The sequence below is a fragment of the Oryx dammah genome, unplaced genomic scaffold, assembly GCF_014754425.2.
Source record: "Oryx dammah isolate SB20612 unplaced genomic scaffold, SCBI_Odam_1.1 HiC_scaffold_28, whole genome shotgun sequence".
Taxonomy (NCBI): domain Eukaryota; kingdom Metazoa; phylum Chordata; class Mammalia; order Artiodactyla; family Bovidae; genus Oryx; species Oryx dammah.
In genome coordinates this window covers 24,295,692-24,367,276 of record NW_024070212.1, presented here as the reverse complement: position 1 = coordinate 24,367,276, position 71,585 = coordinate 24,295,692, and the positions used below count along the sequence as shown (strand labels likewise).

General features: G+C 47.7%; 1 protein-coding gene across 1 annotated transcript; it reads left to right on the top strand.

Annotated features, from left to right (window-relative positions):
• Positions 1-25,527: 25,527 nt before the first annotated feature.
• On the top strand, positions 25,528-50,226 carry TENT5C (terminal nucleotidyltransferase 5C). Its single transcript, XM_040230939.1, has 2 exons — positions 25,528-25,634; positions 44,668-50,226. The coding sequence occupies exon 2, from the start codon at positions 44,694-44,696 to the stop codon at positions 45,867-45,869; it is 1,176 nt and encodes a 391-aa protein (XP_040086873.1). The 5' UTR covers positions 25,528-25,634; positions 44,668-44,693; the 3' UTR covers positions 45,870-50,226.
• The last annotated feature ends 21,359 nt before the right edge of the window (positions 50,227-71,585 follow it).

Below are 71,585 nucleotides of genomic sequence, written 5' to 3'. Positions count from 1 at the left end.
ATAAGACTTAGCGACTAAACCACCACCACCTTAGCGTGGAGGAGCTGACAAGTGAAAGTGAGGCCAGTCACTAGAGGTGGGCATCACACTCTGAACTCTGTGGCTCTCGTGTCGTAGACAAGGATGGTGAAACTCAAAGAGGTTGAGGAGCCTGCCAAGGCCCTCAGCAGTCAAATCAGTACGTGGCCTCTGGGTTGACCGGTGCGAAAAAGCCAACCAACTGGGCAGGCACCATCACCAGGCCCTCCCTCTGCAGGGCTCTAGGTCAGGAAGGGAGTTGGCCTCCCCAGATTGCTGGACAACAATGTGCCCATCCTGGTGTAGAGGAGAGGTTGCTGAGGAAGAGACGACACCAGGTCATTTCTATTTTAGTTCTGTTTACAGTGCATATCTTTGGTCAGGTCAAGTCATCTTTCTGAGCCTCAGTTTTCACATCTGTCATATGGGGCTGCTACCCCAGCACAGCCTCATAGGAAGAAGCCGTATAGTGTTGGGGTTGAAAGTCCAGTCTTTGGTGCCCTCAGAGTGAATCCCAGACATGATCCTCAGCAGCTGTGTGACTTTGGGTCAGTCACTTAACCTCTCAGCCTCAGTTTTCTTCCATGTGAAACGGGGATAACACTGGTCTTGACCTCATGGGACTGGTGAGTTTTAACTCAAAGAATGCTATAAAGCATTTAGAATGACACAAAGAAAGTGTGCTTTTGCCATTGCTATTATTTTATAAGCTTGTTAGGGGAACAGAACAGGCTTGCTCAAAGGAGACTGCTGAGCTGTGGAAAGATCTGCTGGAAGCGAGGAAGACTGTATTAACATTCAGTATGTAACAACATAGTAGTTGGCACTTATTAACACCCTCCTTCCTTGTGAGAGAAATGTACATTCTTACCCCACTGACTTTGGGCTTGACTATGTAACACAATTCGGCCCATGGATTGTGAATACATGTGATGAGGTGTTCCACATCTCAGCAGAAGTTTAAAGAGAGTTTCATCATTGCACTTGCTTCAGAAGTGTGTCAGAAAAATGAGCTGACCCTGGGGCAGCTCCTACAGCCAGGGCCCCAGGATGAGGAGGCATGGGGCCAAGCCACAAGGGCCATAGCCAACAGGCTGCTGCAGGTGATGTGCAGGAAAAAGAAATGCGTGCGATTGTGAGGCCCTGAGATGCTGTGGTTGCTTAGTACTGCCGCCAAACTGACACATTTGTTAGGGAGAAGAAGGGGTGGAATATTACTCAGCCTTTAAAAGGAGTGAAGTCCTGCCATTTGCGACAACATGGATGGACCTAGAGGTTATTATGCCAAGTGAAATAAGGCAAACAGAGAAAGACAAATATTGTCATGCTTTCACTTGTATGTGAAATCTAAACAAAATGAACAAATCAGTTCAGTTCAGTTGCTCAGTCGTGTCCGACTCTGTGACCCCATGATCCGCAGCACGCCAGGCCTCCCTGTCCATCACCAACTCCTGGAGTCCATCCAAACCCATGTCCATTGAGTCGGTGAGGCCATCCAACCATCTCATCTTCTGTCGTCCCCTTCTCCTCCTGCCCTCAATCTTTCCCAGCATCAGGGTCTTTTCAAATGAGTCAGCTCTTCGCATCAGGTGGCCAAAGTATTGGAGTTTCAGCTTCAACATCAGTCCTTCCAATGAATACCCAGGACTGATCTCCTTTAGGATGGACTGGTTGGATCTCCTTGCAGTCCAAGGGACTCTCAAGAGTCTTCTCCAACACCACAGTTCAAAAGCATCAATTCTTCCGCTCTCAGCTTTCTTAAATAAACAAAACCATACAGAAACAGACTCATAGATACAGAGAAAAACAGGTGGTTGTGAGAGGGGAGAGAGGTGTGGGAAAAGGAGAGAAATAAGTGAGGAGATTAAGAGGTAAAGACTTTCAGTTACAAAATAAGTGAGTCACAGGGGTGAAACACACTGCGTGGGGAATATACTCAATTATTCTGTAATGTCTTTGTATGGTGACGTATTGTAACTAGACTTATGCTGGTGATCATTTTGAAATGTATAGTAATATCAAATCATTATGTTGTACACCAGGAATTAACATAGTGTTGTAGATCAATATACTCCCGAAACAAACTCACAGAAAAAAAGATGAGATTTGTGGCTACCAAAAGCAGAGGTAGGGGGGACAGGGGAAACGGAATAAAATGAAGGTGGTCAAAGGTACAAACTTCCAGTTATAAGGTAAGTAAATACTAGGGGTGTGAAGCATAACACAATAAGGATAATTAACACTGCTGTATGTTTTAAATGAAAGTTGTTAGAGAATACATTCTAAGAGTCATCACAAGGAACAACTACATTTTTTTTTCTATTTCTTCAAGTGCTGTCTTGTATGAGACGATGGCTGTTTACTACACCTGTTGTAGTAATGGTCTCATGATCCATGTAAGTCGAATCATTGTTACACCCCTTAAACTTATACAGTGCTGTGTTAGTCGCTCAGTCGTGTCTGACTCTGAGACCCCATGGACTGTAGACCACAATCTCCTCTGTCCATGGGATTCTCCAAGGCAAGAATATTGAAGTGGGTTGCCATTTCCTTCTCCAAGGGATCTTCCCGACCCAGGGATCGAACCCAGGTCTCCCACATTGCAGGCAGATTCTTTACTGTTTGAGACTTCAGGAAAGCCTATACAGTGCTGGAAGTCAATTATATCTCAATAAAGCTGGGGGAAAAGAAAGAAGGCAGAGAAGAACAAGGAGGAGGAAGCGGAGGAGGGGAAGGAGGGAAGGGTCTCTAAGGAGATGTCCCACCACCTACTGAGAAGAGAGGTGCCAGCTCTTGGAGGCTGAAGTCAAGGAGGGGATTGAAGTAGACAAAACACACACACACACAGGTGTGTGCCCATGCATGCATGTATACACACATACACACACACACACACACACACACACAGGGAAAGGAAACCCTCTGCAGAGTCTGCCCTTTGTTTCCATAAGACCCTGCACTACTCAGCAGGTCCCTGGAGTTGGCCAGCTTTCCCACAGGGTCGCCTCGCCCCCACCCCGCCTTGGGGGCTCCGCCCTTGCTCCTGGCCTTGGTTTCTGGGTCATTCTCATTAGAAAGCCCAAGAAGCTGTCTGCATTGGCTCCCGTTTTGTTTGCCCTCACTTATGCCATCCTGCTGTGGACGAGCAGGCGGCGCGCCAACACCAGCCCCCGCCGCAGACCGACGGAAACATTTCCCGGCCTCCGGTTGGATGCCGTTCCCTTCCCGTGGGTCTTCCTTCCAGAGCCAGGTCTGTAAACTTGGGGAGCAAATGGTGTGTTGCCACATCCCCTCCGGTCCAGAAGTGGTTTTTCTCAGAGGGGGACCAAAGAGAGAGAGGGCTGACGTCTGGACCGAGCTGCCTGCCCTCCGGCCCCTGCGTCCTTCCTGAGGGATCCCAAGGGTCTGGCCCCACCGCCATCTTGCTTTTTGGAAGAGGGACTGCCCAGAGATTCTGACCTCACTGGTCCGGGAAAACTTTCCATCTCGAGTGCTTGCCATCCGGGAGGCAAAGCAAACATCTGGTCACATAGTTCCCTTCCTCCCTGCCAGCCTTTCCACTCGGGGATTCCAGGCATTTGTTCCATCAGGCCTTTATTTTCCTCCATACCATCTAGCTGGGCTCAGGCTGCTTCTGTCCCCTCCCAGCCAGGGAGCCATTCATGGCCTCTCTCCCCTTGCGTCTGCTCCTGGCCCTGACGGGAATTTTCCTGTGGCTTTCTGTGCTCTCCAATCCTGCAATTTACCACACAATGCTCCTTGCACTGAAGACTTTCCGGGCAGAATCTTGGTCTACTGTGGTCAGTCCGGGTAATTGTCACAGAAGGCCTTGAAGAAACTGCCTCCGTAGCCAGCTCCTGGCAGCTTTGGCCTGTGTTTGGTGCTCTTGGGGTGCAAGGACCAGACGCATGCTTGGGCAACCTCCTGCATTGCTGGCAGAGTCTGTGAGCAGGAATGAAGCTCTGGCTGGCTCGGCAGGGCTTGTGGAGTACTGCCTCTGGGCTCCTCCCCACTCAGCCCTGCGGCTTCTGGTTCCTCAGACGCTGCAGCATCTCTTCCCTGCTCCTGTGTCTTCAGCATCCTTGCAACGCGGCCTTTCTCGGCTGCTGCTGCTTCCACGGCTCCTGCCCTGCAGCTTTCTCTCCTCTGTCTCCTGTGCGTCTGATGGCTCGTGCTGTCTAGTGCTTTGTGGCTCCCACTCACTGCCATCCCTTGTGGCGTCTCTCAGCTCTGCTGCACTCTGCTGACTGGAGTCCCCTCAGTGTGGCTGCCGTCAAACTTGCCAAGAGGCCCCCCAGCCCACCTTGCACCACAACCCTGGCTTCTCAGCTCCTCAAAGACACCAAACTCTGTCTCCTTGGCAAATCTATTAGCTCCATGCAACAGGAGCTGGGATTTTGGTCCCCACAGTGCCCGAATGATGCTAGCATGTGTAGATGCTCAATGAGTATTCTTGAGTGGCTAAGTGAGTGATCTCGTGCCTTGATGTGACTGGAGGGAGAAATCGTAGGTACCCAGTGAGGAGCAGGGGAAGGCAGGCATGGTCGGACTGAAGGCAGCAGGAGCGGGGAGAGAGACAGGCTGAAGGGAGTTCAGGTCAAACCGTGAGGCCTCAGATGCCGGGCCTGAAGTCTGGGCCTGACTCTGTCACCTGCGCCTGAGGCTGAAGCATCATGCTGAGGAAATTGTTGTTGTTCACCCAGTCGTGTCCAACTCTTTGCAACCTCACGGACTGCAGCACACCAGGCTTCCCTGTCTTTCACCATCTCCCAGAGCTTGCTCAGACTCATGTTGTCCATTGAGTCGGTGATGCCATCCAACCAACTCGTCCTCTGTCGTCCCCTTCTCCTCCTGCCTTCAGTCTTTCCTAGCATCAGGGTCTTTTCTAATGAGTAGGCTGTTCGCATCAGGTAGCCAAAGTATTCGATTTTCAGCTTCAGCATCAGTCCTTCCAATGAATATTCAGGACTGATTTTCTTTAGGATTGTCTGGTTTGATCTCTTTGCTGTCCAAGGGACTCTCAAGAGTCTTCTCCAACACCACAGTTCAAAAGTATCAATTCTTCTGTGCTCAGCCTTCTTTATGGTCCAGCTCTCACACCTACACATGACTACTGGAAAAGCCATAGCTTTGAATATATGGACCTTTGTCTGCAAAGTAGTGTTTCTGCTTTTTAATATGCCATCTAGGTTCATCACACAGAGCAAGGGGTATGTGTAATTCAGGAGGAGGCCTTTGGAAGCCACTGGAGAATGGATTGAAGCATAAGAATCCTGGAAGCCTGAAGACAGGATGGGAGGCTCTGGAAAGATGCTGGGCTTGGCTAAGAGCTAGAGCCTGGGCAAATGGATGGTGTGGAGGCCTGGGAGACTGGAGAAGGAGCCAAGTCTGAGAAGATGGGACCTGCGAGTCCTGGGGTCTCTGCATGGGTCCCATACTCCAATCTCTAGGAGGGCAGAGGAGTGACAGAGTCTGGATACAGGCAGATGATCAGACCAGGAGCAAGGATGGTGGCCGTGCCAGTGTGGCCTGGGTGCCCATCAGCCTGGCTTGCTCCCTGTCTCTGTCATTTACTAGTTTGCTGAACTTGACTAATCACTTCTGACCTCTGCACCTCAGTTTCCCAATCCATCCCATGGGAATAAGAGTGTCCTAGTTGGGACGATTCCCTAAGAAAATGCAAGCGAAGGGAACAGCACAGTGCCCATGTGGACTTAGTCCTCTGGAAAACAGCAACAATTCCTTTGTAACCAACATTATTATAAAATAATAACATGTTCGTTGCACACACTGGGACCTAGAAGGACTGGTGCTTGCAGATTCAGGCACAAGAGCTCAGCTACAGACCGGGCTTCCCAAGAGAGTACAGACACCTATGTCTGGGTTCTCGGGAAGATTGCTAAGCTCCTCAGTGGGGGTGGAGGCAATGAAGGCTGCCCCTCAGGCCAGTAAGGCTGGAAGATTGGGGTGCAGAAGCCTGCTGGGGGTGAATTGGACTCAGCAATGAGGAGCTGGGTGGCAGAGGTGACAGAGGGGATGCCCTTCTGACTCAATGTCCCCCTGCTCTTTGGCAATGCTTCCGACAATAGGGGTGATGGAGGCAGTGGGTGAAGCACTGCCCAGAGCGTAGACTTGGGGTTGGCCGAAGGCGCTAGTCGCCAGCTGTCTCTGTCTGCAGGCAGAGCAGTGACGCAGCCACACCCAGTGGCTGAAGTGGCAGATTCTATCAGCAGGAGACGTTTTTCAGGCTTGCTTTTGATTGGAATGGCTCTCACACTTCTACACAGCGTCTCCACTACACTCTGTTTTCTGGAACACCCTGCTCACTTCCCAGTGGGTCCCGAATCACTATTACGTTGCGTCTGTGGGACACTGGAGCTTGGAGAGGGAGGCGACAGCTCTGACTCAGAGCCAAGAGCAAGCCTGGGCCTACGGCTTCTAAGCATCAGGTTCCCGGCCATCCCTGAATGTCTCTGTGTTTCCTTCTGTGTGTCTAAACAAAATGAACACGGCATTCATGGTCGAGTCCTTAGTTTGAAAGTTCAGTCAAGGTGAGCTGGTTATCAAAGTTCATGAAGAAGCTGTCACATCCCATTTCACCCTTAAAATAAAGCTGTAGTAGGCATGCTGCAGTCATCACTATCCACATTTTCAGAGGCAACCAAGGTTCAGAGGGTTTTGGAGCCGGCTGGATAGCGCATAAGCCCAGGTCTTTCCACCTTGAAGCTGGTTGCTGTTCCCCAGTGAGGCGCTCTGCCTGCTTAAGGTTCAGAGCTGTGAGGTGGCTGTGAGGTGTTCATCTTTCTAACAGTTCCCCGAGATGGTGGCCTGGAGCATCTATAAAGCTGGGACTGGGACGGCGGAGGTTGTGCCCCCTGCCGGCAGCTTCTGACAGGGGAATGAAGGAGCAAATGGTGAGAACTTCCCAAGGAGAGGTGTGCTTTCCTCTTGTCCATGGCATCAAGCTCCAAGAAAATGGACTGAAGGAATGTGCCCAGAGTTGCCCAGGAGGTGTCTGGAGGCCGTCCCGCCCTCAAAAATTTGAGAAAGGTGCTGCTCTTCAGTAGAGGCCAGAGCTGGAGCTGGATGCCTGAATTCAAATCTTTTTTTCCCAGCTGACTAGCCCTGTGGGTTTGACATGTCATTTAATCTCCCACATCAGTTTTTCCATGTGAAACAAAAGATCCTACCTCTAGGAAACAGCCCTTGGTACGGCTCCCAGTGCGCTAAATAACTGTGAGCTACTGTTCAGCATATCGCTACCACCGACCCCAGCAGCCTCTCCTCCTGCTCAGCTGCTACTGCTTTATAGCTCACGGCCAGGCCCAGCCAGGAATAAACCGGCGCAAGGATGAGTGTGGAGAAGAGGCAAATTCAGCAGAAGGGGTGGGCCAGCTTTGCTCCAACGCTCTGTAATCTGCCCTGCCTTCTCCCTGCAGTCTACAGAGCCTCCCCGGTCATCCACGTGACCAAGGGCCCATGGAACGCTGGCCAGATGAAGGGACAGGCCACACTGAGCCCTCACCCGCTGACTGACTTTGCCAAGCGCCATCTTGGAAATGATGGTCATTAAGAAGCTGGCGTTGCTCTCCTGGACATGCACCGCAGGACAGGAGTGTGGTGGGTGGCACGGACCCGTGGTTGCTCAGCCGCCCCCTCAGAGCTGCGTCCCCTCTACACAATGCCGGAGACACAGGGCTGTCGGCACTATGGCCAAGGGCACAGGTCAGGCCCAAGGAGCGGGTGCCTGGAGGAGGGGTCCACTCTTCCTCTTGCCATCCTCGCGTCAGGAAGGCTTGGCTCATGGCCTTAGTGCTGGAAACCACGTCCTCATCTTGGGCTCTCTCCATTACCACCAACTCCGCTCCGCCTGGATGGCTGCCCTGGGGAATTGGTTCAGTGCAAAACAAATAGAAATGTATTTGGTATTGGATCATTGGCAGCAAGGATGGAGTCTAACTGCCCTCTGGCCTGTTAAACTAGAACTGAGACCGAGCGTCATTCTACAGTAACACAAAGGTCAGCTCACTCAGACACACAGACTCTAGGTTAGAAGGCATGAGACTGAGGGATACCCCCTCAGTGTGTGGATGGGAGCCCCCAAAGCTCAGAGATACTTGCCCAAGGTCACACAGCAAGGTGAGAGCCAAGAATGGGGTCTCAGGTCTCTGAAACCTCCCCACCCAGGTCCTTAGCTGCTTTGTCTGGGGTTGATATAATTCTTGGATGTCTGCCAGGGCTTTAGGCCTAATGAGGTAGAAGCTGGCTTTCCCTGAATTCTAATGATTAGAAATGCCATTTCAGGATTCTCCAATACAATGATAATCATTATTCCTAATAAGAACAACAGAACTTTGGAAGATTTTAATGTAACTTTCTAATCTAACTTTCTAACTTGACCATTCAATTTGTTTAGAGGAGTTTGGGAGTTGCCAGATACTCTATATATAGTTGTTTTTGTTGTTTAGTCGCTAAGTCATGTCTGATTCTTTGTGACCCCATGGACTGCAGCACACCAGGCTTCTCTGTCCTCCACTGTCTCCCAGAGTTTGCTCAAATTCATGTCCATTGAGTCGGTGATGCTATCTAAACATCTCACCCTCTGTCACCCCTTGCTCCTCCTGCCTTCAATCTTTCCCAGCATTAGGGTCTTTTCCAATGAGTTGGCTCTTTGCATCAAGTGGCCAAAGTATTGGAGCTTAAGCTTCAGCAACTATCCTTCTAGTGAATATTCAAGGTTGATTTCCTTTAAGTTTAACTGGTTTGATCTCCTTGCAGTCCAAGAGACTCTCAAGAGTCTTCTCCAGCACCACAGTTCGAAAGCATCAATTCTTCCATGCTCAGCCTTCTTTATGGTCCAGCTCTCACATCTGTACATGACTACTGGAAGCACTATAGCTTTGACCATATGGACCTTTGTCAGCAAAGTCTGTATAAAGTATCTATTCTCACATGTTAATGTATATAAAATCAGCACAAAAAAACTGACTTGTACCATCTCTCAAGGTGCCCAGGTATTTGACCACACAGAATATCCTATTTATCCAAAAGCTGGATACCCGTTCTTGGAATACTATCTAAAAAACCAGAAGTCCAAGACTTGAGTACTCAAGGTGGCTGTACAGTTGGGAGGTCAGCACAGAGGACAGGCTCCCTGCTGAGAGGTGGTCTGTTTGGGGGTCGCAGGGTAGACCATGGACTAGGCAGTGGAGCACTGGGCTTCTAGACAGAGGGCTTGGCCAACTGAGAGAGAAAAGAGGAGGCTGTGACTGTGCCTGGGGTGAGAGTGTGTTAGGATTGCCTGTTTATCAGTGAAGACTGGCATTTCCTGGCTGGCATTTCTTCAGGACATTAGAATTACCATTCATTCCTGCAACGTGTCCCTTGACAAGTACAGCTCTGCAAGTGAGCTTGCAGTCAGGCTCTATCATCCTTGCCCACCTTCCCCAGAATCTGAGAGCAGCACCTCACTTTATTTATTCTCCCTACCGCCTCAGTGGGGTTGACATGATTGTTCCCATTTTTCAGAAGAGGAAAGTGAGGCACAGAGATTAAAGAGCTCACCAAAGGCCACACAGTAAGCAAGCAGCAGAGCCAAACTATGAATCCAAGCCCACCTGACACCCAAACCTTTCTCTTAGACTAGCTTTCTTTCTTTCTTTTTAAATATTTATTTTTGACTGTGCATGGGGCTCTTCATCGCAGCTCACAAAGTGAGTGGGCTCAGTAGTGGTGTGGAGACTTAGCTGCCCTGCAGCATGTGGGATCTTAGTTCCCTGACCAGGGGCTGAACACATGTCCCCTGCATTGGAAGGCAGATTGTTTTTAACCACTGGATCATCAGAAAAGTGCCTAGACCAGGTTTCTTTAGTTGTGGCCCATGGTCATCTGGATCAGACCTCCTAGGGGTGTTTGTCAAGACTGAAGACCTCTGGGTCCCATCTCAGAGCTATAGTATAGGAGCCTCGGGATTGGAACACGGGAATGTGCCTTTTAAACAATACCCTGAGGGGTTCTAACAGTAGGTCTCCAAGTTTGATGAATAGTTTCCTAATTGAAGGAGCAAAGTTGATGCTTACAGATGGGATGCCCTCTCTAGGCACGGAGGTCCAGATGCCAGGGATGACCTATCTCCCTGAAGCTCAGCTGTTTCCAGCCTGAGAGACACGGCTCTTCCCTATCCCACCCTGCTATGTGGCCACCCCCTCCTCCCAGGCGCAGGCTCTTCCCCAGTCGTAGGTTCTTCATGCCGGCTCAGTAGAATGACCACAGCATTTTCTGCCACATGGTTATGGGGTGTCATCCCTTAGTACTGTGCTGCTCAGTTATCTAGGCTGCCCCAGCCCCACCTGCAAGAACAAGAGAGAGGGGTCACCTCACCCTGCGGGCATGATTGTGAACAGCTCAGAAACAAACTCCTAAATACTGGGGCAGGGAACCTGCACCCCACAGGCCAGGCCACAGCAGCATCTCATCTTCCCGTTTACCACTGTGTGCAGATCAGGGCCAACAGATTGGTATAGTTTGCAAATGGATTTCCCTGGTGACTCAGTCGATAAAGAATCCGCCTGCAATGCAGGAGACCCAGGTTCGCTCCCTGAGTTGGCAAGACCCCCTGGAGAAGGGAATGGCAACCCACTCCAGTATTCTTGCCTGAAGAATTCCATGGACAGAGGAGCCTGGTGGGCTACAGCCCAAAGGGTTGCGAAGAGTTGGACACAACTTAGCGACTAAATCGTCACCATCATAGTCTGCAAGCACCAGGGCTGTGACTACTCATACAGAAACAAGCCCTTTGGGAGACAGGCTGTGACGGCTTCCAGGCTCTCGCAGCATGACCCCTTTAGCTCTGGGGATGGCACCACCTTGACAGGAAAGGCTCTTTGGTCGGGAGTGAAGTTGTCCCAAAACGAGACAAGGAGGAAGGAGGGAGGAAGCAGCCCTGGGAAGGCACCCACGCTGGTGACGGCTGTGTCACTCTGCCATCCCTGCAGCCCCATTCAGCGGTGTAGCCTCAGGCTCTTGGCCCCCCTCTGCTGTCCCTTGATCACCTGTGCCTGTGATCCCATCCCTGTGACCTCGACTGAGAGAGCCTGGTCCAGGAAGGCCCCCAGAGAGAAGGTGCTCACGTGGTGATGGCTGATGCCAACCTCCCCCTCAGGTTCTCCCTCTCGGAGTTTGAATTTTATTTTTTTTTAAACTTTTTATCTTGTATTGAGGTATAGCTGATCAACAATGCTGTGATAGTTTCAGGTGAACAGCAAAGGGACTCAGTCATGCATATCAGTTCAGTTCAGTCGCTCAGTCGTGTCTGACTCTTTGCAACCCCATGAATCGCAGCACGCCAGGCCTCCCTGTCCATCACCAATCCCGGAGTTCACCCAAACTCATGTGCATCAAGTTGGTGATACCATCCAGCCATCTCATCCTCTGTCGTCCCCTTCTCCTCCTGCCCTCAATCCCTCCCAGCATCAAGGTCTTTTCCAATGAGTCAACTCTTTGCATGAAGTGGCCAAAGTATTGGAGTTTCAGCTTCAACATCAGTCCTTCCAATGAACACCCAGGACTGATCTCCTTCAGAATGGACTGGTTGGATCTCCTTGCAGTCCAAGGGACTCTCAAGAGTCTTCTCCAACACCACAGTTCAAAAGCATCAATTCTTCAGCACTCAGCTTTCTTCACAGTCCAACTCTCACATCCATACATGACCACAGGAAAAACCATAACCTTGACTAGATGGACCTTTGTTGGCAAAGTAATGTCTCTGCTTTTCAATATGCTATCTAGGTTGGTCATAACTTTCCTTTCAAGGAGTAGGCATCTTTTAATTTCATGGCTGCAATCACCATCTGCAGTCATACATTTACATGTACCTAATTCTCCCCCAAACTCCCCTCCCATCTAGGTTGCCACATAACATTGGGCAGAGTTCCCTGTGCTATAGAGCAGGTCCTTGTTGGTTATCTGTTTTAGATATAGCAGTGTGTACATGTCCATCTAGGAGAGTTTGAATTTTAAATAGCATAGGAGTTGGGGATTTATGGAGGGAGAGTGAAAGTCGCTCAGTTGTGTCCAACTCTTTGCGACCCTATGGACCATATACAGTCCATGGAATTCTCTAGGCCAGAATACTGGAGAGGGTAGCCTTTCCCTTCTCCAGGGGATCATCCAAATGCAAGGATTGAACTCAGGTCTCCTGTGTTGCAGGCGGATTCTTACCAGCTTAGCCAAAAGAAGGTCGCCCGTCTCACAAGCTGGCAGAATCATTAATCTACTGCTGAGAGGTGATGAGGAGTGTGAGTCCCCGATGTCCCCTTCATGTGTGACTCCACACTGGATCCTGGGTGCCGTGAGGACCCACACTCAGCTCTGCCCTGGTGGGGGTCTCAGGGAGATGCCTGCCTCCACAGGATCCCAGCAACTCTCCACCTGAAGCTTAGAGGGCTTATTCAGCAGAACCCCCAGTGGGAGCACTTTCCAGCTCTCTTCCCCTCTGAAGTGGCAGCTGGTGGCCTTGGGCTCCAGAAAGAGGGAGGGAGAGCGTTGACACCAAAGCACCAAAGTGTGACAGGCTTTTTCCCATATCGCGTGGCTTATCTTCTGTAATGCACACAGTGCCTCTGAGCGATGGAAAGGGTGTCCTTAGACATGGGTGAACGATGTGAGAGTATTTTAGAATGAACAACACGGTATTTTAGACCTTTGAACCCATGCTGTCTGCAGGCTTGCTCCTGCTGTTGATGTGCTGTGGACATGAGGGTCAGCATGGACGACCCTGTTTTTTCTGCTGCAGCCTCTACACTTAAAACCAAAGCCAAACAAACATCAGTGTCTTTCCAGAGGCCCAGGAGGTCACCTGACGGAAGGCCCATGTGTCATTTCTGAGGGCAAAAGGGGTACTTCCCTGCAGGAGAGCCATCTGCTTCAGGCCCCTTGCTGCCCAACCAGAAAACCTTTGGCTCCTGTCTCTGCTAAGGGCAGCACGTTGAGCTGGAGGGGACCCTGGACATCCCTCCTCCTTCGGTAGGAGAGGAGCCTGAGTCCCAGAGAGGGGAAGTCTCTTGGATTGTGTCTGACATTTTGGGAAAAATTCCTGGTTGCCACACAAAGGCACAGTACATCCATTATCTCATTTAATCCATGATACATCTAGAGGTGAGAGGTCCTCTTATTATTACCAACTTTGTTATCTTGAGATAAGGAAGCTGAGACTACTTAGCAAGGTCAAATATTCTCCCAGAAGGACAGAAGGTAGAGCTTGAAGCCAGCAAGTCTGATCCAGGAACCGCCTTCCCCCACCCCCCACCCACCCCCTGCCTTTCAGCTGTCCGATGAGTCTGCCCCTTGCCCTGCCACATTCGTCCTGTTGCAGAGAATTCAGCTCAAATGATGCTCATGACTCATGTGGTGCTGTCCTTCTAGGCCCCCGTGCTCCGTTGCACTTGATAAGCTTTGAATGTTGAGACTTAAGTATCTGATACTTGGTCACTACACAGTAAAAGAGGGGAGGAGTGTTTTATTTGGAAAGAAAGACTGAAACAGGAAATGCTTATGTGGAAGATGGGGCCAGGCCACTTTGGGACAGTGGAAGGTTTAGAAGGTGGTCTTGAGTGAAGGTGATAGAAAAATCAGGATTGATTGTCCTTAAATTGTCAGATCTGACACTGGTCAACATGATAGTCCTACTTTTTCTATCTGACAGTATTTAAGATGGAAAAAAAGGCATTTAATTATATCAGAGGCTTTGTTTGCTGAGTATCAGAAAATAATTGGATTGGGTAAAACACAGGGAATCATGGGCTTCTGGAAGAGAAGAGCTCAGTGGCAGTGTGGTCTTCTGGCTGCTAGTCCTTGGGTCTTTCTTTGGCTCTGCTCTTTCTGGCATATAAACTTCCTCACACATTGGCTTCTCTCATGGCAACTAAATGGCAAAAAATTCTAGGACTCATCTGCACATCATCCTGTCCAAAAAGAGATGAGAATTTGTGGCTTGGTGAACATGAGCTTGAGATAACTTCTCATCCCTGACTCATCAAGGGCAAGGGGTAGGATTATGCTGATGGCCATAGGTCCATCATTAGGACACTGGGATGTCTACATCAATTCAACCCAAACAACACAGTAGCTTCCCAGCTGAGAAAGGAGAAATGGATGCTTGGCACCAGTGTAGAATTCCTACTATACACATTTTTGTATTACCTCTTCACTTTTAAGTAAGGAACATCAATTACTTTATGCCATCCCGAGTGTTAGATTCTAGTCTTTCCCCATGATTGGTTAAACTTCATTTGCTATAATTTTTATTATCTACTAATTAAAAGGGCTTCCTTGATGGCTCATTGGTAAAGAACCCACCTGCAAATGCAGGAAACGCAGGTTCAGTCCCTGGGTGGGGAAGATCCACTGAAGAGGGAAATGACAACCCTCTCCAATATTCTTGCCTGGGAAATCCCATTGACAGAGGAACCTGGTTACAGAAGAGTCGGACACAACTTAGTGACTAAACAAAAAAAAACAACTAATTAAAAAGCAATTATTATTATTATGTACTCCCCATTTCATAGACTGAAAAAAATAGGGTACCTTGCAGTCATGTTTTATACATTTTGACAGATAATTAGAATTATACTCTTCTACTGAAGACTCATTGGAAAAGGCCCTGATGCTGGGTAAGATTGAAGGCATGAGAAGAAGGGGATGACTGAGAATGAGATGGTTGGATGGCATCACTGACTCAAAGGACATGAGTTTGAGCAAGCTCTGGGAGTAGGTGATGGACAGGGAAGCCTGGTGTGCTGCAGTCCATGGGGTTACAAAGAGTTGGACATGACTGAGCAACTGAACTGAACTGAACTGAACTGAAAAATCACAAAGCCTTAAGCTTCCACTCTTGTTCACAAATGAGATGACAAATACTACTTGTGTGGTCTTAAAACCAGATGCTCTCAATTCTCCTGGAGAATTTCAAACCCTGACATGATCTGGACTTGGCCCAGGGCTCCTGGTTAATACCAGCAAGGCACTCTATGTTATCAGCAAGCCCCCAAGGCAACCAGGGGCAGAGAAACTCATAGCCCAGCTAGAGCCATCTTCCCAAACCAAGAAAATGGACTGTTGACCTCTCTGGGACCTTTCAGTTTCTATCATTTTCTAGCGTAGAATCTATCTGATACTGTCCTGTGAGCTAGGCAAGGAAACTAGTGATAATAAATTTGATCTCATAATGCAATGGGATGTCCTCCTCTGAACCCCACAGGTAAATAGTACTGCAGTAGTTCTCAAGCTTTTTGGCCTCAAGACTCCTTGAAAGACCCTGCAGGACCCACCTGAAGACATGGAGGAGCTTGGTTACGTGAGTTCTGTCTATGGGTATCAACTGTGTCAGAAATTCAAATGGAGAAAGTTTTAAAACAAAGAACATCCCAATAGCATCCCAATGATCCCAATGTCATCACATCATGCAGCTTCTGGAAGCTTCTCTTAGGCATTCATGAGAGGATGGGAGTTCAAAAGGCAAATGATGACTTAGTATCATCGTCAACATCATTTTGGTGCCAGACTCACTGAAATAGAATATCGATTTTGAGAGGGCAGGTTTTTTGAATCAGACTACATCCGTTCACCCTCTGGCTTCACCTTTAAGCTGTGCATGCCTCAATTTCTCTGTAAGTTCATTAACCTTTCCATACTTGTTTCTTCAGCTCAATAATTGGGCTAATAATATGACCTGCCTTTTTGGGCTGCTGGGAAAATGAAATAATAGAAATACCTATAAAGCACTTTAGAACAGACTAGTATATAGTAAACATTATCTATTATTAATAAATATTAGTTGCTATTGGTTGAAAACATTAGCTTTTATCACCATCTCGCTATTGTTAGTATAGATGGTTGTGCTGTCCCCATAGGACTTGTCCCTCTGCCTCGCTTATGATACTGCTGTTGGGACCCTAAGCTCCTGTGAGCATGTGGGTTCGTGGGGGCCAGTCTGCTCAAAGTCCACCTTAGTCTCCAGTACTGGGTCTTACATCATGGAAGAGGCCACACTGGCTGCAGGAGCTAATAACCGCCTCTGCTTCAGATGAGAAATAGAGGAGTCAGAGCCAGCTGCCAGGATCCTAACTCACTGTATTGAGAGCGATACCACAAAGCAACAGTTAACTTTTTTTTTTTAATTTGTCACTTTTCCCATATAATTTTAAGTTGATATATTGTATTTTTATTCTGTTTAAGACATTTTCTTTTTCTTTTCTTTTTTTTTTTTGGCTGTATGGCATATGGGATCTTAGTTCCCTGACCAGGGATCAAACGTGTGCCCACTGCAGTGAAAGCATGGGGTCCTAGCCCCTGGACCATCAGGAAAGGCCCAACAGTTCACTCTTCGGCTGTGGTCAAAGAGAGAATTAACTCAGAACACTGCATTTCCTAGATCTGGAATTGCAGAAATTCAAGACCAATCGTCACACTCATAAGTGCACTTACGAGTGTGTTGGACAGTCTCCTTTTGCCCATCCAGATCCTCCGGCCACTCTTCTATCAATAACTCTCCACTCTGCATCACAGGGTAGAGGGGGTGCTGCCTTCTGGTTGAGTCGGGACACAGGGAGGCTCAGGCAGGAGGGTGGAGGGCATGAGGAAAGAGCAGTCAGGCGGTTTTCCTCTGGCTCCCTCTCTCCTGGGAGCAGACTGCTGTTCAAACAGTGGGTACAGCTCCTGTTAGGTGTCTCTCTACTCGCTGTCCCAGGTTCTGGTTACCTCCCTCTACTCATCCCTTCAGGAGTAGTGTGGAAATGGCTCATTGCTAGTCCTTCAGGCCCCCCCGCCCCTTGTTAAGATTTCCCTGGACCTCGCCCAAGACCAGGTAAAAGGTCCCTTGATCGAGAACCATGATGGAGTGTGCCATCTGTTTTCTCTGGGAACCTGACTAAAGCAGAGACCGCATACATGTGTGAGAGTGTGTACATACACACTCTAGTGTGAAAAGATAAATACAGGAGTATTCACAGAATTGTTGCTGTGGGACTAGCCATGATTTCTTTCTTTCTTTTGCTTCTCTGCACTTGCCGATTTTTATACAAGGCAACGTGCATTATTTATATTTAAAAAGATTTGCATGAAAAATGAAGATTCACAGATTTATGAGATCCAGTGGTTTCTATCTAGGAGGACTGGGCTCAGTCAGGGGAGACCAGAAGCCATCAGGTCCAGATCCTTTGGGGACAGAGCTGAGCCCTGATCCACTCTGATGGAAAGAAACTAAAGACACTGGCCATTGACCCGTAGATCAGATGTCGTGAGGATTAATGAGATAAACATGTCTGCAGCTTGGAATTCTTAATGTGATTAAAAAGAAAATAAGAGTCCCATTATCATTCTTTGGCTTTGGAAGGGCCCTTCGATCTTGGCTGCCCTGAATCTTGCTGCCCTCCTGATGGTGTTATAACCAAGCCAGGTGCAGAGTAGAAGCAAGAGGGCAGACCTGTCATGGGGCAGGGGGGATAGCTCAGCCTGGTAGCCTACAAGATTCAGCACACAGAGAACTATCTGTGTGTGTGTGTGTGTGTGTGTGTGTGTGTGTGTGTGTGCGCGCGCGCGCGCGCGCACGTGCTCAGTCACGTCTGGTTCTTTGCAACCTCATGGACTGTAGCTCTTCAGGCTCCTCTGTACATGGAATTCTCCAGGCAAGTACACTAGAGTGGGTAGCCATTCCCTTCTCCAGGGGATCTTCCTGATCCAGGGATTGAACTGGAGTCTCCTGCACTGCAGGCAGATTTTTTACCATCTGAGCCACCGGGGAAGCCCATAGAACCATCTGAGGATGTGCTAAATGCAGATTCTAAGGCACTTACCCAGTAGAGCCAAGATGGGACTGAGGCATCTGCATTCTATAGTTGGCTGTCCTCCACTCCCACACACATACACATCACAAGGAATAAAGGTGCCCCAGCCACTGAGTTTGGGGCACAGTTTCTGCCTCCTTCGGACTCTCATCCCTAAGACTCAGTGAGCAGAGGAAGGGAGAAGGGGAAGAAGAGGAGGAGAGCTTTGTGGTAGTGAGAGGCAGTCATGCCCAAACCAACCTGGTCATCACCAGAAGGAAACCCACAAGTGGGACATTGAACCGCCTGGGCGATTAGTGCTCCGGAAACCACGGGGACCCACTGGAGACTTTGACTGATGCCGTGTTCTTTTCCATTTCTTCTCTGATTACATTGATCCTGTACTTTTGCTGATGTTGTGACAGTCTAATTATAGACTTCTCAGCTGCTGAGCAAACAGTCGTACCCTCTTGGTAAATCTGCCTGTTACACAAGCACCAACTCTGGGACACTGTCATTATACGCAGCCAACCCCATGGTGTGCTGGGCAGCCATGCCACACACTCTTCACCTCCTTCATGACGAGGCTAGAGCTGGAGGTGCGGGGCGTGAGCCAAACGGGTTCCTTTTTGTTGTTGTTGTTGTTGTTAACATATGGGGAAACTGAGGCCCAGAGCAGTGGTTAAAGTAATGCAGAGCTAGGGAAGAAATCAGACTTGGGGAAGGGTGGGTGATATGTTCAAGGCTCCTTCCTTCCTTCCTTTCCTCCCTCCCTATTTTCTTTCTTTCTTTCTCTTTCCTCCCTTCCCTCCTTTCTTCTGTCTTTCTTTTAATGAACATCATCCACTCAGGATCTATTTTAAGGAGTTTGAAGAGGAAAAGTATCACTGGATCAAGAGCAGAGAGTATCAGCAAGGTGGGGCCAGCTGGATGACCTCCATCCCCAAAACTTCCCAATAATCCATTTCCTGGTCCTCCAAACTTGTGAACTTCACGAATTTGTCTGGATCTGTGTCCCAGAGCTAGATGGACCAGAGGATGCTTACTCATTCAAGACATGCTCACAAGAGATGGATGTAAAGGCTGGGAGGAAGAGGCACATATTCTGGCCATCCAGCATCTGGACCTCCTTCCTCTGTCTGGAGAATTCCCTACCTGAAGAGGGAGAGCCCACTTCTCAGAGCTAAAGCTGAAAACATCAAGTAATCAGAAGGTTTTGGGCCTTCTTTGTGACTAGGGCTTGGGCACATGATCTTGGCTTTGCTGATGAGCTGCCCTCACCCAGATTTGGAATCAGAACCTAGCTATGGGACACAAAGATTCCATCCATCAGCGGGTGGCAGCAGTGTTCAGAGTGACAATTACATCATTTCCAGAGGCAGCAGCAGCAACATGCATTGACTACGTCTATGGTGACATCATGGCATCTTCCCTGGACCTACAATATGATTTTCACTTCCCTACAGCATGATTTTTAAGCCTTGTTCCTGGTAGCACAGCCCATCAGCCAAGTTCTCTAGCCATCCTGTTGATTCTGTGGGCTCCCCCAAATCTTAAAAATAAAATTGATTTTTCTTAAATCATTCAGAGTCACTTGTGATTGCTTGCAACTAAAAATCGAGACTAATTTGTAGGCTGGAGGACAATGTTTGCGATCCCCTGGAAGGTGAGGTAGACATTACTAGCAGGTGGGCATCATCTTCCTCTGGCAAGCTGCACCAGAATGGCAAGAGCCTCTTCCTCAAGAGACACAGACTCCTGCCTTGGGAGGTTCAGGCATTATGGCAGCTGGCGAGACAGATATCTGGGGCCTAAACTTAAGGCGGGTTCAGAACAGATATGAAATGGTCAGTTAACAATTTACACTTTGATGGAATCCCTTTTCCTTGAAGGGAGATTTGAAAACATTAATCCTTAGATAAGAGATCTGGAGCCCTAGAAGTAAAGGCAGTCACAGGAAAGCATTGAGAATTTACCCTCCTCTGCTCTCATCCAACTTGCTTGCCAAGCTCTTCTAAATAAAGGGAGAAAAGAGTCCAAGGTTGTTCGATTTTGTGAACACGGCAACTGCTGTCCCATGCATTCACTACCTCACTTGATCAGCACACACAGAGACCTCCATGAAGCTGGCAAGTTTGTTACCTTTCCCATTTTTGCATTAGGGAGCTGAGACTCAGAGGGGTTAGGCCATTTGAAAGAGATACTAGCTCTCTGGATACATCTTACATCCTTTCCCCAGTGATCCCTTTAGGGTGTTGAGCAGGAAGGGTGTCTAGAGACACTAGCTCAGAGAGATGAGGTCAGCTCTGCTCATATTGGGCACGCTCATTTCTCTGGCAGTGCCACCATCACTCCATTCCCCTTTCTGGTCCCCTCTCTTGCTTCATGCTGCCTCCGTGCCTTGGCCTTTCCCCTGCCATGCGTACTTTAGGCTGCTGTCATAGCCATGCCCAAAGATGCAGCCATCCTCTCCTCCCTGCCCCATGATATCTGACATTCTAGAAAGTGCTGCACTCAATATGCCAGCAAATTTGGAAAACTCAGCAGTGGCCACAGGACTGGAAAAGGTCTGTTTTCATTCCAATCCCAAAGAAAGGCAGTGCCAAAGAATGCTCAAACTACCACACAATTGCACTCATCTCACACGCTAGTAAAGTAATGCTCAAAATTCTCCAAGCCAGGCTTCAGCAATACGTGAACTGTGAACTCCCTGATGTTCAAGCTGGTTTTAGAAAAGGCAGAGGAAACAGAGATCAAATTGCCAATATCCGCTGGATCATCGAAAAAGCAAGAGTTCCAGAAAAACATCTATTTCTGCTTTATTGACTATGCCAAAGCCTTTGACTGTGTGGATCACAATACACTGTGGAAAACTCTGAGAGAGATGGGAATACCAGACCACCTGACCTTCCTCTTGAGAAATCTGTATGCAGATCAGGAAGCAACAGTTAGAACTGGACATGGAACAACAGACTGGTTCCAAATAGGAAAAGGAGTCCGTCAAGGCTGTATATTGTCACCCTGCTTATTTAACTTATATGCAGAGTACATCATGAGAAACGCTGGACTGGAAGAAACATAAGCTGGAATCAAGATTGCCGGGAGAAATATCAATAACCTCAGATATGCAGATGATATCACCCTTATGGCAGAAAGTGAAGAGAAACTCAAAAGCCTCTTGATGAAAGTGAAAGAGGAGAGTGAAACAGTTGGCTTAAAGCTCAACATTCAGAAAACGAAGATCATGGCATCTGGTCCCATCACTTCATGGGAAATAAACGGGGAAACAGTGGAAACAGTGTCAGACTTTATTTTGGGGGGGCTCCAAAATCACTGCAGATGGTGATTGCAGACATGAAATTAAAAGACGCTTACTCCTTGGAAGAAAAGTTATGACCAACCTAGATAGCATATTCAAAAGCAGAGACATTACTTTGCCGACTAAGGTCTGTCTAGTCAAGCCTATGGTTCTTCCTGTGGTCATGTATGGATGTGAGAGTTGGACTGTGAAGAAGGCTGAGTGCCAAAGAATTGATGCTTTTGAACTGTGGTGTTGGAGAAGACTCTTGAGAGTCCCTTGGACTGCAAGGAGATCCAACCAGTCCATTCTGAAGGAGATCAACCCTGGGATTTCTTTGGAAGGAATGATGCTGAAGCTGAAACTCCAATATTTTGGCCACCTCATGCGAAGAGTTGACTCATTGGAAAAGACTCTGATGCTGGGAGGGATTGGGGGCAGGAGGAGAAAGGGATGACAGAGGATGAGATGGCTGGATGGCATCACGGACTCGATGGATATGAGTCTGAGTGAACTCCGGGAGATGGTGATGGACAGGGAGGCCTGGCGTGCTGCGATTCATGGGGTCGCAGAGTCGGACACGACTGAGCGACTGAACTGAACTGAGGTCCTTTCCACCTGTGCTTTGCTCCCAATAAAACTCACACCTTCTAATCTAACCTAGCACTCATTCTGCCGTACCCAAGAAAAATATTGGCCTAAAGAAACCTGAGAAGAAACAGGGGTTTACTGGTGAGAGTTCCAGGTGGGAAGCGGAAAGTTAAGTCATGCCTTGGCTCCGCCAGAGACTTGCAAGGATGTAGACAATGCCATTCTAGTGGTTTTAAAACAGGTCTGTTAGTGCTGTGGTGCTCCTGAGTTTCTTGATCTGTGTGCTAGTGACAGGCTTGTTTAGCTTGCGAAAACTTATTGAGCTGTGCTCTTATGATCTGTGTGCTTCTCTATGTGCTTCCCTTTACATCAACAAAAACTTTACTTAAGAAGACAAGGGCATTTTAATAAATGCTTACTGAGGTGATCCATCTTGGGATACAAAATACACAAGAATTCAGAAAACTGCTAAGTGAGGATAACTGGGCACTATACAAAAGGTTCTTGCCTTAAAAAAGAGGATTAATGATAGAATCTCTTTGTTTCCTTAAGTATTTAAATTAAATCCTATTGGGACATGCAACTTTTCCAATGTCATGGCCACAGTTGAGTCACGCCTGCATTTTAAAATCTATTTCCTCCTTTTTCTTTCCTCTTCTCAATTTTTCTAGGTACAGATCAGTGAGCTGCTCAGAAAGCAAAGGTGTTTAAACCATTTTGATTTGGCAAGAAGGAGTCTTGGAACGACAGTTTCAATATCTGGTTCTGTGTCCAACGGGTGGTACCTGGTGACTTCTTAAGACTCCTTCAGCTCCAGGATGCCACATGGGGTAGAAAGAATAGTATATATTTTCAAAAACAAAACAAACAAATTTTAAAAATGGAAATAAATTCTATAAAAGTCAAGAAATGCCCCAGGAACAAAAGGGGGCTCAAAGAAAAATACATGCACACATACAAATAAGGAATTTCCCTCCTGGCTCTTTCCTCCTTCCTACCACAAAATTGACTAAAGGTCCGGGAGTTGAACAAAATTTGATCTAAGCAAAGGTATAACCAAATCAGGCTAGATCAAATTCTAGGTTAGAATTTCTGAGGTTACTTGTGCTAATGGTATTCATGACATGTCAAAAAAGTAGAAATCATTCTAGGGCCAACGTAATATAACAATTGGCATTCACCTTATTATGATCATGTATCCTGGATTTTTCTGGGCATTCTAAACTTTAAGTAACTGGTCACTTTGTTTTTTTCATTGAATTTTTCATTCAATAACTATCCATTCATTCAACCATTCAACACAACTGCTGGACAGCAGTGCTGGACTAATTGGATATCCATATGGGAAAAATAAATCTTGATTCCAGACTACATAAAACATTAATTCAAGATGAATCATAGGTCTAAATGTGAATATAAATTGTTAAGTCATTTTGGAAAAATGTTTGGCAATATACTTAAAGCCTCATATGATCCTGCAGTTCCAATCATTGAGTGTAAACCCAACATAAATGGATGTTATGTCCACTTAAAGACATATATAAGAATGTTTGTAGGTGAGAGGGTAAAGAGGTTCAAAACAAGTTTTGGGGAACTAATGAACACCATGGCGACTATAGTTAATAATCCTGTACTATATACTTGAAATTTGATCTTAATCATTCTCACCTCTCCCTATGTTTAAACACACACACACACACACAAACTATGTGAAATGATGGATAAGTTAATTATTTTGGCTGTTAACTAGCTTCACAATGTACATGTATATCAAAATAACATGTGAAGTGAAGTGAAGTCGTTCAGTCCTGTCCAATTCTTTGCGACCCCACAGACTGTAGCCTACCAGGCTCTTCTGTCCGTGGGATTTTCCAGGCAATACTGGAGTGGATTGCCATTTCCTTCTCCAGGGGATCTTCCCAACCCAGGGATCGAACCCGGGTCTCCCACATTGTAGGCAGACGCTTCACCGTCTGAGCCACCAGGGAAGTCCAAAATAACATGTAGTATACTTTAAATATATACAATTTTTGTATACCTCATTAAAGCTGGAAAAAAAAAAGGTTTGCAGCAGCTTCATTTATGATAGGTTAAAAACTTTGATGGAACTCAAACATCCACCAGTGGAATACGTACATAAACTATTGAATATTTACATAATAAAATAGTACACAGGAATGGGAAAGAATGAACCATTGTTACATGCAACAACATAGATGAGTTTCACAGACACTGTTGAGTGAAAGAAGCTAGACACAAAAGTGCACATATTATGTAATTCACCCAAATCAAGTTCAAATATTGGTGACAGAGATCAGAGAGTGGTTACCTTTGTGGGACACTGAATGGGAAGGGGCACGAGGAAGCTGGAGATGTTCTATATCTTGATCTGGGTGGCAGTTATTAGGAGGTACACATACGTAGAAATTCATTGTCAGTACACATAAGCACTTAACCAAATTTATACCCTCAAAAACAAAAAGTAAAAGAAAAAAGATCATCCACCCTGATTTCATGTACAATAATAGTCACTGTGGCTTCCCCTACAAGCATTCATACTGATATCCTATTTCCTTAGTGTTCCAGGGGACCTTCCCCTCCCCACGGAAGGCTTATATTTGAGAGCTCTATCCTGGTAGACAGTGAGAACCACACTTGTATCAGGCAGGGACGCAAGGGGCAAGGTAGAGAAATACTGCGTGTAGGAAGTAATCTTTTCCCCACAACCTAGCAGATTAGTACAAGCTCCAAAAATGTTTATTGATAAATAACAACAGCTACTACTTGATATAAATAACATTTACCAAACACTTTATATCAGGCACTGCACTGCTAGCTTTCCATTTTCTTATTTAATACTTATATAACCCTACAAAGCTGTTTCATTTTTAGTTCCACCGTACAGGTGAAGAAACGGAGATTTATGGAGGGTTGGTTAAGTTACTTGCCCAGGGCCTTACAGATAGTTAGGTGGTGAATGGAGAGTCAGTTAATCTGAATTTAGAATCTGGACTCGAAACCACTTGCTATGGAGTGCCTGGACGGCGTCCAAGCCCCGCCTGCATGTTGTATAACATACACGGCTGAGCCCTGTGACATTACGAGTTGGACTGACGCTGTCGCAGTTGGATTCCTCCAGGGCCCGAGTCCCTCTAACTGCACACAGGTGGTAACTGCGCCAGAAAACCAACTGTGCCGGTCCTTTCCCCAACGACCCCCAGGCAATTTGCGCGGGGAATCAGGAAGGCTCGCCCGGCTCAGCAATCAGAAGTTTTTCCGACTTCAAAACACACGTCGGAGGTAGGTTTAGGGGTTTCACTCCCCATTCCTGGAGAGAGACCTAAAGCGAAAATCCACAGAGAAGCAAAAGGAAAACAGGCCTGCGAAGGAGCGGAATATAGATGGAAAAAACTTGGGTGAGAAGTTATGATAGGAATGGAGGAAAAGAGGGTAGCGAAAAGTAGAAAGAAAGGAGTCTAATTAACACCAAAGTTATGGGGTTGTCGACGCAGCCCCTGTCTATTGCGCCTGCGTAGTGTTACCTCCTTGGGCACCCGGCCCCTTCCCGCCGCCGAAGATTTACTCGTCTCTCAGCAACCATTCACTCGAGGAGCCAATCAGAGGGCACCTTTCGCCCTGCCCTCGCCGTCAGCGCCCTGGCGGAAGGATCCTGTGGGCGCCGGCTCCGCCCCGCCCCGCCCCTTGCTCTCCCGGGAGGGCAGGCTAAGGGGCGGGGGTGGGGGCGGTGGCGGAGGGCGGGGGCGTGGTTAGGCCGTATAAGAACGGAGGGGGCGGCGGCAAGACGGCTCACTCAGTGCCGCTGCCCGGGGGCTGTAGTGACCGCGCCGCTCCTGCTGGGGGGCTGCCCACGCCAAGGACCTGCCTCTGTGGTCTCCGCCGCCGCCCAGGTGAGTCCACGGCCCCCTCCTCTAAAGGTGCGAGGATGCGCAGTCCCGGAGAGCCGCGCGCTCTGCCTTCGGGGGGTCTACCCCGGCCCAGCAGAGCCCTAGTCTTCGCCGAGCCTGGTGGGGGCGCGGGGGCCGGAGGGGGAGGTGCGGACAGGTGCCGGGCCCCTACGCTCCCTTTCCCTCCGGCTCCCGCGACGTCACCCCCGCCCCCTAGACGGACCAACCCCGTGGGGCAGGCGAGACGCTCCGAGAGGGAGCTACAACTTTCCAGAGACTTCGGCTGGGGCTGGCAAACTTCAGCGAGTTCCTGCTGCGCGCGTCCCGCTGACTGCGCAGTGGCCGGGCGCGGGGCCTGACGGCCGAAGAGTGTGAAATGGGGGCCTTCGGCTCCTTCCCCGGGTCCGACGGCGCCCGCGCCACCCCTGCCTCCCTTGCGGTCATTCGGGCTCGCTCTGGCGCTCCCGCGGGCGTGCATACCTCGGCCAGCCGGCCAAGAGCGAATTCAAATGCGGCGGTTTCGGAAGGCTCAGTTAGGGACGCAGCGGTCGGTGACTGTATCTGGCCTGGGAGCCCGAGCCAGGTTTTGAAGGAGAGGGCGGAGATCCCTAACTTTTCCTGGGTTTTCACTAGACTGGGGACACCGAGAGCCGCAAAGCGATCCAAGCGATCCAAGGTGCGCTGCTCCTCTCTCGGAAACTCCTCGGGAATACTGCGTCGGTGATCTGGTTCCTCCCCTTGTAGGAGTGAAACTTGCTTAGCCTGTCTACTGAAAGCCACTGCCGTCAGTGGACTCGGCTAGCGGAGCCGCGGGCTGCTTAGAGGCACGGTGCCCGGGAGGTGTCGCAGTCCAGATCGAGGCGGTGGGAGGGAGTCGGACGAGGGGGACGAACCTGAAGAGATACAGGTTGGTAACCTGCACACCTAAAGGCAGAAGGCTTGCCGGAGAAAACAGAACGGAGCTACCTTGAAGGAGAGGGAGGATTTCCGGGGAAATGCCTGGCGAGTTTCTCTGGAGAATGCGAGATGACCCGGGCTTACTGGAACCGACTGTTAGGGCTGCACCCCGCGGGAGGGATCCACTCAGTTGCCTTGCCCCCCCTACCCCCCACCTTTTTTTTTCTTTTTGGTCCGAAGGGTGGCTTCTGAAGGGTTGACTAAATCTTTGCCTTAAGTACGGACCTACTGTCATTTAAACGTCCATTTGTTTGTAATGGAGTTACAACATGCACACCGTGGAGTGTTGCAGGGCACTTATTACAGGAAGCCTTTATAAAGCCTGTGTAATCATTTGTATTGTGACAGTTGGTATTCAGGAGATTTGGTAGGTGGGTTGGGAACCTGAAGCTCCCCAGGAAGTAAAGTGAAGATCATTAAATCCTCCTGAAGTAGCCTCCTGGCCTGGCCCAGCTGCCTGCAGCGGGCGGTGATGGTGGGGGTGGGATGTGAGTGGCCATTGTTGGCTACACTAACCTTTCAACGTGAGTAACTTGGCAGGGAAGCCAGCTGGCAAGTGAGCCAGAGCCGTCAGGGTGGTAGGAGTGCTTACCAGGAATTGCGTCTTCTTAAATCCGCAGTGGTGTTATGGAGGGACTGAGTCCTGAACTGGAGACCCTATCCAAGCGGGTGGGGTGGGCACTGGAAAACGCTGACTCTCTCCCTTTCAGGGAAGCTTGGAGGTGAGCCAGCAGGAGTTCTGCCCTTTGACATTCTTGTTTGTGAAGATAGAAAATTTAGTATCTCTGGAGTCAAGCTTTTACTTGAGATAACTTAAAGCTTGTGTCTTAAGATATACCCACACCTTTAGAGTGCACTTATTCTAAATAAGAAGTTTTTGGTAAGCAGATTTGGGTATATTGTATATAATTGTTCAGGTAGCTATGGATAACTTTTAACATCAAAGCAAACAACAACAACTTTTTTTCTGCCTCTAAATTGTTACCCAAACAACAGTCCCAAATTTCCTAAGTTACTGTATGTGCAGGGAATAAGCAGCAGCACTCTTTGAGTTTCTTCCACCATACCTACCTTGTATCCAGAGATTAAGCTGGGGCAATTGAAGGAAAGGATTAGCTGGCACTTGGCCTGTTTGTCAGAATGACTATGATTTAGTCGAGCACCCAGCTCTGCCTACTTAGCATCCTCAGCTCTCCTGAGAGTGCAAGTAGCCAGCCGAATCACATCCTTAGTTGCAGCCGATCACCGGCCCCACCCCCACCCCCACCTCCAGCAGCGCCCCACTGAACCTCCGTTGCCCTGTTCAAGGCCAGGCCAGCTTGTACACATTAAGCACTGCCCATCAGAACAGAGAAGTCCTCACACTTAGGAGAGTCTGAGGAACTGCCCGGCTGTAAAGATAACTTCCTGTGGACTGTACCGTCCTTGTTCTCCCAGTGCCAGAAACTTGGCACATTCGGTACAAAATTAGAAAATGACATGATTTTTTCAGCTGCTCAATTACGTAGTACCCTTGTCTGCACTTCCTCTTTGATATGTTATGTGTACGGTGTCAGTCCCTAAAGAATGACAAGCCAAGAGCAGTGAACGGATGTGGTAAACCCTTTCAGTGTTACCAAGAAAACAGCTTGTAGATCCCCAGGACTAGTTTCATGAGTTAAGGTAAACCTGTGATGTTGTGTTTGGGTTTCCCAGACTCTGGGCTGCATCTTGTTGTTATGGGATGGGGGCGGGGCTTAAAGGGAAGCAACGCAGAATCTGAGATGCTTCTTGGGATAAAACATTACTCCGGTTAGATAAGGTCCATTGCTTTTGTGTGTTGTCACTGAGGTAAACAAAGAAACATAGAAAAATGCTTTCTGCCATCTTGGTGTTTTGACTGTAACATGTTAAATAAATTGGCATAAGCAGTATTGTAATGAAGCCAACACCTCTGTTTCAAGAAACGCTTCTGTGCTTAAAGCCATTTGGGTACAGCAGTAGTGCTAATCTGTGATGCTTCCGGAGCTTCTGGTCTCGAACTTTTTTATCCTTTCACGACATGATTAATGAGGAAGTCAATTTTGGAGTTTAAATTCTGTAGAGGAATTCTAAATGGGGATGGCATCTTTGTATAGCCCAACTGTAAGGAAGCCTTATGAATTGTTTAGAATTCATAGGTTTTGTGCAGCTGGGCCCTGTAGCCTGTTCTAGAACTGTTTGCAGAACCTCTTGGAACAACAGGGGAAAACAAATGTGAAGAAATAATTGCTGACGTTAAGCAACTCTCCATGTAGGATGTTTTTTAGTCTCGGAGCCTTTGGGAGTCTTGGTCACCCAACTGTATAAAGTGTTTATTTCTTGGGTAACAGTGACCGAGTTCGTAAGTGGTTAAGTGCTTCCGAGGCAGGCGTTTGTGCCAGGTGCCAAGGAGGCCAAGGGAATGGTATGTGAAAAGGCCCTTGGAAATGCTCTGGATGCAAATAGAGCTGGGTCAGCCTCAGAATGTCCTCGGGGCACTCGGATTTTGCTGATTTGCTGCAGCCACTAGCATGTGAGCCCCAGGAAGGCAGGAGTCTGTGCTCATTGCTGAATGCCGGATGCTGGGCCTGTGTGCCTGTTAACTAGATCCACTGCCATTCCTCCCAGAGAGGGAGGCACCTTTCAGGGGATGGTGTCCTGGTGGGCCAAGGTGCTGGAACACATTTTTGGATCGAAAGCTGCAGGCCCAAAATGCTGGGTGGCTTCGGGGCCTCTTTAAAAACAGAGGCCTCCAGGGTGTAGGTTTGGAGCCCATGGGCAGTGACGACTAATTGGCTGACAGCTGGAAGTCCTCAGGCCGAGCTCCAGAACCCACTCCCTTCAAGCTCTTCCCCTCTGCCCATCCACCCAGCACAGCCTCACAATGCTCACTCAGCCCTTCTCTCTCCATGTTCACTCAGCTGCTTGATCTGCTGAGTCTTTCTCTTTTTGAACTTTTTGTTTCCCGCTGCCATTGCTGACCTGGTTTCGGTCTGCAGACAGCTGCTTCATGAGAGCAGCAGCCCAGAGCCTCTCCCTGCCTCCGGCCAGCTCTCCACCCAGCACCTTCAGCACCTTCACAAGCTCATTGGAACACCCCTCCCTCTAGAAGACTGGCTCTTTCTGGAACCTGGACCTTTCCCACCTTCCATTCGTTCCTGACCCCCCTTCCTAACTGCCCTCCCTTACCTCATGGAACACGCAAATATTTGAACAAGCTAATGCTCCTCCTCCTTCCCCATATTCTGTTTTGACCTAGTTCTGGACCCTTCTCAGAAACTTATGTTCTTACCCCACCTGGGGATGCTCGTATCCCATCCCCTCCTCATCAGTACTTCTTTTCAGTTCTACCTTGTACCTTATTTTCTGTTTTTTTTTTTTTTTCAAACCTGATCTTAACATTGGATGAGCACAGAAAATTCCACATCTGTCTCTATATTCACTCCCTGTAAATGCATTTTGAGAAGAAAATTATCCATGAACCTTGAACTAACTGCTCCCACCATCTCATATTGGCATCGTAAGTGTTTCTCGCCCTGCGTAGTCCTTCCTAGAATGGGAGCAGGGGTGATTCTTGCCTGGAATGCTACCCCATTCCCCCAGACATACCCTGTTTGTCCCTGACCCATGCTCGTGATGGTTGAGGGTGTCAGGACCACTGCAGCCAACTGACTCTGCGTGGGCTTGGCCAGCCCTGGGAAGGGTGCTGGTCCAGACACAGAGATGAAGTGGGTGCTGACTGGGCACCTGCTGTGTGACCAGGTGCTAGATTGTGGGTGTTGGATGAGGCATGGGCACTTCTGCTGTCTCCCTTGCCCAGTCTCTTTGTTATCTTCATCCTCCTCCACTCCCCCACCCCCTCCCCCACCTCTGAAGCGGCCTTAGTTGTGAGGACACCTGGGTTCTGGCCCTGGAAGCACCAGTATCTCTTCAGATTCGACCTCTTTAGTTTCTTCATTGTAAGAAGGACCATAGAGATATGAATCACGATTACATTCCTAGTAGTCACAATAAACAGGTGAAAAAAAATGTATTTAACCCGTCATGTCAAATATTATCTTTTCATTGTGTAATCAATATGAAAATATGAATGGGTTACTTTACTTTCCCCCCTTGTACGCAGTGCTTGAAATCCAGTGTATATTTTATGTAGACAGCACATCTCAGTTTGGACTTGCCCCATTTCAGGTGCCCGACAGCTTGTGGTGCATTATCAGGTGGCACACATCCAGGCCGTCTGCAAAAACTGTTTCATTCTCAAATCCTGGTTCTCTGTATGTAGGAGTCAAGAGTTAATAACAGGAGGTTTTAGAGAAGGAGTATGAGCTAGAATCTAAGCTCTCTGAGGGCAGATATCTTGGTCTCTTGCTTCCTCATGGATTGTAAGCTCCTGGAGCAGTGCTCGGAATGCTGTAGGCATTCTGCTATCCAAAAGAACGAAAGGAAGCCCAGTCATTGTGGCCTGTTTACTGGTGATCATTCACTGTGTGTGTCAGACCTGACACTGAAATACAGGATGTTTGAATCCTAGTCCTGTGCTCATTCTCTTGTTTTTCTATAGTTTCCTAGAGAATAATCATAACATGATAGAATTTCAAAGAACTGCAGGTAAAATCTTCTGAGACCGGCTGGGGAGCTGCTGCTAAGTCGCTTCAGTCGTGTCCAACTCTGTGCGACTCCACAGACGGCAGCCCACCAGGCTCCCCCGTCCCTGGGATTCTCCAGGCAAGAACACTGGAGTGGGCTGGGGGGCAGGAATACAAAATTTAATTAGTCAACAATTAAAACTTGAAAATGGGAGAAGAAATAGCTGTTATGTCAAAGGTGTCTACAAGATGCCTGATACCAGCAACACATGATGCTGTTTGAGGCTACTTGGTAAATGCTAATTTGATGGCAAGCATCCCAGTGAGCCATATGCATGTTCGGGCTCACACAATGGGGGGCACCAAAGACAAGGGGGTGGTTTGGCCATTGGTGTAGAAATAGACATCACTCCGTGGTCTCATTCCTTCACTTTAATCCTATCCCTTCACTCCCTCCCCGCCTCCCCATCCTCCTACCTAATAAATTTCTGTTCTTAACAGTATCAGAGGGATATCAGAGGGACCACTGAGCCTGGTGATCTTCACTCTGGCTGCCGCCATGCTCAGTACCTGGAGGTCAGATACCTGCTATGTGAGTTAACTCTGCAGGGAAGGATCTGTGCAAAACTAAATCTGGCATGGAGCTGTATATGTAATTAGCATTCTCATGGAAATGAAGGCAGCTCCTGCTAGGCATCAGTGAAGGGGGTTGTATATGTTCTGCATCAGAGAAATGCTGTGCTGCATTTGAGCAACTGAGAGTTGATTGTCCCTTTGCTGATAAGCCCGAAGTATGCTGCTTGTGATGAGATGGGGCTTTTAGCTGACTGAGTTGTCCTTTTAGACAACTGACAACTGTTCAGAGCTCTGAACCAGAAAGTTAGATGGTAAAGTAGCTCGTGGACATGACCCTTGATAAAACCTAGAAGCTCTCAGCCCTTAAACCCTGTGGATTGTATGTAAACTTGTTCATCTTTACTGTAAGGTCTCCTGGGAATCGTCCTATTTTTCTCAGCCTAGTCAATGTCTGAAACTGTGGGACCGGCTCTGGGGATCTCTTTAAATGAGTTCAGACTGGCAAGATCTCTGCTTTAGAAAGAGGCATCTGGTAGGAGGGAGGGAGGTACGCAGTAGCAACGAGGATTATTTCCGGTTCCAGTTGTGTATGTAGCACTCAATTCTGCTGACACCTTGGAAACATCAGGGCTTCTCTGCCTCTCTCCCTTCCAAAGATGTCTATGTTCTGATCTTGTTAATATTTGCATCCGCCACGATGCAGGGTATTCCTTTAAGCACTTGAACTTCTGTGGTGTTCCTGTTATAACCTCTGGGCCAGTGTTTTGATTCTGTCTCATGCTGTTTTGCTGCCACAGCATGACTTCTTCCAGCGTTATCTCTCCAGCCACACTTACTTAAGCGTCCTATTTTGAAAGACAGGAGTGAGCTTTCTGTTTGGAGCCATCTCAGGGTGGGTGTCTGTGGGTGGGGCCCAGGCACTGATAGCTGGGAGAACTATATGTTGGCATCAGTGGGGAGGGGCGGCTTGTAGGTGCCTCTCTCCGGAAAAACCTGGGCAGAGTGAGGGGACACTTGCCTCTGTGCCTGCTTCCACTTCCACCTGGGACACTCTTTGCCTTTGGCTCGGGCAGCATTGCAGTCACTGTGGGAACTGAACCAAACTTTTTGACTCTAGTAAACATCAGAGCTAAATGGCCAGGAGGAGGCTGATAACTCTGAGAAAAGAGATTGAGACTTCTGGCTCAGTGTGCCGGAGCTGAATGAGAAAAGACCACCTGCTAAGTCGTTGTCTCACTGACCGGAGAACTGGGCATGGCTTTGAGGCAAGGGGTGCTTTTTTCTTCTGACTGAGGGGGAGTGTGTCTGCGGGTGGTTGAGTAAGCAACTGTAAACATTATTGTTGTTGTTCAGTTGTGTCCAACTCTTTGCGACCCCATGGACTGCAGCACACCAGGCTTCCCTGTCCTTCACCATCTTCCGCAGTTTGCTCAAACTCATGTCCATCGAGTCAATGATGCCATCCAGCCATCTGGTCCTCTGTTGTCCCCCTCTCCTCCTGCCCTCATTCTTTCCCAGCATCAGGGTCTTTTCCAATGAGTCGGCTCTTCACATCAGGTGGCCAAAGTCTTGGAGCTTCAGCTTCAGCATCATAACTTCAGCTGTAAACATAATTTCTTGGAAAAAGTCAACAAAGAATGTATTTTCTTATTCTTTCAATAAACAGGGCATTATTGTATCTGGTTCTGTTGCTCTGGGCTGTCTACTAATGTAAACTCTTATTCCATGTACATAAACCACAGGTGTGCGTCTTGGTTATCTGTGACTTTGTAGTGTGTTTTGGGGTGGTGGGAGAGCTTCCAGAATGTGGCTGCCTTGCAGGTGCTGGGTTCACCCGGAGCCCTGGCAAGGGGCTGGCAGACAGAAGGCTTCCTCAGGCTGCCCCCTGGTCCTAGATAACTTCGGCCTTCACCACCCTAGGAATTCAAGGAGTGAAGGAGGATTTCACTGCAGAAGACTGAATCCCTGTTGACCCTGGTTTTTCTGCTTTCTGCCCACTTATCTGCTGCAGCATATATCAAGTCCATGGTCATTCCAAGCGCCTGACTCTCTTTCGAGGATAAAAGGTTGTCAGGGGTCAGACCGCATGCTGGTGGGAAAAGAGGCAGGTGTGCAGCCTAGGTTGACCGTGCAGGCGTTTGTCAGTCTATTCCAGGCTGTTTCTGTTTTCAGGTGTGTTCCAGCTCTCCTTCCTGCATCAGCCCTTGGGGTCCTGGTCACTTCTTGCCAATTTGTCTACCTCCTCTCTGCAGCTCCAGTGGGGTTATCTGTTCTCGGATCCCATCAAATTCGCCCTCTTGTCTGCAGGGAGTATCCTGTTCTGTTGCTTTGTCAGCAGATTCACAGTCCTGATCTTCCAGCCACCAGAGCGACTCCCAAAGGCTGTTCCTTTATTCTGTGCGCGGGGCATGCACCTTAGCTGCAGATCCAGACCTGGATCAGCTCATTCTTAAAAGCTCCCTCCTGCGCTGTTACTGTTTCCTCTTAATGCTCAGCAAGTTGACTGCCCCAGCTCCTTCCATTCTTGGCTTCCCTCTCCCTTCCTGACTTGCTTTCTCTGAAATCACCACCACTCCTGACCTGGCCAGCATCCTGGAGCTTCCTCAGAAGGGAGGATCCCAGGCCTTCACCTCTCAGCCATTGTTCCTTTACAACATGCATTCTCATGACGATTTAGCATGTCTGTACTTAGTTACGTTCAATTTTGGTGGCTCCCACCAGGCTGGATACACCCTCACATCCGTGATGCTTTTGAGGGCGATAGTTCTGTGCTGACAGTTGTTAGATACTTTCGTTCTAAAGGCCTTGCTTTGCTAGTTGCTGTCTGGTGTTATTCCACCTAGGGGGCCTTAGCACTTCTGGCCAACTTCTTTCCCACCATCTTATAACAAAGCTTTATACCTTTCTTCTCTCTTTTCTTCTTATTGCCATCTTCTTCCTACAACTTCCTGAGCAACCAGCTTACCTTCAAAGCTGTGCTCTGACCCCAGCATGTACACCAAAGCTACCTGCCTCCTAGGAAGCCTCCTAAGTCCCATTTCTGTCTCTTCTGAGTGGTGTGTCCTTGGACAGTTAACACTGTGTAGTCTCTCTGTTCCCTAGCTTCCACACCTTTAAAAGTAAGGAAATGGTATCTCCCTTGCAGGATTGTTTTAGGAATCAAACAGGTTAATCCAGATGAACTTCCAGCACTATTTTGCTGCCTGTTTGTTGTTGTTCAGTTGCTCAGTTGTGTCTGACTGTTTGTGACCCCATGGGCTGCAACTTGCCAGGCTTCCCTATCCTTCACTGTCTCGCAGAGTTTGTTTGAACTCATGTCTATTGAGTAGACGATGCATCTGTTTGGGACATTGTCAGATATTTGGTCTAGTGGCTCATAGGCCAGTATTCTTGCCTGGAGAATCCCAGGGATGGGGGAGCCCGGTGGGCTGCCGTCTATGGGGTCACACAGAGTCGGACACGACTGAAGCGACTTAGCAGCAGCAGCAGCAGGGCACCTACCTGTAGCCATCTCTATAGGAAGAGCCCCTGGAAGGCTCTGCACCTCTTAGTACTGGCCAGAGCATCTGAGCACATGGTAAAATTAACCCAGTGAGGAAAGGATGTGGTTGAGAATTAGTTAAATGTTTCTGTTTTGAAACAGCTGATGTACAGGCACCCCCCTTGAGAGCTGGGTTCCTGCACCCTGGCAAGGGCTTCGATTCACTGGTGCCTCTCTGAGGGGCACCTCTAAGCCACCGAATCCTGACTCACCTCTTTTGCTCAGCTGTAGTCTGCACTCAGCCTGGCAGTGAAGGCTAGTTGACTGAAGCTTTGCTGTCTTTAGTGTATATGGTGGTGATGAGAGGTGATGGGAAGACAAGGTGTCACGGTTACATAGTTAGCAGAAGGCAGCTTTCTCGCTTACTTGGATAAGACCAATAAAATCTCTGTTTCAGAAAAGATCACTTTGGTAGCAGCAAGAACTGGTCATCCCAGTGTACATGTGGGTATGTAGCATGAGCTTACTGCCCCTCTCCCCACCTGCCACTCACTACTGGCAGAACTCGACCTGGGTGGAATTTGCCACCGGTTCTGAGAGTCAGAACATTAGCTCCAGAGTTGAGGACCTGGGGTCAGTTCACTTAACCTTTCCTGACCCTTATTCTTTGTGTGGGCTTCCCTGGTGGCTCAGATGGTAAAGAGTCTGCCTGCCTGCAACGCAGGAGACTGGGGTTGGATCCCTGTGTCAGGAAGATCTCCTGGAAGAGGACCTGACAACCCACTCCTGTGTTTCTGTCCGGAGAATTCCATGGACAGAGGAGCCTGGTGGGCTACAGTCCATGGGGTCCATGCAAAGAGTCAGGCGCGACTGAACGACTTTCACTGTTAGGTAGAGTGCTTGTAAGGATTAATGGGTTTGGACGTGGAGTGGCTTGTACTACGTGCTCTTCTGTCTGCTTGTCCGCACACTTCTACACCTTCATTTTATAGGAAAAAAGAAATAGGCCCAGAGCTGTGGTTTCCATTCACTCCGCTAGATGAGGGAAGAGGTGGGATCTACTTTCACTTCTGTTTAAATTCGCTAGGATTTTATAAGCAAGGAGGTAGTTCCTTTTGACATCATGAGAAACGCTGCGCTGGAAGAAGCACAAGCTGGAATCAAGATTGCCGAGAGAAATATCAATAACCTCAGATATGCAGATGACACCACCCTTTGGCAGAAAGTGAAGAAGAATAAAGAGCATCTTGATGAAAGTGAAAGAGGAGAGTGAAAAAGTTGGCTTAAAGCTCAACATTCAAAAAACGAAGATCATGGCATCTGGTCCCATCACTTCATGGGAAATAGATGGGGAAATAGTGGAAACAGTGTCAGACTTTATTTTTTTGGGCTCCAAAATCACTGCAGATGGTGACTGCAGCCATGAAATTAAAACACGCTTACTCCTTGGAAGGAAAGTTATGACCAACCTAGATAGCATATTGAAAAGCAGAGACATTACTTTGCCAACAAAGGTCCGTCTAGTCAAGGCTATGGTTTTTCCTGTGGTCATGTATGGATGTGAGAGTTGGACTGTGAAGAAAGCTGAGTGCCGAAGAATTGATGCTTTTGAACTGTGGTGTTGGAGAAGATTCCTGAGAGTCCCTTGGACTGCAGGGAGATCCAGCGAGTCCATTCTAGAGATCAGCCCTGGGATTTCTTTGGAAGGAATGATGCTAAAGCTGAAACTCCAGTACTTTGGCCACCTCATGCGAAGAGTTGACTCATTGGAAAAGACTCTGATGCTGGGAGGGATTGGGGGTAGGAGGAGAAGGGGATGACCCAGGATGAGATGGCTGGATGGCATTACTGACTCAATGGACGTGAGTCTGAGTGAACTCCAAGAGTTGGTGATGGACAGGGAGGCCTGGTGTGCTGCAATTCATGGGGTCGCAAAGAGTCGGACACGGCTGAGCAGCTGAACTGACTGACTGAGTTCCTTTTTGCTTTAAGTGCCCTCGGTTGTCCACAGAGGAGAAGAGTTCATGTAGAACATGGTAGCCATGGGCACATGGGTCCCCCCAGGGCCAGGAATCAAGGGTGGTGAGGGTCTTTGTTCCATGTACACACACCTCCCTTGGACCCTGACACCAGGCTTAGTCCAGTGTCCTCAGCCGGGTCTCTGACCCTGAGCTGGAAAGGGTCACTAGGAAGATCCAGACCGTTGAGGTAACACCCGGGTAACAGTACGAGGCATGTTGTCGTCAAAGGAATGCTGAACTGTGTTTGAGTTTCTTTGTGTCCTGAGCCCATGGCAGGGTCTGGGGCAGAGGGACCACTTAGTTGCCTTGTGGGCTGGATGGAGAGGCTGCCACAGCTGAGAGCACCCTGTTTCACACTGCAGTTTTTCCACAGAACCTTCTGGGACTTCATGACAAATGTCGGGACCGAGATTTAAATATACACCATTCTTTAACTTCACGGATGTACCTCTCCACACGTGCTAGGACTCTGGGTACTTCTACACAGAGGAATCAATGCTGATTTGACACTAGCCCTCGATCCTAAGGCTTGAAAGTGTTACGAGTGCTCTTAGCATTTGTCTCCAACCTGTCCACCTGCCTGTCCTTTTGCTCGCCTGAAGTCCTTTCATGCTTTCATAGTCTCTGTCACTCCTGTTTCTGGGGTCTAGATAAACTAGGAAGCAGGACTGAAAGTGAAAGTGAAGTTGCTCAGTTGTGTCCGACTCTTGGCGACCCCTTGGACTGCAGCCCACCAGGCTCCTCCCTCCATGGGATTCTCCAGGCAAGAATACCTGAGTGGGTTGCCATTTCCTTCTCCAGGGGATCTTCCTGACCCAGGGATCAAATCCGGGTTTCCCACACTGCAGGCAAACGCTTTACCCTCTGAACCACCAGAACTGGAAACAGCTTTTTTTTCCTTCTTTTCAATGAAGGCTCAGACTGGTTTTCAGATCCAGCTGCCTTGAGTGTGCCAGACAGTGTGCTCAAATTCATGTCCACCGAGTCGGTGATGCTATCTAATAATCTCATCCTCTGTCGCCCTCTTCTCCTCTTGCTCTCAATCTTTCCCAATGTCAGGGTCTTTTCCAATGAGTCCAGTGAGTCTTTTCCACCTGCTCTTTGCACCAGGTGGCCAAAGTGTTGGAGCTTTAGCTTCAGCATTTAAGGTTGATTTTCTTTAAGAAATTGACTGGATTGATCTCCTTGCAGTCCAAAAGATTCTCAAGAGTCTTCTCCAGCACCACAATTTGAAAGCATCAATTCTTTAGCACTCAGCCTTCTTTATGGTCCAACTCTCACATCAGTGGGAAACAAAGATAAGTTAGACATCCTCTTGTCCTCAGGGAACTTGGTCTCATCTTTGGGCTTTAGTTCATCTTTTCCTCTTACCTTGTGCTGCTATCTCTGCAAAGCTGTTTTCCACTCATGTGTGTATTTTATCCTGCTGCTGCAGCCAGATGCTAAAAGAAAAGGGAATTTAAGGGTACCTAAAATAGTTGTTCATCATGAGCCAAACTTTAGAAGATTAAGTAGCTTAAACTGAGCAGGCAACTGTTCATCCTCATTTGTGCCTGAAAAGGTGCCTAAATTTTCAAATCAATGAGAAGTCATGGTTCCCACCTTTCCCAATTTCTGTTGAGCAAATTCAATGAATCTGCTCCTCGGGCAGTAAAAAGACAGTAAAGACAGTAAAAAGACAGTAAGAAGTACTTTAGTTTGAATTTACCAGGCTTCAAATTATTTTGTGTTCTGTTTACTATTTTGTTAATTCTGCTAATTAGAATTTGCCTTTAACCAGGGCCTTTGATGAGTTGAGACTGTTTCAAGTAATTCTCTTATATGGGGATTATATCAGTGTTGATCTCAAGTTCTGGTGTGTAATCTAAGCACTGGGGCCTATGACTTAGATTTATTCTAATAATCCCATATTTGTCTAACTTGTAAATGTACTTTGGTATTTGAAATTGTTTGGCTGGATGAGGGAAAACAAAGGATTTATTTCTAATAGGCATCATTAACTTATTTGGGACACTTCTCATAAGCTAAATCACAAATACAAGCATAACCTAAATCTGAACTTTCAATAGCTTCAAGAGCTCCTCCAGATCTAAGTCATGGTAAATCGAGAGAATTAAAAACTATACCATGGGGACTTTCCTACCATTTCAGTAGTGAAGACTCTGCTTCCACTGCAAGGGACATGGGTTCAATTCCTGGTGGGGGAACTAAGATCCTGCATAACAGGTAGCATGGCCAAATAAATAAATTAAAGCTCTTTTAAAAATGATGTATCTATCTTCAACAAACAGAGAAAACCTCAGGCTTCACGACTGAATCTAAAGAGTAACTAAATGGACAAATGTGTATAGACCAAGGTTAGCAAAAAAAAAAAAAAACTATACCATGGATTTAGCATATGTCCCACACTGTGCTTTTATATAGACTGTTCTTTTTTTTTTCTGAGAATTGACTCCATTATTCATATATGTGTCAGTAGTTGTTGACATGGAAGATGCCAACCATAGGCATCTTGGGTTCCTGAGAAAGTGTTTATTGCATTTATTAAGGTTCTTGCAACTGCAGCCAATAATCAGCAGCACAATGAGGACAGCTGTTGGTGTTGTTCAGTCGGTCAGTTGTGTCCAGCTCTTTGCGACCCTGTAGACTGCAGCATACCAGGCTTCCCTGTCCTTCACTCTCTCCTGGAGTTTGCTCAAATTCATGTCCACCAAGTTGGTGATGCTATCTAATGATCTCATCCTCTGTCGCCCTCTTCTCCTCTCGCTCTCAATCTTTCCCAATGTCAGGGTCTTTTCCAATGAGTCCAATGAGTCTTTTCCACCTGCTCTTTGCATCAGGTGGCCAAAGTGTTGGAGCTTTAGCTTCAGCATTTAAGGTTGATTTTCTTTAAGAAATTGACTGGATTGATCTCCTTGCAGTCCAAAAGATTCTCAAGAGTCTTCTCCAGCACCACAATTTGAAAGCATCAATTCTTTAGCACTCAGCCTTCTTTATGGTCCAACTCTCACATATAGCTATAGACATACAGCTATGTATATAGACATAGCTACAGTACATCTGAAATGGGAAACAGTAATTCTTGTGAAACTACAGAAAACATTTTTGTATGCTAAATAGAATGACCCTAGATGAGATGGCTTACCCATTGAAAGTTGTTTTTTTTTTTTGTAAAAGACCCACAATGGATGTCTTCTTTTAGACAACGCATAAGTAGAAAATTGCATAAGAGCCCTTCCAGATCAGAACTGTCCCTCCTCCTCATCCTGCCCCTCTAGAGATCAGTTTTTAGGCTGAAAGTTGGGGAAGCTTCTAAGTACATTTGATGTTGATAAATGGGTATGGGGATGGTGGGATGGGCTTCAAGGAAAGGAATTAAAGAGAGCAAATAAGGTAGCAGATTAGAAGTTTCATAGGGGAGAAATTTTGGAACATGGCTCATAAGATTTTAACTTTTTTCAATTAATATATATGTAAGTTCCAAATTCAAAAGAAATAAAACAAGTTTTCTTTGTACCCTAGCCTGGAAGTGGTATTTGATGTAAGCTGAGCTTATGTATCCTTTCAGGGATTTTTGATTGTATAAGTATAGACTTGTGCCTTTACACACACAGTTTCTGACTTGCTTTTTTTTTTTTAATCTTGATAAGCATTTCATATTCATACAGATAGAACTGCCACCATTCTTAGGGACAACTGCACGCATTGTATCCTGTTGTATAGATGCATCAAATCATTTAACCTTCTTTACTGATGAGTATTTGTAGCTTTGTAAATAATACTTCAATGAATATCCTTGTGCATACTTGCAAGTATACTCATAGAATAAAATCCAGGGTAGACTTCCCAGAAGTAGAATTGCTATGCCAAAGAATAGGTCCACTTAAAATTGGGAGTCCCACATTGTTCCTCAGAAGGAACCCATGGGCAGTGTACCAAAAGTGTCTGCTTATTGGTCTTTGCTAGTCTGATAGATAAAACTGATACATGAAGCCTAAATTTGCCCATCCCTTAAGGTGAGGTTGAATATGTTATAGGTGTCTGAGCCACTGTTATATCCTCTGCCCTTTCTTTTATCTTGGGGTTCTAGTATTTCTGATGCATGAGAGCTCCTTGTTCATTAAGGAAGTGTGAGTACTTTGTCTAATATTATGAGTATTTTCCTACTTTTGTCTTTTCACTTCTTTACAGTGTTTTCACCATATAGATATTTTAATTTTTTATAGGCAAATGCATCAATTTTTGTGACTGCTGTGTGATTTAGAAAGGAATACCTATTCTATGTAAATTTACAAAAATTTCATGTTTTTTCTAGTACTCTTAGGGCTTCATCTTTTTACCCTAGAAGATGAAATCTTTGATTCTTTCTTCTCGATCTTAGATTGACACAAGCTAAGAGCCATCTCATTTAAAAAATCTAACTATCCAGATATCTCAATTTTCCCTTTTCTATTTTGAATGCCTTCTTTATTTTATGGTAAATCCCCTATGTACTAGATTTTCCTTCTGACTTTTAAAAATTCTGTTTTATAAATTTGCCCATCTTTTTGTGTCAGTACTATGCTGTTTCAGTTTTTGTGGCTTCATAATATAGCCTACCAGGCTAGTAGACCTCTTTCCATTTTTTCGTAACTTTTTTGACTGTTCCTGCCCCTCCTCCCATTAGAACCTTACAAATTTTCAGTCTAAAATAGATTCTAACTTTGAATCTATAGCAAGTTCAGAGATTTAAAAATATATGAAAATTTTCATGCATATGTACCTCCCCACCTTCCCACCGCCCCTCCCCCCACCAAGAACAAGTGATGGCTTTCCTCATTCTCCCAGGTCTAAGATGTCCTATTTCTAATGTTAAGAGTCACTGTTCTAGAGGTGGGAACTGACTTTAACTCTAGGTGACTTTTTTTTTTTTTAAACAAGTCCTTAAAAGTGAGGACAAAAGTGATTCCTACAGCATTATTGAGTTTCTTCCTGGAGATTTTCTTAAAATTAATTGTTCCTCCTTTTCCAAGTACTGATTGAATCGCAGCTCCTGTGTTGCTGTGACTTCTTAAACACGAACCTTAGAAACACACTAAGATCTGATACACAGTGTAAAGCAAGTTGTATTTTTATAGGTAAGTCAACGTACCTGGCAGAAATCTATGTCACCAAATCATAATTTAGCAGGGTGTCAAAGCAGAGTTAGAGCCATGCTTTTCTATAATCGTTTGGACTTAATTGTGTGGTGTCCTGCACAGTTGGCACAAGTGTACTTCATGCTCTGCCCATCATCATTAAAGGGGCCACAAGAACCAAGTGTATATAAGAGCACATTGCAGAGAGATCTCTACTGTCCCGAATTTGACTTGACGCCAAAGGCCAGCCACAGTAAACTCAAGTATTTCGGTTGGTATTGATAGGATAATCTAGATAGCCTAGGGCTTTCTAACGCTGTCCAAACAGGTTTGCAGGGAAAGTTTCATCTTCCCCTTGGCAAGTATGCTTCAGCAACAAGCAGAAGGGCACCCATCCCCCACCGGTCTTCCTGGAGTCTGGTTTGATCACATGATCATCCACCTTCCCATTGCCAACCAGCAAATTCAGTTCCCTAACCTCCCTGCTAAAGGGAGCCTGTGATCTGACTTGAGGAGAGAGGCGCATGATGGCCAGATTGGACAACTCACCAGGTTCTCAACTGCCTGCTGCCTTCTACCGCAGCGGAGCACTCTTGTGGCCTTTCTGCTGGCTCGTATCCCTGCCCTATAAATGAGCTTTTCAGTGACCTTCCTGTTTGCCCCAGTCAACTGACACTTCTTTCTTCTGCCTTCATATTACATTTTCTTTCTCATACTGAGATGTCACGTTCTCATTCTCCTTGCTGGCCAGCTCCTGGAAAGCTGCTTGTCTTGGTGTGTCCATTAGTGCCCCCAACACAGACCAACAGCCATCCCATCAATCTGAGCTCTGTAGATAAGGCAAGGGCCCAAGCCACCACCAGCACAGGACCAAAAACCCAAGTTGGAAGCCCAGGACTACACGTGCTGGGTGTGCTTGCAAAGGCAGCAGCTTCCAGTCAGTGAAGCTGCAGGTCCTTGGGATGGCTTTTGTGTGTCTAGCAAGTCAGAAAAGTGAAGCAGGTGGCAAACCTCTCTGTTTGCTGTGAAGTCTGAGGACAGCACCTCAGTCTCTTCCATCCATCTAGCTAATGCGTGACCCACGTGGAGCCACGGTACCTGGACTTTCTAATATATCTGTTTTTGTCCTTCCACGTCAGAATTTCCAGGGATCTGTTGTTTTGTTTTCTGAACAGTATAGCTTAGTTGAAAGTTGCCGGGGTAACTTTGTGGCTCTAGCAGGCGGTGTTGGAGAAGCATGCTTTTCTCCTAGTCCATACGTGCTTCGTCGTGTCCAACTCTGCAGCCCCTTGGACTGAAGCCTTCCAGGCTCTTCTGTCCATGCGAACTGCCTAGGCAAGAATCCTGGCGTGTGTCACCATTTCTTCCTGCAGGGGATCTTCCCCGCCCAGGGATTGAACCTGCGTCTCCTGTGGCTCCTGCATCGTCAGGTGGATGCGTTCTTTACCACTGAGGCACCTGGGAAAACTTTCTCTCCTAGTACTGGGTGCTGACTTTGTTTTCCTTGGGTAGGTTGAAGGGATTCTTTTTCAAAATAGAGTTGAAAAATCACACTTCCCTGAGGAGGTTTTCCACATCCTGGGTGGGGCCTCCTTGCTGGGTCAGCAGTTCCAGTACTTAGCTGACCTAACCCTTTGTTACTCAGGAATTTTGTCATTCATAAATTCCTTGACCCAACCCTGGATGACAGGAGTGTTTGTTACAGGGCTGACGGGTCCTGAGAGTGGAGACGGGGTACCAGCATACTTGGTTCTAGCAGGACTAAGCCTGAAGTTGAGAATCCATCTATTGACGGAAGGAAGAAATCTTCTTTTGTGGGTCCTGTGTTCTGTGTTGGCATTGTGGCCTGGGCGTCAGCCAGCTCAGGATGTAGATAGGGAGCCAAAAACAGGAGAGGCGAAGTTAGCGAAACCTATAGACCCTCTGTTGAATAATGCGGTGCTTTGGTTACTTGGTTTAGTGAGTTTGTCTGCTTGCCCTCACACACAAATTCTACCCCCACCTTACCTTCATGAAGACAAAACGGGCAAAACAAGCACACCGCATAGAAAACAAAATGCTCAAGTTGTCGGATTGGTACAGGGTAAGCTGATGTGTATTTTGACCTCACTCCACGCGGGCACCGTTCTAGACGTATTTAACTCATTTAATCCTCACCCCAGCACCCGGCAGTGGGTACACTACCACTTGGCAGTAAGGAAGATGTTCAGAGAGAAACCAGCCTAATTTCTGAGTCCATGGAGCTGCTTTGCCACAGAGAAGTGAACCCTAACTCTGTTTCTCCCCTCTCCCTTTCAGTTTCCCTGGCAACAACATCCCCCAAGATGGCAGAGGAGAGCAGCAGTACCAGGGACTGCGTGTCCTTCAGCGTGCTCACCTGGGACCAGGTGAGCCGTCTGCACGAGGTCCTGACGGAGGTGGTGCCCATCCATGGCCGAGGCAACTTCCCCACCTTGGAGATCACACTCAAGGACATCGTGCAGACTGTCCGTGGCCAGCTGGAGGAGGCAGGCATCAAAGTGCAGGATGTCCGGCTGAATGGCTCTGCGGCTGGCCATGTCCTGGTCAAAGACAATGGGTTGGGTTGCAAAGACCTGGACCTCATCTTTCACGTGGCTCTTCCCACAGAGGCCGAGTTTCAGCTGGTCAGGGATGTGGTGCTGTGCTCTCTCCTGAACTTCCTGCCGGAGGGTGTGAACAAGCTCAAGATCAGCCCCACGACCCTGAAGGAGGCCTACGTCCAGAAGCTGGTGAAGGTGTGCACAGACGCTGACCGCTGGAGCCTCATCTCCCTCTCCAACAAGAACGGGCGCAACGTGGAGCTCAAGTTCGTTGACTCCATCCGGCGCCAGTTCGAGTTCAGCGTGGACTCGTTCCAGATCATTCTGGACTCCCTGCTTTTCTTCTACGACTGCTCCGGCCATCCCTTGTCCGAGCACCTGCACCCCACGGTCATCGGGGAGAGCGTGTATGGGGACTTCGAGGAAGCCCTGGACCACCTGCAGAACAGACTCATCGCCACCAAGAACCCCGAGGAGATCCGGGGTGGGGGGCTGCTCAAGTACAGCAACCTCCTGGTGCGGGACTTCCGGCCCACCGACCAGGATGAGATCAAGACCCTCGAGCGCTACATGTGCTCCCGGTTCTTCATCGACTTCCCTGACATCCTCGAGCAGCAGAGGAAGCTGGAGACCTACCTGCAGAACCACTTCGCCGAGGAGGAGAGGAGCAAGTACGACTACCTCATGACCCTGCGCAGGGTGGTCAACGAGAGCACCGTGTGCCTCATGGGCCATGAGCGCAGGCAGACCTTGAACCTCATCTCCCTGCTGGCCCTGCGCGTGCTGGCTGAGCAGAACATCATCCCCAACGCCAGCACCGTCACGTGCTACTACCAGCCGGCTCCCTACGTCAGCGACGGCAACTTCAGCAACTACTATGCAGCCCACCCCCCGCTCACCTACAGCCAGCCCTACCCCACCTGGCTGCCCTGTAACTAACCTTGAGACCTGAGGGTTTCCACAGGGGGAACCCCCGCCCCCACCCCGGGTAGGGCAAGGCTCTCAGGTAGGGGAGCCTCCTTCTAGGTGTAGGTGTTTGGCTTTTAAAGCGGAACTCAGCTCTGATTCGGCTTTTTTTTTTTTTCTTTGTGTGCCCATTGGAATGGGTCTCGAGTGTATCATGAGCCAGGGGACCTGCTATTCCAGTGCCACTTTGGAAAATGCTATAGGAAGTATGACCTCTCCACATCTTTCCAAAACAGACACTAACACGCCACGTCCTGAACGTCTGAGCTCCGGGCAGCTGTTGAGATGGGGAAGCACGTGGGCAGTGCAGGAGGAGCCTCAGCTGCTGGGCTCCTCACTGGAGCCTAGGGGAGGCGATGTCAGCCCTCACTTGGAATTCTCAGCACTTAACGTGAAAGTCGTGTGGATGGTCTTATTTTCTTGTCTCTGTTTTAGTCAGGCAGAAAAAATGATAAACACGAGGGTGCTCTTGTGGCTTAATTTTTTGTTCAAGGGGCTGAATTGCTTATGTTTATTCTCTGTCAGCGGAGCTGAGGATTTGTCTCCTCAATAAACCAATGCCGATAGCTAGAGAATTTATGATCTGGTTGGATATGGTTTATGGTTTAGATGCTATGCTATCTCGAGGAATTGTGAGGTATTGCTGAGAGAGAAAAAAAAAAAGGCCTTTTCTTGAAATGTAACTTGAAAAACAAAATAAAATGTGCAACCTAATGTTAAGTAGAATTGTGGTGGTGGGGGGATGATTGTAAATAGGAAACGTGAATGTTCAATCTTTGTTTTCTTAAGTAAGGAATTCTTATTGAATGACACTTCCCCCTTATCACTTCCCCCCGCTTATCAGCTCTTCGCTTTTGTTTTGCTCTTCCCAAGACGAAGGACGGTGCCGAGTCTAGACTCATTGCAGTAACACACGAGGGGCTTCCCATGTTTTAATTGGAAACCCATTCTGGTCACATTCCAAGTACGACTGGCTGTTTTTTTCTGGAGTACTTTGGCTGATTTTTGTTTTTGTTTTCTTTTCAAAAAATAGTGGTTTCCTTCTCCAGGCTTTTTGGACAGCAGGTGAATGCAGGCATGTCAGTAGATCCGAGTGACCTGTGGAATGGTCCGCGCACACGTGGACTGTGCTGCTCACACAAGCACCAGATACTCAGAACGTGGTTTAAAATTGCTTTAGATTCGCACCTGCTGTCCCTGTGCTGCATGGGAGGTGGACACTCCTTCCATTGGTGGGGCCTCGTGTGCGTGCGAGCCCCCAAGGCACCTCAAGAGGATTATTTCTGGTGTATTTGGGAAGAATTGAGAGAATGAAAAAGAATCTTCCTTATGCTGGTAGATTGTACTTTGTACTTGTTTATACTCGCACTTTAGAAGGAAAACAGTGTTATTCTCTAGTCTGAAGCAAGCTTAGTAAATGGGAGAGTTCTAGGCTACTGTTGCTTTCCCAGTAGGTTTAGATAAGGGACTTTGTGTTTTGAAACTTTTTGTGGGATCTCTTAGAAAGCATCACTTTAGGGTATCAAGGGCAGAGAAACGCCATATTGCCAGCCAGCTTGCTTTCTTAAGTGATTTAATCAAATCCATACTCCTGATTTTGATGTTTTCCTGTGGCCATAAAAATCCCAAGCCCTGAGTGATTTTCTCCTTTCTTGAAGCAATGAAGTTACCATAATGTTTAGTAGAAAAGGAGTGGTTTACCTTTTTCTAAAGATTATATTTTCAGGGTTTTTGTTGTTGTTGTTCTTGTTGTTGTTCTGGAATGTAATGTCTTGGTCCTCTGGAAAGCAGATCAAGTGTGACTGAAACCCAGGGCTTAGTTGGTATCCCTGTTGTGGACGAGGCAAATAGAAGCCACTTCTTACTTTAACTAGCTCCTGTTACCTGTCAGCTGATAGTTAACAGTTGAATCTGCTGGCTTTGAGTCAAGACTGGTTCGGCATGGAGGGGGCCCTGGGGTGCTTCAGTGTTAAAAAGGGCAATGAAGAGTGAACCCCAGCTTTAAAAACTATGTGATCATCCACAACCTTAAAAGGCTGCCATTGTGGTCAGATGGCAACATGTTTACACAAAGATAACATCTATTTAACCAAAGCTTTGCAATATGATGAAGCCGGCAACATAACCACTTGCTCACAGAAGTCAGTATTGCTTCTCCTGGAAGGCTCATGGATCAGGGTAACCAGGATCCAGATGAAGATGGGGTCAGAACTGCATCAAGTAATTAAATTTCCAGTTTGTCCTTGGAGTTCTTTCTACTTCCATTTTCTTTTTGTTCCCCCTGTCTGGTACTAGTCCTTTAAGGATGAAGGGAGGCACAGAAGTTGCTAGAAATCTCAAGCCCCTGAGTTCTTTACCACCACTGCACGATGGCCCTACCTGAAGTTCTTAGTCAGCCCAGCCGTTTTGAAGTTGGAGGGTAGATCTGTGTTCTAGAACCACCAGGGTAAAAAGTGCACTCACCGAAGCTGCACTTTTAAACACCTCCTGGGCTAGCGGTGTCTCTACCTGCTCTAGGAGCCTCTGGCTTGCCTCAGAATAAACCAGGTAACCTTGAATTTCAGGTGTCTGGAAATTCTAGCTGGAACCTGCCTTTCATGCTGCTCACACAAGCACCAGGTACTCAGAACCTGTACTGAGTCCAGTGGTTCCTCTTCTTTGTGTATTGAGTAATATGAAACTTGGCAGAGGCCAAGGGCACCACAGTTCAAGTGCAAGTTCTAATATAAATGCAAGCAGCCTCACTTTTGCTTCAGGGCTCCGAGCAGTTTTCTGATGCTTTCTGCAGGCATGCGGCTTGTTAGCCCAGCCTGCTTCTTGGAGTTAGGTTGAGCAGTCGCGGGATTAAAGCAGGGCTTTTCCCCCCCCTTGTGTTGGCAGAAGAGGACACATCAGATTCCTGGCCTTGAGCTTCATCTCACCTTTAAATCTTCCCTTGGCAGTGAGATGCTATTCCTCACTCCATAATTTCAGCTCTGAAACCAAACTACATCACTGACACCTTCAGATCAGGGTTCCTGCTGACTGCATGGGAGGTGGCATGGCTCCCAGCTGGGGGCACCTGGCGGATGGAGAGAGGTGGGTAGGAAAGATGCTAGGTTCCTAATATGTGGTAACAGATGTGGTTTGGCATTCAAGGTTTGTTTTTGTTTCTTCCCCCTAGTTTGACTTTTTTTACCCCCTGGGGATTAGAGTCACAGAGCTGTGTGTGAACCTGTGTTTTGTGGTGATGCATTAGTAATCAAATTGCTGAAACCCCAGATCTTCTTGTCCTTCACCCTCTCTGCTAGCACTAGCCCATTACCTTCACAGTAGATTACAACTAGTACTGCTTTGTGAACTTCGGGAAATAGTGCCACTCAAAAGCGACTTCCTAACTTTAGGAACACCTCCTTTTTAGTTAACTTTCTGGTCCCGGTGCCTTGTTTTAGGATGCAGCTGGATTCTAAGCTCGAACTTCCCCTTCCAGAGAACAAATGAGAGTTATGTAGTTGTGAGCAGAGACCCTGATGCTCCCCAGGGAAGTTGCTTCCTGGGTATCTGACTGGGGGTCCACACTGGGGAAGAACCCTTGGGGTGGAATCTTGTGAGGTGAAAGAGCTTCCAGTTGCCAAGGTTGGATTTGAATTTTTCATCTGGCAGCAACCAGAATGTCACAGCTGACTTTGGAACATACTCTGGTTCGGCCAGTTCCATTCAGAGCACTGAGGGAGGGGTGTATAGCAGGGGATATATTTTAAAAGATCAAGCAACCTTTCAGGATTATTTGTGGAGGCTTCTGAGATGAGGATCAGGAAAGAAAATGCTTTCTTTGTGAGGTCAAGTTCTAAATCTTGTTTACTATCACTTAAAAAATAGTTTTAAGTGGAAGCAAAAGAAAATGCTTAGAGTTTTGCCTGGGCTAGTGGGAGTTGGTGCAAAGCGTCAAGTGTGTTTGCCTACGAAGGTGAGAAAACCATCCACTAAAGAGGAAGTCGTTAAATAATATGGATCTCTGGGTGTTTCAAAACTCAAGCCATCTGTTTTTTTGTGTTTTTTTTTTAGTGAATTTAAAAATTGCTGCTTTAGGAAAATTAAGTCTTTATCCATTAGTTTCCAAATTACTATGGATGAAAAGATACAAATTAGACTAAACTGAGTTTTTTGTTATTCTATACTCGCATAGCCTTTCCAATATTAATTTCCTCGGCTGTGTGAGGTTTCCTCTTTGGTGTAATGGCCGCTGACCTTCTCATGGGGTGCAGGTGAAATTACTTGTCAACGCAAAATGTGTTAGAACTTGGTGAAATAAAGCTTTGAGTTTGAGAAATAAAGATTTATTTAAAAAGACCATGTCGGCTCTGCACATTTCTTTGTCTCTCCTGGATGGTGAACTTATTTTAGGTTTCAGGAAGTATGTAGCATGGTGGTGAGTGTTTATCAACGTGATCAGCCTTGGATACTTGTCTAAAAGATGATGCTTACTCTAGGGGAAGGGATGTGTGGTTACGTGTGGGGGCTGTAGCTTCTTCAATATTTGGATTTCAACTAAGCTTTGTTACTGATCACAGCATCTCTATTAACGGCTACATTAGATGGTGAAATCCACCTTCAGTGGCATCTTGTTTGATTCAGTGCTAAAGGCTCGGTTCTCTGGAGTTTGACTTTGGCCCCAGACCTGTTTCATTCAGTAAGAACCAAATCAACCTCAACTGTACTAGATACCAGTGCTGCCATGGTTTCTTCACATTTGAAAAGAAGTGTAGAAGTGATGAAGTGATGGATGAGTGGTTGTCTTGTCTTTGTGTAAAATCCTTCATCCCCTTCTCTTCAACCTGCCTCTTGCTGCTGCTTCTTAAACCTTCCAGTCTGAGGATGAGAATTCTCTGGAGTCCATTATGTAGGGTCCTTCCAGATCACTGCTTTGCCATGTTTATCTAATGACCCTTTCTCGGAAGCCCTGACTCCCAGCTGCATCGTCTCTGTCGCCTCCTCACCCTGCCCTTCATCCCAGCGCTGTCAACACCAAATCAGTGGCGTCTTTAGCCTCAGGTAGACTTCCTCCATTCTAGCTACCAACCCACCCTGGCTGAACTTAGTCTGGGCCTTGAACTGCTCATGAAGCTTAGAGTGACTTTCTCTCTGTTCCCTCCATGGCCACAGGCATCAGGATCCATCAAAGAGCAATTTTACACTCTTCTGTTTGCTTACCAGCCAGCACCAGGATCCTTTTCCTCCTCGTTTGCACTGAGTGTTCCTTCTGAAATGCTTGGCACTGCCTCCACCTCTCGCCCGGTTTATTTCATGAGTCAGGTCATTGGTCTGCCCTCCATTTTTCTTGACTCATCTGAGGGCTGTTTCTAAAACAGGCTTGCCTTTGCTCCTCCCAGACATTAAAACCTGCTTAAGATTCTGCTGTGCCAAGGTGGGAGAGTCCCTCACCTTGTATACAAGCCAGCTTCAGCCTTGTATCAGTACCTTCTCCGCTGAGCAGGCCTTCCTCTGGTCCCAGAGCCCCTGAAGTCAGCTGAGCTGTCTCACCTTCCTGGCTTGCCAGGCCACCTTCCCCCGCTTCTGTTTCTACTTGCTTACTTACTGGGTTACATTAGTTCTTCACCTGAATTGTGAACACCTGTTTGTTTCGTTTCCCCCGGCCTGCCTCCCACACAACTGGCAGAGATTGAACTTGTACAAATGTTGAACTTGGCTTTTTTTTTTTTTTTGCCCCGAGAGGAGTTGAACTTGGGCCACTAGCAACCAGGAGGCTGAATCCTGGATACTAACATGGATGTTATCATGCCTCATTCTCATGCCAGGAGACATTTAAGTCCAGCCATCGTCCAGACCAATATTTACACACACAGCAACTGATGTGGACAGTGGTGGTGCTCAGTTCTCTGGAATGAGTAGTTATCTCCTGAGTGCTGTAACACTGTTGACCACAAGCTCTCGACCTCCTAAACAAGGTCAATACTTAAGGGCTGCAAACTTCACACTCAGCTATTTTCTTCCTAACTCCCCACCCACCTAATATCCCCCACGGACTTTTTCCCCTGTGGTGTTTCGGTAGAACTCCTGATCACCTCTGAAGGCAGTTCCTCAGTGTTGGGGGACTGCTTCTATGGCCACCCAGGATCTCCAGGAGCACACTTGCAATGAGTGGGCAGTTTTCCTCCTTCACTCCTTCCAAGGAGTGACTTGGCTGGAAGAGTCACATACTTGTAATTGAGGATTAGCATTTGCTGGAAGATGCTAAGAGCATTAACAACACCTGAGAGGCTTTATCCTGTGCCTCAGGGAGAAGCACAGGCAACTGTGACACACCCTCTATTAAACCTTCATCCTCTCAAAAGGCCTGCCCCTCCTTGTGCACAGAATGGCAGGTAGAGTCAAGGTGGGACATAGTAAGGTGGAAAGCACCAAGATGAGTGTCTGGTCCCCCACCTCCCAAAAGCTAAGGGGGAATTGGTCCAGTGACTTCCTGCCCCGAGTGACAGCACCAGAGCTGGGCCCACAGTGCTGGCTTCCTGCCGCCCAGCCCTGTGCTGTCTCCTGTACACAGGGCTGTGTCCCCCTCCCGAGGGTGAATGCTGTCTGGAAGAATGTGCTGGCCGGGCAGATGAACCACACGTCTCTCAGCTGCTTGATCGGCATCCCTCTCTTGAGCAGATGGCTGTGAGCACCACCAGAAAGCCACAGAAGCTGGGCCGTGGTGGGAGGCTAGGTTTCATGCCTGGGAAGGTGATTCCACACCTGGCTAGGAGCAAGCCGGCTCGCCTCTTCTGGCCACAGCTGCGGCACAGGTCTGTTTCATCAGAGTCACCACTCAGGCTGCCTTTTCCTGTAGGAAGTGTCTTCCAAGTGGTCCCAGGGGGAAGCATGAGAAGCAAGTGTCACCTGCCTTCTTTTAGATGGCTTACCTGGGAAGGAGGGCTCTGAAGCTGTACTCTGTGTGTGTGAGAAAGAGACAGAGATGGAGACAGGCAACAGAACAGTGACTCTCCTAAACAATTCGCATCTGTTTGATATGCGTAGTGTCTCGAGTTTTTGCTCAAGGGGTCTGTTGGAAGCTAAAGCCATGAAAAAATGGAATGACAGTTGCTCACATTTGACCAAGGCTTTAGTGTTTACCATATCCACGTTACATGCATGTCAGCTTGTGGGCCTCAGCGACCTGGTGGCAGGGAGCAGTATTCCCACATTACAGACAAGGACCAGAAGGTCCCAGCACTCCCAAGGCAGAGCCTGTGCACAATAGCCTGTCTCCAAGGCCCTGTTCTTCCCCCTCTTCAGCCCCCAAAGGCCCTCTGTAAACCACAGACCACCTGACAATATTAGTTGTTATGCCAGCCCCTCTTAAGTGCCGAGGAGGTGTTGAGTTGCCTGGTAATAGATCTGCTTCCACCTGTGCAGGAAGGGCATTCCTTGGACAGGCCAGCAGCTTTTCTCAGACAACCATCGCTTTGTGAATCAGGTGACGGAGGTGGGGGGACCTACTGCAGGCTTGCTACCATGTTCCAGGAATGTCACTGAGCGCCGTGTCCTGTGCTGTTTGCACTGACTCTCTCGACAACTCGGGACGGTTCTGTTTACAGAGGAAACCAGACCATCATACAGCTGAAAGAGCCAGGACAGGGCTATAGGGTGTCTAACTTTAGGACTCGAGCTTTTAGCCCTTCTGCAATATGCTGTTCAACCTGTATTTTACAGGGTGGCTTGTGGAGGAGGCGAGGCCAACAAATATCTCACCTTCCAACAGGAGCATTTGGAAAGCAAAGAGCACACCTCCTGAGTCTGTGGTTATTAAATGGAGCCCGAAGAGACCGACTAAACTGATCAGTTCAAAGCAAAAATAAAGCCAACTCACTAAGCTGAAATAAGGTGCTTCTATTGGACTGGAGCTGGCATACAGTTTAATATCAGAATTAAAATGGAAACAGCATCCATTTTCCCTTAAAGAAGTTACGCGATAGAGGAGTATTTAAACTACCCCCAAGCCAAAGAAGGGGATGAGGGAGTGCAGGCAGACTGTATAGGAGTCAGGAAATCAGCTCACCCACAGCTACGGCACAAGAAACCCACAGGGGAGGGGACTCAAAACTAATAGCAAACTGAACTGAAGCAGTTCCTGGAGTCACACACCTGTAGATTTTCATGCACTAAATATAGTGGTAGCTGGGTCATCTTATCCTTGAATAAACACCGGCTAGGCAAAGATTTTTTCGGAAAGAATCTTGACATTGGCTTGGGTCAGCTGGAGGCTGGGAGAAGCAGCCTCCTGGCAGGCGATTACTCCTCTGCCATCCCTGCTATTTCAGGTTCCCTCCGTGCTTCTTTGCTTCAGTTAGGTTGGCTCCATGTACCTGCGCCTTGTGCCTTTTGTCCCTCCCCCAAGGTGAGGGATCGGTTTCCTTGGCCTTCACGTGATCAGTGTGGGGCAGGAGAGAAGCCCCCGTCTCTACAGCTCTGCCCTACAGGCAGCTCTCCAGTGGGCTCATTTTCCATCCCACTGGGGGTACTACTCAAAGGAAAAGGATTCTTCCCTCGCCTTTGACTTTAGAAGTTTGGGTCCTGCTTGGCCACAGCCTCTATTTCAGGAAACGTCAAATCAGAGGCTGTGTGCTTTATGCTACCAGCCTCTTGCTGGAATGCCAGGCCCATACCTAGCAGGGTGCAAGGGACCCCAGGTGAGGAGAGAGGCCAGAGCTCCAAACCCAGGATGCCTCCCCGACTCCTTGCATGCTCTCACACATGACTCCCAGCCCAGCTTTCCTCAGAATGATGTCGGTGATGATGGTACACACTGGGGTTGCTGAGAATTAGAAGAACAAGCATTTGATTTAAAACTCCAGGCCCAATACCAGATGTTCCTAGATGATATCTATTCCTTGATATCCTCTGCCTTCCAGGAGCTTATAGTCTGCTTGGGGCACTAAGAGAGACTGTGTGTGAAAGCATTAACACGTGTGCCGCAGATTCCCTGGTTCTGTTGGACATCAGGAAGTTAATGGTAACACTAGCTACAATTTATTGAAATCTACAAGGTCGGTTAAGGGTGTCACCTGTACTATCGATAATGCTATGATAGCTCTGCCAGGTGAGGGTAGTCTCTCCCTCTTCATCCCACCTCCCACTTAGCTGATGAGGAACCAAGGCTCAGAGATGTTAAGTGACATGCCGCAGCCCACACCACTGCTGAGGGGTTGATCAGCCTGGGCTGAACAGTTCGCACCTGGAGCCAAGATGATGTGGGCCATGCCCAGCTGCTAGGCTGAAGCTGGGGTGCCAGCCAGTGCTGTGTCCTGGCAGACTGCCCCATTGTTGCCTATTGGCCCATGGGTTGCAATATCATCATAATTCCTGCTATACAACCAATGAGCCTCATTTCCGAGGGGTTGCCAACTCATACAGTTCCCTGGAACTTCAGACCTCCTTCCCCCGCCCTTGGGCAGAGGGTCAGCAGAGAATGAAAGATAACTGTTCTGGACGACCACGGTGAACTCACTGTACAATGAAGTCATTCTGTTCTTTCACTGAACAACTTCCCTGTACCAGGAATTAGAACCTCCACGCTGAAAAAGCCCAGAACCCTCCTGCTCCAGTGTGGCAGGCTCTTTTGTAACTGTGTGACCCACTGGTTTTGCTGGGATGTGCACATTTCTAATAATGGTGATGATGAACAAAGAGGACTTTGCATGGCAGGGGCGTTTCCTCTCTCCAAAGCTGCTGTTTCAGATGTTCCTCCTGCCTGAGCCCCAGAGCCAGCCCCCTCATTCCCCAGCAGGGCTGCTCCCCTACAGGGACCTAGCGGCCCAGGGAAGTGGCAAAAATGGGGCTGGAGGGAGCCAGGGCTTTCCCAGCTGGAGATTTCACAAGCGTGCTTCCTCCCCCCAACACACTATTATGTTTTCTCTGCCAGACAAGGGCCTCTTCGACCCAGAGAGCATTCGGTGGCTTCTAGCAGCATCAGCAGCCAGGGCTTGTGGGGAAGGGCAGGTGGAGGGGGCACTCTGCCCAGCCACGTGGGATTGGCTTGGGGGAGTTCTTGATCCCACCATCGTGGAAACCAATTGGATAAATACCTTTTGGGGGATGTGACAAGGATTTTTCTAGTGTAAGGGTCAGCAGTCATTTTCTGTAAAGCGCCAGTTAGCAATCGTCTAGGTTTACGTGGGCCATTCAGTCTCTGTCACAGTTATTCCTCTCTGATATATTTTTTTTCAATCACAAAAGCAGCTGGAGATAATCTGTAGATAAATGGGCATGATGGTGTTCCCGTAAAACTTTATTTCTAAACACTGAAATTTGAACTTTGTATAATTTTCATGTGTCGTCAAATACCATTTTTTTTACCCCAACCATTTAAAATGCAAAAATCCATTCTTATTTGCCAGTTATTATAAGCAAACAGACAGCAAGACAGATGTGGCCCCTAGCTATAGTTTGGCAGCTCTTATTCTAGACGACAGGTGGCTGCACAGGTTGCTTGCCCCCCTTCCAACCATGTCCCTCAACCAGATGGAAATGCAGACCCCCAGTCCTGTCACCCGTACGGCACAGCCTCCTTGTGAGCTGCCTGCTCAGGGTCTCATTGTGATGACCCATTGCACCCAGCTCACCCAGTGTGAGCTGCTGTCACCATGACTCTGAACTTGAATGGGGGGGTGGCGTCTAGCCACACAGACATCACTGCCCTCTGACCCCAGGTGGTCCTCTTGGCCCAGCTTCCGCCATACCTCCTACTCCCCATGAGGATCACGATTTCTTCTGTGTTCCCAGAGAGGCTGGGCTCTCTCTCCCTTGGTGGTTCTTTTGTTGTTGGTTAGTCGCTGAGTTGTATCTGACTCTTTGTGACCCCATGGACTGTCACCTGCCAGGCTCCTCTGTCCATGGGATTTCCCAGGCATGAATACTGGAGTGGGTTGCCATTTCCTTCTCCAGGGCATCTTTTTGACCCAGGGATCAAACGTGCGTCCCCTGCATCTGCCAACAGATTCTTTACCACTAATCCACCAAGGAAGCCCGGGTTCTTCATAGAGCCCTCAAATATTGAAACTCCTATTAGATAGGCTGGTTCCACTCCTTATAATTTCTCTCAGAGGACTTGAGACACTTTGCTTGAGACTTTCAAGTTGTACCCCTCAGTGTTGAGTCAAATGTACCCTTCCTGCCCATAACCCCCTAGAATCCCAAAATGCTCTCCTGAGGCTAAAACAAGCCCTGGCACCCTGGGGGCTGACTCTCAGACTCCAGAGACCACTTCTCTCTGGGATTTGAAAGTGCAGCTAACTGTGACCTCAACTGGGTGTCCAGCAGGGTCTGTCCCATCTGGCTCAGGCCCCCTTGCCCCAGGAGCTCAGCCCACACTTCTGCAGCAGGCACATGGATTGTGAGAGGTTCAGAGAAGTGATGGCCTGACCTAGCAAACCCTCAAGAAAGATGGAGGTTTCAAACGGGAGAACTGATGAGTCCAAAAGGGGATGGGAGGGCACTAATGACATCAGTGTGACTACAGCCATTCAGGTATTCAAGGCACAGAGTGATGGAGGGGCCACGATGGGAGACAGGCTCAGCCCTGTCAAGAATAAGCCAAGAGGGCTCAAAGACATGAAGAGAATATCTGAAAGACGCTGGGCTTCGCTAAGTGGAACAGGATGGGCAAAGCCCCACCACTTGGGGAAGGAGAAAGTGGAGCAGCTGATGACACGCAGCAGCCCGCACGCTCAGTTCCTCCTGGGTGCCTGTCTTTCCCATTCAGGAGGGAACAGGCAGCGAGAATGAGAAGTGGGTGGGGGCCAAAGAGCTGGAGGGACTTTGCACTGTTTCCCAATTTTGTGTCCTTTGGTCAGTTATTTAACCTTTTGGTTTCCTTGACTATAGAAAGGGGGGTGCTTATCTGCTATGGTTCGTGTAAAGGAGCTAAAGTTAGTAAAGACCCTAGCAGTAAATAGATAGTTAATAAGTGATAGCTTGTGTATGTGGTACATCTACTGTGTGTTTAAACAGGGTGATTCTTCAGTAAACAGGGCAGTTCTTCAGCCTTCACTTTGGTCCTCAGATTGCGTGGTAAAATCACCTGGAGTGCTAGTTAAAAATTGGGCTCCCCAGATCCCACCCCAAGATTCTGATTCAGTGGGTCTGGGGTCACACCACAGAATTAATCTCTGATAATTCTCATCACTTGGCATTTGGACACCATAGCCCTAAGGATTGGGCTTCCCAGATGGCACTAGTGGTAAAGAACCCACCGGCCAATGCAAGAGACATAGGAGATGTGGGTTCGGTCCCTGGGTCGGGAAGATCCCCTGGAGGAGGGCACGGCAACCTATTTCTCTAACCTGGAAAATCCCATGGACAAAGGAGTCTGGCAGGCTACAGTCCATAGCGTCGCAGAGAGTCGGACATGACTGAAGTGACTTAACATGCACGCACGCCCTAAGGATTGAGGAGGAGATGTACCACAAGAACAGGGATGGCCAGGGGTCCTCAAGAGCTGGAAATGGGGTCCCAGTCTCCTACGCTGACCTTCCAGAGCACAGAAAACACTCGTTAATGGGATCACATGTCACAGTTCTCAACAAGAAAAAGGGTAACCAGAAACATCAAACCAATAAGCTAGATATCCACACACACTCAGAATTAGTTTTAATTTTAAACAGTTGCCCACCCATATTCAATAAGAGAGACCAACCTGCCTGTCATTTTCTTAGACTTCCAGATCAGATGCAGAAATGTGGTTTTGTCTTTGTGGTTTTAGTTGACTATTGTTAATACATTGCATTTAACTTCAGATTTTTTTTTTTTTTAAAGAAATTGTTCCTGGGGAGGAACTGTGTACTGAATGGTAATCGAATCAAGAGGATTTGTGATTTGTAGAATAAAACTGAGTCTAAGAATTGGAAGTCTGCTCAGAGGGTGGTGGTAAAAGTTTTCACTTCCCATGGTAAAATCCCCAGCCTTGAGGGCCTGACTGTGAGGAGAATGTTCCAGTGGGCCTGGAAAGTGACCAGCAGCTCTTCCTGCCCCTCTAGAGCCTTCTCTCTGGAGCTACACCACCCCCCCCCAATCCCTGCATAGGCACCACCAACACCCTTGGTTTCCCAGAGCCAGCTGAGATAATCTGGATGTTTTAAAACAACACTTTACTACATTTTAAAGGAGAACAGAAGGAAAATAAATATGGAAAGAGCAAGGCTTATAACTATAGGACAAGCATTGGCTCCTGGTGCTCCCCAAGATCAACTGGTCCTTGGGGCTCCAGCCCACACCATCCCTGGCTGGCCAGTCCTGTGCTCCAGCAGCTAGGGGCTGGCTCCTGGTCCTAGCCTTCACTGGTGGGACTCACAGTTACAGTCACCACTACTCCAAGGTCACCTCCTTGACCTCTTGACCCTTCCTAAGTCCAGGCCATAGAATCCAGGGACAGATTTCCTGCTGCTCTCTACCCAGGATCTTCTCTTTTGATTTCTACATCCACTGAGCTGAGAGTTTCCAGCAAAGACCTTGATGTGCAGGTGAGATGTACTCTGCCTCTTTCCATGTACTACTAGTTGGAGCGTCCATAAATCAGGACCCATCACTTGCAGCACCCTCACAGTCCCTGGTGGCCTGCACTTCCCAGGTGGCACTAGTGGTAAGGAATGCCCCTGCCAGTGAAGGAGATGCAAAAGACACGTGTTTGATCCCCAGGTCGGGAAGATCCCCTGGAGCAGGAAGTGGCAACCTGCTCTAGTATTCTCACCTGGAAAATTCCATGGACAGAGGAGCCTGGTGGGCTACAGTTCATGGGGTCGCAAAGAGTCAGACACGACTGAGCACTGCTTCAGTGGGAAGCCCTGTTCCAATTAAGTCAGCCTGTTTGAAGCCTGTTTGGTACCTCTAGAAAGCTCTAGATTCTCCACCATTGGCCTTGAATCACCTTCCAAGTCTCCTCCCATTTTTCCCGTCCTTAGGCTTCCACTGCTGGAGATAAGAGAAGATGGGGGAGGTGAAGCTCTTTCTTTATGTGGAAAATACTCACCAGTTTCCCACTGGTCCCATCAAACCTGGTGCAAAAACTGGCAGGACACTGGCCTGGAGCCCAGGAGACTGCATCCTGGTCTGGCATGTGAGGCCATGTGGCTTCAGGCCAGGCACTGGCCCTTGCTAGGCCACAGTTTCTTCATCTGCAAAATGCAGGTGTTGGATCAGCCCATCTGTAGAGGCCTTAGGCCACAGGTCTAAGCTGAGCCTGATGTCATGGTGCCCTTTGTGACTCAGAACAGCTGTGAAAGACTTGGGTGCTCAGAGGAGGCCTGACCTACTATAGGGCTCTGGGCCATGTCGCACATGGGAGTGCCCGGGGCCTTTCTCTGAGCTCAGCCTTCTCATGAGGGTCAACTCTCTTCAGTAGGTGCTCTAGGAGTGCTTACTCCATGCCAGGCTCCATGCTGGGCCCTGGAGATCTAAGGGCAGATGAGAAGCAGCCTGGGAGGAGCTGGTGGGCTCCTGAGAAATACCGGATAAAACATACAAGAGGGACTTCCCTGCTTGTCTAGTGGTTAAGACTTTACCTTCCAATCCAGATGGAATGGGTTTGATCCCTGGTTGAGGAGCTAAGATCCCACAGGCAAAAAAACAAAATATAACACAGAAGCAATATTGTAACACATTATAAAGATTTTTAAAATGGTCCATGTCAAAAAAAAAAAGAAAACTTTTTTAAATAAAAAAAAGACACACAAGAGTCTCACTGTGGATCATACTAAAATGGAGGGGTACAGTGTTAGGGTTCATTGGAAGGAATGACTGGGAATAACTCAACCTCGGAGCTAGGTCTTACAGAATGAGTTTATGTGTGCTCTGGGGACCAAGGAAGCTGCAGGAAACCACTGAAAGCGTTTGAGCCAGTGAGGGACAGCATCAGATTTGCCAAAGATCACTGTGCTCACTGCAGCGGAGGGTGGGGCAAAGGTGAGACTAGAGGTGGGGGGAGCCCCAGCGAGGCTCTGTGGTGCTAGTGTGGGTGTGGGTGTCGATGTGAACTTGGGCCCAGAACAATCACAGAGCCCTTTACAAATGGGAGCATCACCAAAAATAGCTTTATAGAATTTGTTCTATAAACCCATGGGCATGTGGCATACTTGTTTATGTTCATCAGTCATTGTATTTTATCCCCTGGAATGTTCTCGTTTATCTCTATTCTCCCCAAATCAGCTGTCTTCTCTCCCTCACCCAACATACCCACCAAAAGCCCATGACACCCTCTCAGGCTCAGTTCCTTGGTTTCTCATCTCTTAGGAATCACTGCCTTTCACTGCCTGACACCCAGTGTCTTTCACATATTTTGTCTGGTTTCAGGCAAGAGGGTAAGAATAGCTGAAAGTGGAAGTCTGAAGATTCATTTTGAATTGGACCAATTATCAGTAAAAAACAAATCTTTATTCCTGCCATGTTCAGCATAGGCAGAATCCATAACTGTGTGGTCAGGATAGAAATAATGTCCACTGAGTATAACTCTTGAGCTTGAGGTTGGATTCAGTTTTGTTGGAGCCAGCCAGGAGACCCATGTCATCCACCCACCTCTTCCAATGGGACCTGCCATGGTGGGAGCCAGAGAATCAGCAGTTGAGGCTGTGCTTGATTTCACCCAAAGGCCAGAAGGCTGGTGTCTGTCTTTGAAACTGTAGCAAAAGGATGGGGGTGGGAAGCAATGAAACCATCAGAGAGCAAGGTCATTACAACAATACTGCTTTTCTGATTGAAGAGCTTACTCTAGGGACTTCCCTGGTGGTCCAGTGCTTAGGAATTCACCTTCTGGTGCAGGGGACATGGGTTCAATTCCCAGTCCAGGAACTGAGATCCCATGTGCCATGGAGCACCTACGCCTGTGTTCTGCAACTAGAAAGAAACACTTGAACTGTAACTACTGAGCCTTTGCGCTGCAGTGAAGACCCAGCACAACCAAAATTTAAAAATAAATACACAAATAAATAAAAATTTAAAAATAAATAAATAGAAAGTTTCCTCTAAGTGGTTGCTATTCAATCTCTTTAAGATGCTGGATGGAGGGGCATTGCTGTTTAGGGAATCTTACTTTGGCAATTTGAGAAAGATCAAACTAACCCCAGGACTCCCTGGTCCTTTATCTCTCACCTCCAGTGGCCTTATGGGGCCATGCCTCTGAGTTATCCTGCCTCTAGGCGATAGGAGTGCCAGACCAGCTGGGTTCTCACATACCCAGAGATTAGCCGTTGAGTATTAGCCCTTCAAAATTTTTACCTTCCTGATAGAATTATTTCTAAAATTTAGTAGGTACTTTTCGGCCTTAATGAGAGCAGTAAGTTGACAATACCAATGATAATAATCCTAACATGATGAGTTGGGCACAGTTTTAAGCACTTTGCTTGTATTAATTAACATAATTCTCACAACAACCCTGTGAGGTCTGTACAAGTGTTGCTACCATTTAAGGAAACAGACACAGGAGACCCAGTATTTGTCTGAGGCTCACAAATCACCAAGGACAATTTTATCTTTCTTGGTAACTCAACAATACCACCAGGTCATCTAATATTGGGTTGTCAGTTCAGTTCAGTCGCTCAGTCGTGTCTGACTCTTTGTGACCCCATGGACTGTAGCACACCAGGCTTCCCTGTCCATCACCAGCTCTCGGAGCTTGCTCAAACTCATGTCTATCGACTTGGTGATGCCATCCAACCATCTCATCCTCTGTCATTCCCTTCTCCTCCTGCCCTCAATCTTTTCCAGCATCAGGGTCTTTTCCAATGAGTCAGTTTTTTGCATGAGGTGGCCAAAGTGCTGGAGATTCAGCTTCAGCATCAGTCCTTCCAATGAATATTCAGGACTGATTTCCTTTAGGATTGACAGGTTTGATCTCCTTGCAGTCCAAGGGACTCTCAAGAGTCTTCTTCAACACCACAGTTAAAAAGGATCAATCCTTCCATGCTCAGCTTTCTTTGGAGTCCAGAATATAATATTGGACTGTAGCCATGCATGTAGACACACATATGGCAGGTCTAGAAATTTGAGAATTGACCTGGGGTCCCCCAAATTAGGCTCCTTGGGGCCTCAGTGAGGACCCTGCATGGGGTCCTCTGCATGGGGTCCTCTGCATGGGGCCCTGTAGAGAAACGAGACATGGGAATGTCCCCAGAAGGTGAAGGTTAGGGGGCTATACTGGGCACTGGAGGAGAGAGGACCTGGAAGCAACATGATGGGGGAAGCATGTCGTCATAGTGACGTGGTGGCGGGGGGTATTGAAACCCATGGACGGCAGCACCCGCAGGCTTGCCTTTTGTGTGCAGCAGGGTGATGGCTGTTGACACTTGGGTGGGTTGGATGGGGCCATTCAGACATGGCTTCACCTGTGTTGCCTGGGTAATCTTGACAGTTACCAAGCTTCTCCATGGACTAGTTTCCATATCATTAAAATGGAGAAAAATATTCAACATTTAGAGAGGACTGACTTGAATTGACCCAGATATGTACATACAACCCTTAATAGAATGACTGAAATATAGTAGTAACTCAGTAAATGGTCTTAGCTCTTTTTAATAACGAAGTTCTGGAGTGAGGCCCAGATGAACTGTTGCCTTTGGTTACATAACACGTCCCGTTCATGACTTTGAATGTAGTCTCGGAGCCACAATGGGCGAGTTGCTCTGGAGGGAGCTTGTTCTCTGAATGGCAAGTGGCTGGGTTGGTGCAGCTGCCCAGCAAGCTTCCAGCCCGAGTTGCCACCCCACTGGGCAGCCTCTCTGAGCACAGCCCCTTGCATTCTGGCTTCCCAGGCAGTCACATGACTGGTTCTCACTGTGCTCAGCTCACTCTGGCTGGGATTGGGCAGCTTGCATGGTGAAAGACTCCTATATCAGCAGCTCTAGAAGCCAGCAGGTCACAGAGGAGGCCAGAGGTCTTATGCCAGAGGTTCCTAGAGGCCCCTCCTGCATTGGCAGGTGGATTCTTTACCACTGGCACCACCTGGAAAGTCCCAGAGGCCCAGAGACAAGACAAGTCTAGGCAGCGACCTCAGGCCTAGCAGCACATGGCTTAGCCCTGCAAAATCTAAAGTGTAGTGGCTGCAACTGGTCCCCAGTTCCTTTCTCCTGTGGCCTAGTTATGCACCCTGCCTCGTGTGGACTGAGGTGGACTGGAGTTCCACCTCCGAGGAACCCCACCTTTCCTAAAGAAGACTACTGGATGAGCCAGCATTGCTGAAATTGGCCCACAGTCCCCAAGGAAGCTGACTCACTGCAGAAGACCCTGATGCTGGGAAAGACTGAAGGCAGAAGGGGAAGGGGGCGACAGAGGATGATATGGTTGGATGGCATCACAGGCTCAATGGACACGAATCTGAGCAAGCTCCAGGAGATAACTGAAGGACAGAAGAGTCTGGCATGCTACAGTCCACGGGATCTCAGAGTCAGACACAACTTCACAACTGAACAAGAACAACAGCCCCAAGGAAGCAGCCTTTTCCTCAGCCCAGAAGTCGGAGAGAGTGCAGTTGGAAGTGGAGGAGGTGGGGAGTCAGGGAGCAGGGCCTGGGGCCTCAGGGTCCAGGGTCCAGAGGGAGCCTGAAGGGAGTTCCCTTCGTGAATCATCTGGAAAAGAGAAATGTTTTTAAAAAGTAATTTTAGTCTTTCTTAATAGTATGTCTATTACTGGAGGGAGAGCTGATACCCCAGGGATCTCCTACATTTTTCTTTTAGCATCAAAAGTCGTATTAAAACCCAAAGTCCCTTGTGGGTTCCCAGTATACGTAAAGCAGTTGGAAGGCGGGCAGCGCGGCTGCAGCTGGTCTGGGACTTGGAGCCTTACTTGGGTGCTGATTATTCCTTCAGGAGCTCCGACTCACCCCTGCAGAGCCCCCCAAGGACTGCACTCTGAAACCAGTGTAGAATAAGAGGAAGAGGAACTGAGGCACTGCCAGAAGAAGCAGAGCCCCGTGAAAGCCCACGTGCCACCCACACCATATATGAAAGGTTCAATTCTCAGAAAAATGACCTGCTCCACCTAGGAATTCCCACTGATTCTGGACCGGTGTATCCAAATGAATGAGCTTTTTAAAAAGTAATTTTTTAGCATTTTTTTTTCTTTTAATTGTGGTAGAAGTCACATAATATAAAACCTCCTATTTTAACCATATTTAACGGTACAGCTCAGTGGCACTAAGTATGTTCACCTTGTTGTACAACTCTCACCATCATCCATCTCCCAAATTTTCCCATCTGCCTCAGCTGAAACTGTGTCCCCATCAAACTCTAGCTTCCCATTCCCCCTCCCCACCCTGCCACACCCCTGGGCCCTGGCATCTACCAGTGTACTTTCTGACTCTGTGAGTTTGACTATTCTAGGAATCTCGAATAAGTGAAATCAAACCGTATTTGTCTGCATCTACTATGTGTTGGAATGCATTTTTAAGCTTAACTTAATATATGTCCTACAGACAGACTGCGTCTTCTTTTCTTTTTTTCCGCTGGTGCTATACGACAGGTTCTCACTAGTTATGTTTTAGACAGTCGTGTGTCTATTTCAATCCCAGTCTCCCAGTTTATCCACCTCCCTTTTCCTCCTTGGTGTCCATACATTTGTTCTCTATGTCTGTGTCTCTATTTCTGCATTGCAAATAGACTCATCTGTACTATTAAAAAGTAATTTTTTAAATCAATGAGATGAGGAGATGTATACTTCACTTTTTCTTATTTCTTATTACTACCACCCAGTTTAACCAAACCTTGCTGGTCCCTTAGAAGTCCCACAAGAACCTGGAATTATATCCTTATTCCTCCCCATGGGCGCTGCTCTCCTGACCTTTGTAACAGTTTTTCCCCCCTTTTCCTTATAGTTTTATCACCTCTTTATGTACCTTTAGGTGCCATTGTTTAGTTTTCCCTGCTTTTGAACTTGATAGAAATGAATTTAAAATTTCATTCTTTTAGAACATGCTCTCTCATTCAATAGAATGTTTGTACGATCCCACTATATTATTGAATAAAATGTTCTTCTATTCTATTCAGGGGATTTTGAACATGTCATTTGCATGGTTTTGGACAAGTTACTTACTTTTTATCAGCCTCATCACAGACTATGGTTCAAAGATGGTTTTAGAGCCTCCTCCAAATTCTTATCTTATTGCAGAAGAGATAAGATGAATATAATACAGGGTGTCATAAATCACAAAAGTAAACAATTTTTTTTTTACGATGAAAACCCACCTTTACATTGAGCAGAGGGAAAATATCTTTTGGAACAAGGTGATTTTAAAAACAGAGAGAGATTTTCCCATATCACTGGAAATTTTATTTTGAAAATTTCAGAAGTGACTTTCTCACTTCGGCAAGTCAGGAGGATCCCTAATAACACAGCCTCAGTAGACAGCTCTGATGGATGATACCATCTTGTCTTCTATCACGTTTCTTTTTGTTATTAAAACGCCATATGAAATTCATGAAAGTTACACATGGAAATCACAGACAGAATCTGTTGGTTCTCTGTCACTTGAATTTTGTAGAACTAGACTTTGGCTGTGATGACTGCATTTTACTCACTGTTTTCTGTCTACCCTAGCCTGAATGTTCCAACCTGTTCTGTTGAGCACAACCCTCATGCCTTCCATCAGTACACCCAGCCTTCCTTTTCCCTGCTCATTTAGTCCAGAAGATTGTGAGCTGTTTCTAGCCATCACAGATCCTTTCTGGATTTGGTGAGAAAACTTCACAAAGACATGGAATGCTCAGACTGCCCCCAGACAACATCTGAAGTCCAGCAGCATCTGTGAGGTCCCCAGTGAACTCTCCTAGAGTTCATTCACTCACTGGGACCTGATGTAATTTCACTGTGTGTAAATTGTAATGGAATCCCAACAGTTTTTCTGTTGGTTCTGGAGAATGTCTCAGGTAGGAGGAGTTTTTTGGGAGTGTGCACTGGTTTAACTTAGGCTTATTTTATTGAAGCAGCGTGGACATGAGGAATTCAAATGTTTTTCTAGAGCAGCAGTGTCCAATAGACCTTTATGCAGGGATGGATATGTTCTCTACCTGCTCTGTGCAATATGGTAGCCATTCAACACTTCATTGGACACAGCGCAGTAGCCACCTAGTGGCTGTGATTGTGTGCGTGTGTGTGCGCACGCGCGTGTGTGCTCAGTCGCTTAGTCGTGTCTCATTGGGACCCCATGGACTGTAGCCCACCAGTCTCCTCTGTCTGTGGAATTTTCCAGGCAAGGATACTGGAGTGGGTTGCCATTTCCTACTCCATGAGATCTTCCAACTCAGGGATCAAACCTGCGTCTCCTGTGTTGGCAGGCAGATTATTTACCACTGGTGCTACCTGGGAAACCTAGCGGCTGCGATTAAGGAGCTGCATTTTAAAATTAATTTTCATTTAAATAGCCACATGTGACTAGTGGACAGCACAGTAATAGAGTGTGCCTCTCGTATCAGGAGAAGGCAATGGCACCCAACTCCAGTACTCTTGCCTGGAAAATCCCATGGACGCAGGAGCCTGGTGGACTGCAGTCCATGGGGTCACTAAGAGTCCCACACGACTGAGCGACTTCACTTTCACTTTTCACTTTCATGCATTGGAGAAGGAAATGGCAACCCACTCCAGTGTTCTTGCCTGGAGAACCTCAGGGACGGGGGAGCCTGGTGGGCCTCTATCTATGGGGTCGCACAGAGTCAGACATAACTGAAGCGACTTAGCAGCAGCAGCAGCAGCTCTTGTATCATCACTTCTGGGCACGTATTGAATGTTCATGTTTTCAATGCAAAGCAAGACAAGTGCCTCTCAGTCTCTGCCGGCATTGTCTCATCTCCATTTACTTCTGCAGCCTGACTTCTGCTTCCCCAGTGCCCAGAAATCACAGAGATAAGGCTGTACATGCTCAGTATTGCCAAATCAGTGCTCTGACACGTGTTATTTTCCTCCTCTCTCTTACCCCCTAGCTTCATTCCTTCAAGGAGTATGCTTTTACTGAGTGTCTGTGGGCTGACATTCTGGGTGATGATAAGAAAAAGAATACTGTCCCAGTTTCCATGTTCCATGTCATGGTCTGTGGTGTTCATTTGATAAATTGGTAACCTTCAAACTAATTGGATCACAACTCAGAAATACATTTTACCTTGCAACCTAGTATGTCTGTGAGATACATTCATAACAAAAGTTTCAGGGAAAGATTTTTACTTAAATTATATGCACAAATAGCATGTAATCATACAAGGCACAGTATTTATTGTAGACTTGACTGAAATTTATAGGAACGGGTATTTATATCACAGCAAGTATATATCCAAACAACATCCAAAACATCCAGTTAAATCTTTATTTCAGATAAACATGCCCCAAACATTTTTTTCTAAATCTTGCTACCCTAACAGCAATGCTGACAACTGCAAAATGAACATCAGATATTTTGTCCTTGGCCTTTCCCCAGTTGGAGTTTCCTGTCGTCTGTGTCACCTCTGTGGTCCCAGTGGGCTCCTGTGCTTGCCACTGTTGCCCGCCCCTACCTTCTGCTCTACTGGGAGTCAGATTACACATCCTAAACCATCCTGGCTCCAAGCACAACAAAAGGGCCGCCCTTCATTCACCCAGATCTGCTCTCCTGTGAAGGTAGTTCTCCCCACTTACATAAAAATCATATGATAACACTCCTTGAGTGGGCTGCTATGGTGAAAGCCAGGCCTTGTCTTCTCCTCAAGGTGGTTACAGACTCCCCCGCTGGCAGTGGTATTCGTGGTGGAGGAGGTGTGCTGGGCTGGATTCTGCATACTTTCAACACATATTTATTGCATCCCCATGATGTCATAGGCCCTGAGTATACAATGATAAGATGAGACAGAGGACACTGAGTGGTGGGTGAGATTTCAGCTCAGACAGTCACAGGACATGGGGGAGGGAACAGATGTGAAATCCCCCAGCAGGAGTCAATCTCAGAGGGTTTCATGGAAGAGGTGTCATTTCAGATAGTCCAGGTATAAATGTGAGGCCACAGGTCAAGAAAAGGGACAGATATTCTAGGCAGAGAAAGCATAGGCTCAAGGAATGATAGAAAAGTAGGTATAGGGGAAGATGTGTGGGAGAAGCCAGTGAGATGGGCTGGTCCCATGGGGTTGGGGCACTTCTGTTAGGGGTACATCCTGCTCAGAGCAGAAAGAGCTCACCTCCATTTGTTTAAACAGTTGTAGAGTCTAAATGTCTTCATTTCCTATTGCCATTGGATAAATTAGTGCAAATTTAGCACCTTAAGACAACATACATTATTATCTCACAGTTTCTGAGGGTCAGTAATCTGAGCATGGTTTAGCTGAGTCCTCTGCTTCAGGGTGTCTGACAAGGTTACAGTCCAGTCAAGGTGGCCAGGGCTGAGGTCTCATCTGGGGCTTAACTGGGGAAGAATCCACCTCCAAGCTCACCTCGTTGGTAGAATTCAGTTCCCTGCAAGCAGCTGGACTTAGGGCTGTCGAGGAGGCAGGTGGAGAACCAGGAGAACCAGGAGACTGTGATGTCCCAGGAACCAAGGAGAGCAGGGGGTGGTGGTTGGCAGCATCCGAGGTTGGCATGGATTAGAGAATAGACATGGCATATCCCTGTGACTGCAGAGGCAGATGCAGAGACCAAAGGGGGACAAAGCGCTATTGTAGGGGGCTAAAGCAGAGACAGTACTTTGCCGACTAAGGTCCGTCTAGTCAAGGCTATGGTTTTTCCTGTGGTCATGTTTGGATGTGAGAGTTGGACTGTGAAGAAGGCTTAACACCGAAGAATTGATGCTTTTGAACTGTGGTGTTGGAGAAGACTCTAGAAGAGTCCCTTGGACTGCAAGGAGATCCAACCAGTCCATGCTGAAGGAGATTGGCCCTGGGATTTCTTTTGAAGGAATGATGCTAAAGCTGCAACTCCAGTACTTTGCCACCTCATGCGAAGAGTTGACTCATTGGAAAAGACTTTGATGCTGGGAGGGATTGGGGGCAGGAGGAGCAGGGGACGACAGAGGATGAGATGGCACCACTGACTCGATGGACGTGAATCTGAGTGAACTCCAGGAGTTGGTGATGGACAGGGAGGCCTGGCGTGCTGTGATTCATGGGGTTGCAAAGAGCTGGACATGACTGAGCGACTGAACTGAACTGAACTGAAAGAGTAAATGGGAGGTGAGGACCACTAAGTGCAGATGTTTTATTTACAGAAAAGGCAGTAAGGCTTGAGGAGGCAAGAGCCTGGGCTTGGGGTGCTGACTCCACAGCTCACTGTGGCGTCTAGGCAAGCCACAGCCTCTCTGAGCCCCATTCCTTCATGGCTGCCCAGGCCCAGAGTAACAGGGGTACTAGCAGCCACCTCATAATGATGTTGTGAGGGACTTAAGTGAACAGTTGCAAGTAACAGCACGTTGAGAAGGGGCTCAGAACCTAACTCTGTTTCTGCTCCCTGCTCCTGTCAGTCTGTTCCCCCCAAGTCATCTTTATCTTGTGGGACCTCCCTGGTGGTCCTGTGGCTACCACTGTGCACTTCCATTGGGGGCAGGTGCTGTGTTGGCTGTGCTGGGTCTTCACTGCAGCGCTCGAGCGTCTCATTGTGAAGGCTTCTCTTGTTGCAAAGCCTGGACTCTAGAGGGTGGGCTCAGTAGTTGTGGCACATGGGCTTAGCTGGCATGTGTGATCTTCCCACACCAGTGGATCGAACCCAGGTCCACTGCATTGGCCGGCAGATTCCTACTGAATCACCAGGGAAGTGTGGGGACCCAGGTTTGATCCCTGGTCAGGGAACTAGATCCCACATGTCACAGCTAAGAGTTCACATGCTGTAACCAACAATCTCAAGTGTCACTACTGAGACTCAGTGCAGTGAAATAAATAAATATGTCTTAAATTAAAACAAATAAAGTAAAAATATCTTGTTCCCTAGCTCCAATGCTCTCTCTGGAGAGCACCCGTGTCGGTGGCTTCTTTTTAATCCCCGCATCCCCAATGAGTACTTCTCATACCCTTGAACATGCAAAGTTCCTTCAAACCTCAGGGCCTGTCTCTGAGGAGTCTTCCCTGCTTGGAAGTCTCTTCCCACCCACCCGTCACCCAGCTGTCTCCTCCCCATCCACCGTTCAGGTAAGTGATGGCTTATCTACTCTCACCCTCTGGGGCTGTCCTGCCTCAGAAGACAGGGCTGTGCGTTCGATGCCTTGGCTCTGAGGTTAGAAACAGGGCTAGGAGGGGCACATAATCTAAATGACTCTCCAGGTGCACAGCTATTTGCATCTGCACCGTCTAAGGGGCTAAGAAAAACTAGGTCTAGCCACTAGAAACTTGGTGGCATGCAGGTGCAGCTTTCAAGAGGACCAGAGAGTGTGACGTGTGTGGATGGTACAGGCACACGACACCTCAACGGGCTCACCCAGGAGCTCTAAACAGGCTCCCTTTAACCCCGTGGCAGTTTTGGTGCAGGAGTGTTTATAGATGACGAAGCTGTAGACATGCAAAGAGACTTGCCCCAAGGCTTGCAGCTGTGATGGGCAGGTGTGGGCTCAGATCGCCTCCCCCGCGACCCCACCCCCACAGGCCCTAATTCCAAACTCCTGCTCTCTGCCGCCCCCACCAGTCTGCCTCCTGCCTTTGATTCTGGGCTTTCGCCGCTGGGGGCTTCCCTTCTGGGCTATGGGGTGCCTGCGTGCTCAGCCCCTCAGTCGTGTCCGACTGTAGCCCACCAGGCTCCTCT

Excerpts from the sequence above, each read along its gene's own strand:
- TENT5C (XM_040230939.1), top strand. The coding sequence starts at position 44,694 with ATGGCAGAGGAGAGCAGCAGTACCAGGGACTGCGTGTCCTTCAGCGTG.